Source organism: Lathyrus oleraceus, chromosome 3 (assembly GCF_024323335.1).
Source record: "Lathyrus oleraceus cultivar Zhongwan6 chromosome 3, CAAS_Psat_ZW6_1.0, whole genome shotgun sequence".
Taxonomy (NCBI): domain Eukaryota; kingdom Viridiplantae; phylum Streptophyta; class Magnoliopsida; order Fabales; family Fabaceae; genus Lathyrus; species Lathyrus oleraceus.
In genome coordinates this window covers 384,126,719-384,198,807 of record NC_066581.1, presented here as the reverse complement: position 1 = coordinate 384,198,807, position 72,089 = coordinate 384,126,719, and the positions used below count along the sequence as shown (strand labels likewise).

The 72,089-nt window shown below is 38.3% G+C and overlaps 1 protein-coding gene across 2 annotated transcripts; it reads right to left on the bottom strand.

Moving 5' to 3' along the window:
* Positions 1-38,387: 38,387 nt before the first annotated feature.
* LOC127127844 (poly(A)-specific ribonuclease PARN-like) lies at positions 38,388-43,891 on the bottom strand. 2 transcript variants are annotated; one of them, XM_051057122.1, is made up of 8 exons: positions 43,457-43,891; positions 42,675-42,805; positions 41,422-41,616; positions 41,127-41,239; positions 40,657-40,773; positions 40,465-40,579; positions 40,159-40,374; positions 38,388-39,110 (listed from the first exon to the last, which is right to left on the bottom strand). In XM_051057122.1, exons 1-8 carry the CDS (start codon positions 43,834-43,836, stop codon positions 38,464-38,466), a joined length of 1,914 nt encoding a protein of 637 aa, XP_050913079.1. In that variant the 5' UTR covers positions 43,837-43,891; the 3' UTR covers positions 38,388-38,463. The 2 variants fall into 2 exon arrangements, with proteins under 2 accessions (XP_050913079.1, XP_050913080.1); XM_051057123.1 differs by having other exon boundaries at positions 41,127-41,203.
* Between the last annotated feature and the right edge of the window lie 28,198 nt (positions 43,892-72,089).

Sequence of the window (72,089 nt, the reverse complement as noted above, 5' to 3'; positions counted from 1 at the left end):
ATGACTTTTATTAAGTTAATATCATTCATTCATATTGGGAGATGGAATGTACATTCCATCAATCCCCTAAATCCAATGATATTAACTTGACAAAGTCAAATCAACCTTGACCAAGGCCCAACAACAATAAGCAAACTTATACTAGTCAATACAAATGGTCAACAACATTTAATTGGCATTTATTCAATTAAAACTAATAAAATAATGCATTTAAATCAAATATGGTTTGTCCAATTCCTAAAATCTCATCAAAACACCAAAGAAATGGCCATGAGATTTATCATAGGTCAAACAAGGTCAAAGGACATTGGAGTAAAAATTTCAGAATTTTTGGACATTTAAAAATATTTTTAAACAATTAAAAACAAATGCAAAATCAATTAATTCATGAAAATATTAATAATGATCCAAAAAATAATTTTAATTCAGAATATGAAAGAGAAAAATATTTGAAATTTTTTGGTGAAAGTCCCATATTTTTGGATCAATATTGAATTTAATATGAATTATTGAAAATAATGCAATTAAAATAAAAATTCAAAAAATCTAAATTACATGGACCATCAGATCTCCCTCATTAATTGAGGTGGCAGATCTGATGATCCCTAGCGTACGCTTCACATGGACTTGATTCAACAGCGCTGCAACTTGGGTAATCAATGTAACACCCTTCTAAAATACCCCAAATATTTAATTTAAAACAACAAATATATTCATCAGAGTAAAGGTGCAATTAAGGGTGTCACACAATCACTTCACACCATTCACCATAATAACTGTCATGCTCTTTTATTAATTCAAAACATAAAGCATTTGCACAATACGCAGCGGATAGAAATCAAATCAATCATGCAAAACATGTAACACATTACATGTAAAATTATTCAACAAGGTAAAACATCCCGTCCCGATGTTACATCTATCAGAGCATGACCCACTAAGGAGACTACATTAGACTCCAAGCACTAGCTTCTACTCAATCACTACTCGTTACCTGAAAAATAGTTGTAAGGGTGAGTTCCTCAATCGATATAATAAGCATTATAAAATATCATGTCATGTTAAGTAATTTAACACATTAATCACCCTAATCGGATCACACATTCAGCAACGACAACATCAACTCATAATCATCATCATCATCATACTCAAACTCAACACAACCATAAAACACACGTATAATATTGGAATACATCCATTCATATTATACGCCATACATACATACATTATGCAATGAGACTCCATGCATGCGGTACCGACTATTCGTGAACATATAGTTCAACCTCACCGATCAAATCCAGATACGGCTACCAAGCCCACTAGTCCCACTCATTTGAGACCTAGTGACTCACTCACTAATTCCTCACCATGGGAATTAGCTACCACCCCAAGGGCTATGCTATGCACGCTAATCACCTAGCATGCAAACATCAACAACAATCCACAATACTAACTCACTAATTCCTCACCATGGGAATTAGCTACCACCATAAAGGCCACAATATGCAAGCTAAATCACTTAGTCATGCAAACATCAACAATCATCCACAATGGACATATGCTCACACTCTAAGCCATAAACAGTCCATTCATAATTTCATACATGATAGATACATTCACCACATTATGCATATCATCATACATCATCACATATTCACCACATAATCATATCATGTCATACCACATAATCGATCACAGCATTAGCACACTCTACTAATACCTATACTACTCAAACCAACGGGAAATGATCCCTACTCTATCATACATCAGCTAAATTACATTACTCAGCTGAACAACCAAAAACTGCACAACAACAGCACAGAAAAATCACAATCCTGCCCATACGCGTATTGCCTAGTCCCATACGCGTATGGCCCAATTCTCAGCCAATCCCATACGCGTACCACCTATCTCATACGCGTATGCTACGCGTACCACTTCCCCATACGCGTACCAACAGAGACCAAACCACGTTCAAAACATCATCTTCCTCATCCATACGCGTAATGCCTAGTGCCATACGCGTACCAGACCATCTCATACGCGTATTGCCTAGTGCCATACGCGTATGACCAGAAACCAGATTTCCAGATCTGCTATGGTTTTCTCTGCTACGAGATCTCCCAATTCCAACATCTTACAATTCAATTTTACACAGTAATCGTTCATATCATCTAACACGAATTATCCCCTATTCGATTTCACAAATTCTAACATTTTTACATCTAATTCCTACGAATTCCCTTCAATTATAATCCAATTTTCGTTCATCCAATATTTCACAATTTCATCATGCATCATTCCAATTAGAGTCAAATCAATGGTTTATCACTACCCATTACATGTTATCCCATAATACCCATTAATCGACGATAAACCCCCCTTACCTGAGTTAATCCGGCAATCCTTTAGCCTCAAGCTCTTCTCTTCTCCAACCTTCTTCCTCTTGCTCTGTCTCTTTGCCCTTTTCCTCTTTTCAGCCGCTTCTCTGCTTTTCACGTAAAACCCTTTCTTTACCAAAAAATGGACTCTTTTCCTTATTTCCAACTTATATATATTTTCCAATAATTATTATTCCAATAATAATAATAATAATAATCCAATAATTCCAATTATTTAATTAAATTAATAAATATAATATTAACTTAAATTAAATAATTATCTTATTTTTATCGGGGTGTTACAACTCTCCCCCACTAAAAGAGTTTTCGTCCTCGAAAACATACCTCAAGCGAATAACTCAGGATAAGACTCCTTCATCTGACTCTCAAGTTCCCAAGTCACATTGCCACCTGCTGGTCCTCCCCAAGCTACCTTCACCAAAGCAATCTCTTTACCCCGCAACTGCTTCAACTCTCGATCCTCTGTCCTCATAGGTGATGTTTCAACAGTCAGGTTATCTCTCACCTGGACATCATCTACTTGGACCACATGCGACGGATCATGAATGTACCTCCTCAACTGAGACACATGAAAAACCTCATGTAGATTCGCAAGTGACGGCGGTAAAGCGATACGATAGGCTACCTCTCCTATCCTCTCCAAAATCTGATAAGGACCAATAAATCGAGGTGTCAACTTCTTCGACTTCAAAGCTCGACCAACCCCAGTTATCGGAGTAACACGAAGAAACACATGGTCTCCCTCTTGAAACTCAAGTGACTTCCTCCTCTTGTCGTGATAACTCTTCTGACGACTCTGAGCAATCCTCATCTTCTCTTGAATCATCTTAATCTTTTCCGTAGTTTGTTGAACAATCTCCGGTCCAATCACAACACTCTCACCGGACTCATACCAACATAAAGGTGTCCGACATCTCCTACCATACAAAGCTTCAAACGGTGCCATACCAATGCTCGAATGAAAACTATTGTTGTAGGTAAACTCAATCAAAGGTAAATAACAATCCCAAGCACCTCCTTTTTCCAAAACACAAGCCCTCAAAAGATCCTCTAGTGACTGAATCGTCCTCTCAGTCTGACCATCAGTCTGCGGATGATATGCAGAACTCAATCTCAGCTTAGTTCCCATAGCCCTCTGCAAACCTTCCCAGAACTTCGATGTAAATCTAGGATCTCTATCCGAAACAATACTAGACGGAATACCATGCAAACTTACAATTTTCTCAATATACAACTCAGCTAATCTCTCTAACGGATAATCCATTCTGATCGGAATGAAATGAGCCGATTTTGTCAATCTGTCAACAATCACCCAAATAGCTTCAAAATTCTTAATCGTCCTCGGTAAACCAGAAACAAAATCCATACTGACACTGTCCCACTTCCACTCTGGAATAGCCAAAGGTTGCATTAGCCCAGACGGCTTCTGATGCTCGATCTTTGACTTCTGACAAGTCAAACAAGAATAAACAAAACTCGCAATTTCTCTTTTCATTCCCGGCCACCAAAATAACTTTTTCAAATCATGATACATCTTCGTAGCTCCAGGATGAATACTCAGGCCACTACGATGTCCTTCCTCAAGAATACTCTTCTTAAGTTCGGTAACATCCGGAATACACACCCGATTACCAAATTTCAAAACACCATTCTCATCAACTCTGAATTCACCACCTTGACCTTGATTCACTAGAGTCAACTTATCAACCAAAAACACATCGGATTTCTGACCCTCTCTAATCTCATCCAGAATACTACTTGTTAACTTCAACATTCCCAATTTAACACTATTGTGAGTACTCTCACACACCAAACTCAAGTCTCTAAACTGCTCAATTAAATCCAGTTCCTTAACCATTAACATAGACATATGCAATGATTTCCGACTCAATGCATCAGCCACTATGTTTGCTTTACCCGGATGGTAATTCAAACCAAAGTCATAATCCTTCAGAAACTCTAACCATCTCCTCTGTCTCATATTCAGCTCTTTCTGATCAAACAAATACTTTAAACTTTTATGGTCACTGAAAACCTCAAATCTCGACCCGTACAAGTAATGCCTCCATAACTTCAGAACAAATACCACAGCTGCCAACTCTAAATCGTGTGTCGGATAGTTCCTCTCATGAACCTTCAGTTGTCTCGAAGCATAAGCTACAACCTGCTTATTCTGCATCAAAACACCACCCAAACCCAACAATGAAGCATCACAGTAAACCTCAAATGGTTCCGACGGACTTGGTAATATCAGAATAGGAGCAGTAGTTAACCTCCTCTTTAACTCTTGGAAACCTTCTTCACACTTTGAGTCCCAAACAAACGCTTGCCCCTTTCTAGTCAACATCGTCAATGGTAACGCCAACTTAGAAAATCCCTCAATGAATTTCCTATAATAACCTGCAAGTCCAAGAAAACTCCTTATCTCAGAAACTGACTTCGGAGCTTCCCACTTAGATACCGCTTCTATCTTAGAAGGATCAACAACAACACCACCTCTGGAAATCACATGACCAAGAAAACTAACCTCTTCTAACCAAAATTCACACTTGGACAATTTAGCAAATAACTTCTTTTCTCGTAGAACTCCTAAAACCACTCTCAAATGTTCAGCATGCTCTTCTTCAGATTTCGAATACACCAAAATATCGTCAATAAACACCACAACAAACTTGTCTAGGTACGGATGGAAAATCCTATTCATATACTCCATAAATACCCCAGGCGCATTAGTCACCCCAAAAGGCATTACAGAATACTCATAATGTTCATACCTTGTTCTGAAAGCAGTCTTCTGAATATCCTCAGTTTTCACACGTATCTGATGATACCCAGATCTCAAGTCTATTTTGCTGAACACACTCGCACCAACCAATTGATCCATCAAATCATCAATCCTCGGCAAAGGATACCGATTCTTGATCGTCACTTTATTCAGTTGCCTGTAGTCCACACACAACCTCATAGTACCTTCTTTCTTCTTAACCAATAACACTGGTGCACCCCACGGTGACACACTCGGACGAATAAATTTCTTATCCAACAGGTCTTCCAGCTGACTCTTCAATTCAGCTAACTCAACAGCAGACATACGATACGGAGCCATCGATATCGGCCTAGTACCAGGTACCAAATCAATCGAGAACTCAACTTCACGCTCTGGCGGTAATTCATTCACTTCTTCAGGAAACACATCAGGAAAATCACACACCACGGCTAGATCACAAATCACCAGTTTATCTTTAGCCTCCAAAGTCGCTAACAGCATAAACAACTCTGCCCCATCTGCTACTGCCTCATTCACCTGCCTTGCTGATAGAAATAAACTCTTTCCTTCCTCAATCTCAGGAAAGATCACAGTCTTATCAAAACAGTTGATATAGACTCGATTAAACACCAACCAGTTCATACCCAGGATAACATCAACCTGTACTAGTGGAAGACACACAAGGTCCATTCCAAAGTCTCTACCAAAAATACTCAAAGGACAATTTAAACAAACTGAAGTAGTAGTCACTGAACCCTTCGCAGGAGTATCAATCACCATACTTCCATGCATCTCAGATATCTCTAATTCAAGTTTCACAGCACAATCCAAGGATATAAAGGAATGAGTCGCACCTGTGTCAATAATAGCTACAAGAGGAAAGCCATTAATATAACACGTACCTCGGATCAAACGATCATCTGTAGGAGTCTCAGAACCCGATAAAGCAAAGACCTTGCCTCCTGACTGGTTCTCTCTCTTCGGTTTAGGACACTGTGGACTGATATGACCCACCTCTCCACAGTTGAAACAAGTCACAGTCTTAGACCGGCACTCTGCAGCCAAATGACCACCTTTCCCACACTTGAAACACTTCTTCTCAACACTGGTACACTCATGGACACGATGTCCAGCCTGACCACATCTGTAACACTTAGCAGGGGCACTAGAGTCTCCCCCACTAGGCCTCTTCATCCCACTCTGTCTCTGAAAACCTTTGCCAGCTGCATACGGTTTTCCACGATCATTCTGATTCTTGCCTTTCCTATCAACCCTTTGTTGATAGCTCTCTGCTCTAGCCTTGGTATCCTGTTCAAAAATCCTGCAACAGTCAACCAAATCAGAAAACACTCTGATCCGCTGATATCCAATAGCCTGCTTGATCTCGGGACGTAACCCGTTCTCAAACTTCACACACTTTGAAAATTCCCCAGTAGCCTCGTTAGAGGGAGTGTAATACTTCGACAGCTCTGTGAACTTAGCAGCATACTCAGTAACAGACCGGTTGCCCTGCTTCAATTCTAAGAACTCTATCTCTTTCTTTCCTCTGACATCCTCTGGAAAGTACTTCCTCAGGAATCTCTCTCTGAACACAGCCCAAGTGATCTCAGCATTCCCAGCAGATTCCAACTCAGTGCGGGTAGCAACCCACCAATCATCTGCTTCCTCTGACAGCATATGCGTACCGAACCTGACCTTCTGGTTATCGGCACACTCAGTCACTCGGAAGATCCTCTCGATCTCTTTCAACCACTTCCGAGCACCATCTGGATCGTATGCTCCCTTGAACATTGGAGGATTGTTCTTCTGGAACTCACTCAGTTGACGAGCAGCTCCCATTCTCACAACATTCGGATTCCCTCCAAGTACTCCAGCTAGCATACCCAGAGCCTCAGCAATCGCAGCATCGTCTCTACCTCTTCCAGCCATCTCTATTCTGAAAACCCAACAAGCTAAACAATAAGTACTGATAGGGTTACACAACACCTATCCCGTACAGGGGAAACAGAATAATTACGACTCGACTCGACCGACTATGCTCTGATACCACTAATGTAACACCCTTCTAAAATACCCCAAATATTTAATTTAAAACAACAAATATATTCATCAGAGTAAAGGTGCAATTAAGGGTGTCACACAATCACTTCACACCATTCACCATAATAACTGTCATGCTCTTTTATTAATTCAAAACATAAAGCATTTGCACAATACGCAGCGGATAGAAATCAAATCAATCATGCAAAACATGTAACACATTACATGTAAAATTATTCAACAAGGTAAAACATCCCGTCCCGATGTTACATCTATCAGAGCATGACCCACTAAGGAGACTACATTAGACTCCAAGCACTAGCTTCTACTCAATCACTACTCGTTACCTGAAAAATAGTTGTAAGGGTGAGTTCCTCAATCGATATAATAAGCATTATAAAATATCATGTCATGTTAAGTAATTTAACACATTAATCACCCTAATCGGATCACACATTCAGCAACGACAACATCAACTCATAATCATCATCATCATCATACTCAAACTCAACACAACCATAAAACACACGTATAATATTGGAATACATCCATTCATATTATACGCCATACATACATACATTATGCAATGAGACTCCATGCATGCGGTACCGACTATTCGTGAACATATAGTTCAACCTCACCGATCAAATCCAGATACGGCTACCAAGCCCACTAGTCCCACTCATTTGAGACCTAGTGACTCACTCACTAATTCCTCACCATGGGAATTAGCTACCACCCCAAGGGCTATGCTATGCACGCTAATCACCTAGCATGCAAACATCAACAACAATCCACAATACTAACTCACTAATTCCTCACCATGGGAATTAGCTACCACCATAAAGGCCACAATATGCAAGCTAAATCACTTAGTCATGCAAACATCAACAATCATCCACAATGGACATATGCTCACACTCTAAGCCATAAACAGTCCATTCATAATTTCATACATGATAGATACATTCACCACATTATGCATATCATCATACATCATCACATATTCACCACATAATCATATCATGTCATACCACATAATCGATCACAGCATTAGCACACTCTACTAATACCTATACTACTCAAACCAACGGGAAATGATCCCTACTCTATCATACATCAGCTAAATTACATTACTCAGCTGAACAACCAAAAACTGCACAACAACAGCACAGAAAAATCACAATCCTGCCCATACGCGTATTGCCTAGTCCCATACGCGTATGGCCCAATTCTCAGCCAATCCCATACGCGTACCACCTATCTCATACGCGTATGCTACGCGTACCACTTCCCCATACGCGTACCAACAGAGACCAAACCACGTTCAAAACATCATCTTCCTCATCCATACGCGTAATGCCTAGTGCCATACGCGTACCAGACCATCTCATACGCGTATTGCCTAGTGCCATACGCGTATGACCAGAAACCAGATTTCCAGATCTGCTATGGTTTTCTCTGCTACGAGATCTCCCAATTCCAACCTCTTACAATTCAATTTTACACAGTAATCGTTCATATCATCTAACACGAATTATCCCCTATTCGATTTCACAAATTCTAACATTTTTACATCTAATTCCTACGAATTCCCTTCAATTATAATCCAATTTTCGTTCATCCAATATTTCACAATTTCATCATGCATCATTCCAATTAGAGTCAAATCAATGGTTTATCACTACCCATTACATGTTATCCCATAATACCCATTAATCGACGATAAACCCCCCTTACCTGAGTTAATCCGGCAATCCTTTAGCCTCAAGCTCTTCTCTTCTCCAACCTTCTTCCTCTTGCTCTGTCTCTTTGCCCTTTTCCTCTTTTCAGCCGCTTCTCTGCTTTTCACGTAAAACCCTTTCTTTACCAAAAAATGGACTCTTTTCCTTATTTCCAACTTATATATATTTTCCAATAATTATTATTCCAATAATAATAATAATAATAATAATAATCCAATAATTCCAATTATTTAATTAAATTAATAAATATAATATTAACTTAAATTAAATAATTATCTTATTTTTATCGGGGTGTTACAATCAACACTAACGATCAAGATTAAAATGTGAGGGACGGATCGTGTGGTTCAAAGCCTTGTCAAGTCATCGCCGGAGCTAGAGCTCCGGTCATTTTCTCCGATGGACCCCACCGGACCGGTCCACCATGAACCATCACCATAAAGAAAAACAAGGACATGATCTTAAAGAAAAAATGGCACTGAGCTCGAATCTGACCTCCATTCACTCCAATTCCAAGTATATTGAGAGATATGTGTAATTGAAATTTGAGGTACATGAACTGAGTTGCTTCGATTTAACCTCAAAGCAACTTAATCTTCTTTCCTACATTGGTAGGACTTCAGACAACCAAAGAATCAATAGAATTGAGCAAGAATTTGAGAGAATCGAAGAGTTCAAAATTTCTGGAAAATACCTTCGATAGAGGTCTGGATTCAACTGGTCTTGATCTTGCTTGTGCTTGGACTCACTCCACTTGCTTGCAGGAGAAGGATTGAATGGTTAAAAATCTATGGATTCTTGGAGAATTGAATTCAAAAACAGTGGAGATTCAAGCTCAAATTGAAGAGAATTTTTTAGGCTTATCCTTTGAGAATTGAGTGTCTGAAATGGGGGATCAAAGCTGGCGCGATTATCTGTGAAATTCTGAGCAATTGAAGCTCTATTTATAGCTGGAATGGTTGATAATTGCACACTCTAATTCACTTTCCAATTTTGGCAAATAGTGATGTAATGGTACATGGGCGCGCATAGGCCCATGAAATGATTGCTAAAGGTCCAAAAATGAACATCAAATGCTCTGAAGTAAGTTTGGATTGCAAGGAAAATGCACATTGATGTTTGAAGCTTGATCCATGCCAAGTGATATCACCCTGTTTAAGCCATGTGCAGCCTATGCATTTCTTATCCAAAATGAATGAGTTTGAGCTCTTCGGAAAGGTGAGATCATGAGGAACAACTTTCATGTTCAACACTTTTTCATTTGGAGCTTTTAACTTGGAGAAATTTGAGGTGGAAGTTTGGAAATTTTTGACATATCAAATTTTTTCTAAGTGTCAAGCCATATGTCTAAATATTCCACCTTTCTTAACTTTTTATACGAGCTTCAAATGAGAAAAGTGTCTTCATCAAAGTTGTATCTCTATCAAAGACCTTCAAAATAGTAACCAATTTAATGTCTTTTGGATTTGAAATGATAGAGTTATGCAGTTTTGAAGTTTGGAAAAATCACTTGATCAATGGTATAGGTCAAAAGTGACTTATAATGTAGCATGATATCACATGCTCAAAAAAGTTGAATTAGATCCCACTCCAAACATAAAAGTTGAATTAGACACATTGAATTTTATTGTACAACTTGGAAATTTTTCATATCATAAAAATTGAGCAAGTTATGGCCTTGGGAAGTTGACTTTCAAATTAGGGTTTAGACAAAATGATCTATAATGTTTCAACATAGAAAATGATTTTCCATGCAAAACTAGCTCTAGGTCTCAACATGAAAGTTGTTTGTAATGTCATTTAGAGTAAGGTTTATCTTGGAATCATTTTCATATGGTGAAAATTATAGGAGATAGGGTCTAGGGAGACCCAATTTTGATTAGATGAATTCATCTGGCCAACCACCATCAACCAACTTGCTAATTTCCAATTCTACTGGCTTTATTGGCTCATGGTAGATCATATATGCATAATATGATGAATTTTGAAGTGTAAATTGAGAAATTTTATCAATTGGTGAGATAGCTTGTTGGAGAAGTTACTCAAGATACCCAATCAAACTAGGGTTTCAAGGCAAATCACCCTCAAACTCTTGAAGAAAACTTGATCAATATAACATGTAGAGATCATTGGGACTCATATATGATGCTCATAATCATTCTTGGATCAATTATTGGTTGTTCTCTTTGTTCATGAGGGCCTCAAACCCTAGATATGGACTTGATGAATCAATGGGATCATGCCCTTCCTACAAAAGAATTAGGCAAATACAAAGACATATTTTTTGATATTTTGGTTAGTAAAAATGATAAAATAAAAGTATGATATAATGACAAAGTACTTGGTGATCTCTCCCAAAACAAACCCAATGAAGAAGGGGTAAGGAGGATGCCAAGGTATGATCCCAATGTTAATGCTTATGATGGAATTACATGAGGGATCTTAGGGTCAAAATTGGGGTATTACACCACTCTTTTAACACCATTTAAATATCTTAACTATTTTTACTGGTCACCAAGAACTGACTTCTCACGTCAAAGTCTTTATTGTCAACCTTGCTACGACAACCCACTATAGCATTTTCCATATGCAATGCCTAAGTTAAATTGTTTCCATTGTAATGATGAACTCAAACCTTAGCCAACATAGCATAGTATTCAATTTCACTAAGTCCTTGAATTCTTACAATGCCCCTCAACATGGAGTTACTTCGACTGGCATCATTATACGTGACTTTCGACTTAGCATCAACTCGGTTCCCCTTCGACTTCATTTTACCGTGTCCTTCAACCTAGCATATTCATTGTTGTCCCATTAATACTTGCTACTTATAGTCAATTCAAATAATCCAAGATAACACCTGGTTATTATCAGAGCTTGTATACCACAGTCTGGTTATCAACCTTGTATATGCCGGGTTAAGAGCATGTATACGCCTGGTTGATTTGAATTGAGTTCAGAACTATGTATATGCCTAGTTAACTTGAACTGAGTTCAGAACTTGTATACGTCTGGTTAAGAGCTTGTATATGCTTGATTAACTTGAACTCAAATCAACTTGGTTGATGTCTTCTGATAAATGTCTTAACTTCTGAAAAAGTTTTGTTAACTTGAAACATGATGAACTTATTCAAAGTTCCCAGAAATTTTACCAGAGTCAGAAATAGGAAATCAAAGACATGTTCAAAATCAAAGACATGTTTGGGTATCAGAGTCAGAAATGAAAAAACACTTAGAGACTAAAAAAGAAAAAAGTGTTTTAAAAAACAAGGGTTTAAGAATGGGGTGGCAATCTTGGTAAGATAGCTTGAAGCATCCATTCAATTTTGCTGTTTGTCCCAGCTTGAGCCTTGAACATCTCATCCTGCTTGTCCAGCCTTTTTCTGACAATAATATTCTTAGCCTTGAGCTCTTCTAATGTCTTCAAAATGACTTCTTCAAAAACTAGAGTCTTATCTACTCCAGATACATTACCAATCTCAAAAGTCTTCTCAGAAGTAGCAAGAGTCAGTTGTTCAGGTTGAGGAGGAGGAATCAATTTTGGTGCAGGAAGAAGAAGTGTTGGAGGAACCTTCTGAAGCAAAGGTTCAAAGATACCATAGAATCTATCATGTAAGTTCCTTTGAGTCTCCTTTAAGCACATAAATTCCAACTCACTATAGCTGAAGTCAACCTTCTTCTGAAGTTGTTACATAGAGTACACACTTTAGAGAGGTTTGCATTAGAGGTGCAAACTTTAGTGAAAGTGTTTAATCTGGAAACGACCTCACTTTCAAACTGTAATAACAATTCATCCAAAGGAGTGAGAGGGATGTTAGTTTAAAAGGGTCTTTGGTCAAAATAGAAACAGGGTCTTCTGTCAGGGATGATAATCATCTTAACACATGACTCAAAATCAGAATCACCAGATTCTTCAATGATAGCATCAAAGTGAGAGAAATGGAGTTCAGAGTGAGTGGTGTTTGTTGGTTATTAGCTTTCAGAAAGAGTTTGTAAATGAGGGTTTTCGGGTTGACTGAGTATGGATAGAAGGGAGAGTGGAAGTTGTGGTTGAGGTGTTGGTATGAGAATAAATGTAAGGATTTCAGAAGGTGACAATATAGGTAGTGGAATGGTAAGATTTGGATCAATAGTTTGAGGAGAAGAAACTATTTCAAAGTGAACTTGTTTAGAAATATGAGTGGGTTTAGAGTGAACTTGTTCAGAAGTATGTGCAAATTCAGAGTGAACTTGTTTAGAAATATGAGTGGAGGAAAGTATAATGATAGATGGGAAGGATGAATTGTTATCAACATAATGAAAACGAGTTTCATAAGGAGCATTCTTACTAGAGATAGTTCCAACAGAATTAGTAGCAACACCAGCTATGAGTTCTTCAGCAGAAGTGTCTAGAGTCCTCATAGCAGAACAAGGAGTCTTAAACTTCTTAGCCATTATCTTAGAATGCTTCTTATCAATCTTCCTCTTCCTCTTAGAAGGAGTTTTAGAGGGTGTGATTACAGCACCTGCTTGATAACTATCAAGGTAACCTATCACAAGATTCATAGGATCTGGCCTTGAAAAGATTGGAAAGTCTTTTAAAGGAATCCTTCTGTTGGAGATAACTTCCTTGGGAATTTCAGAAGGGAAGCTTGTCAGTTCAGATATAAGGCCCGTGTTCTTCAGGCTTTTGGAATTGAACATCCTTCCAACTTGGAGTTCCATCCCTTTGGTGATCCAAGCTTCTATTAGAGAGACTATCAACTTACTCTCCATCAGAATATCTGAAATCAGCCTTCCAAGGGGAATCCAATTCCTCATCTTCTTTCTACCATCTCTGGTTTCCTTCACCATGTACCTTAAGTACTGAAAGAGAAGTACGAAGAGGTTCACCTTCTTTTCAGTATCAATATAGTAAAGAACATAGTGCTGGTCACCATTGATATAGTCTAAAGAATTTGTTGACTTTCTATGATGAACACATCCCCAAAGAATTCTAGCCCAGATTCTCAGATTAAATCGAAGACCCTTGATCTTGTTGGAGTGAATTCCAGAAGTGAAGATCACTTTTGAAATCTCAATCAAATCAGACTTTCTTTCCACCGTTTAATTGCATCTTATTCTAGACCCATCATGTCCAATGAGTTTGGCAATCATTTTTTCACTAATGACGATCTTCTTTCCCATAAAAAAGAAGTAACTTGGAAAACTGAAGTCTTGGTTGAAGGGCATGCCTCAGGTAACCCCAATCAAGGAGGATTTGGTCTAAAGGTATCTTATAACTTGACCCTTCATCTAGATGATCTTCAAACCCTAGTTTCACCCAATTCATCACCCATTGTGTGTTTGACATTATTGCTTGGTCATTGCCCATCATAACCTCTTGTATTTGGTTCATTCATGTTGATTTTGGTTTGGTTTCATTCATTTGTGCTTAAGGTCATTGGTCCTAGCCCAAGCCTTTGGTCCTATAAACTTCCACCCTTTGCTTGTATCCCATGGCATTTCATTTGCACATTTCAAGTGCCTAGCCCTTGATTTGTTTGGTTTCATCTGGTTAAGTCCATCCAAGTCTACTTCAGAACATTTTCAATGTTTAGTGTTTGGTTTATGGATCTTTGGTTCATGTTTATCATTGTCTATGCAAGTCAAGTTGATTCATGTTATTGGTTTATTCAAGTCATTCATGTTCATCCAAAGTCATATTCTTGGTTCATTTCAATCATATCCATTCAAGATTCAATCACATCCATTCAAGATCAAGTCAAAACCAATTTCAATCCATTACAATCCATTTACAAGTCAATACATTCAAGGTTCATGTCAATTCAAATGCCAAATTCAATTCATTCAAGTTCATATAAAACTTCATTCAAGAACTAGTTCACTCATGAACTCCAATTTCCATTCCAATAACCATCTATAGTCCATAGCAATGTTCATTACATCCAAAAAGTACAAAAAACTACATGTTGACCAAATGTTGACTTTGGTCAACAATTGACTTTTTGGTCAACTTTGACCAAAGTCAACCCAAGCCCTTTTCATCCTAAAACCCTAAGTCCTAGTTCTAATTCCAATCCTAAGGTCAAATTTTGATCCTTGACCTTTGAATCCTTGCCATTTGTCATGAATGCTTCAAACTCCAATCTTGGTCATCATATTGTAAGCCCTTGTTCAACCATCCTCCAGGTGCATGATCAATGCTATGAACCTAACTGATATGCCTTTACCAAGTCAGAACTGTAAAACTAATCATGGCCATGCTGCATTAAACCCAAAACCAGACATGGAAATGAACAGGTAGCAAACCAATTGAACCATTTTGCACATGATCATACCATTGCCCTGTGATCAGTCACCATTTACACTTAGTTTTCATCATCTATCCAACATTGAATCTTCAAGAATCGGTAACATTGTGCTCTTTATTTTAGTGATTTCTTTAGTTTATTGCATTTTATGAATTTCCGCTTGTTTTATGTTGCATTAGTAGCTTTTCTCTTTTTATCGCATTTTATGCGTTTATGTGTAGCACTGTTTGGTTTCCAGGTCAAATAACAAGTCCGAAAGCTGCGTACCAGAAGAATGAAGGTCAAAGACTTAATGAAAAGCGAAAAATAGACGAAAACAGGGGGCTGACACGGGTGCCCGTGTCAGCATGTGCAGAAACAACCAGTGGAAACCCTGAAAATAGGCGGCTGACACGGGTACCCGTGTCAGCATGGGAGGCAGGATGGACTTACAGAGGAGCCAACACGGGCATCAGTGTCACCTGACACGGCCCGTGTTGGCCATTTCGCCCCATTTGCTGATTTTTTATGATTTAACACCTTTGTACGCCCGGAGGCAGTTTAGGCATTTCGCAATGTTTTTAGTTGTTCGGAAGCTATTTAGTCTGAAGAAAGAAGACAGAAAGAAGAAGCGAGCTTGCAAAGTGTTTAGAGGATTAGAGATCTTCAAGATCGGAAGAGATTGAAGATCAACCTTCATCAACAACAAATTTGTAATGTCTCTAATTTGTAATTTACTGTCTTTGAACATTATGAGAAGCTAAACCCCCCAATGCTAGGAGGTGTCCCTGAATTGCTACTGTATGAATCTTTTATCTATGTTCTTATAATCATCGATGTTTTATTAATTCAAATTATTATACAACGCTCGTAATGCTTTATTTTATCGGACAAATGAAATTCTGATCTCTGGTTAAGGTTTAGGTCGGACAAACTGCCTTATCGCTTGTTGTATAATAAAACCCATGTTTAATCACTTAGGAATGAGGATCAAACAGTGGTCACCGTTAATTCTTGATCAATTACATATTTCATAACAACAATTTGAATAACTAAGGAATTAGGATTGAAATTGACTGTTAATGGTTTTCGGCTAAGGAATTAGAGAAAACAACTCTTGAGAAACGATTTTGAATTATTACAACATAGATGTTATATAATATGGAAGGAGTTTATTACAAAGCAATTCATACATCTGCCCCTAGCATGCTTTCTCATCTCGGTTAAATAGTTTTATACGCTTTATATTTTTATTTCTCATTACTGATATTTTTAAAAACACTCATCAAACCCCCATATGATATTTTGTTCAATTGAATTATTATAAATATTGGTACTTACTACGCAGTCCTCGAGATCGATACTCGGGATAACTCCCTTTTTATTACTACATTGCTGCAAATAGTACACTTGCTATTTTACCGATCAAGTTTTTGGCGCCGTTTCCGGGGACTGCCAAAAGTATAAATTGAAAAATAATTCAATTGGAATTTTGTTGCTCTGCAGCTAAAATTTTTCTGTATTATTGTTTATTCTAATAATTGTCTAATCTGTGTATGCGAGGTAAGGCCTCAGCTGAATTTCTTTTTGACGCAGAACCAGAAAGATTATTGCGTGCAAGACGACGAAAAGCTAGGCTGGAACTTTCAGAAGCAACCCCTATTGTTTCTGAGTCTGAAAAAGAAGAAGCAATTCCAGTTCATTCGGAAGACTCCGAAGCCGTTTCTGAACCAATGGCTGAACCAATGGATGAAGTTCCACCACCTCCTGCAGAAAGACTTCTAGGTGATTATGGAGGTGCAAATGCTCCTACTGGAAGGTTAACAATTGTGAACCAACCGGTAAATGTTGATCACTTTCAGCTACACCCTTCAACGATTCGTCAAATCGAAAGGAGACCGTTCTCCGGAAAAATCAATGAAGATGCCAACAAGCATTTACAAATATTTCTGACCATGACGACATCGTTAAAAATTGAGGTACACTCAGAGGAAGCTAAAAAGTTGGTGATGTTTCCATTTACACTATCGGAAGATGCCGAAGAGTGGTTTTACTCTTTACCCGTTGGAAGCATAACAGCTTGGCAACACATGGAGACAACATTTTTGAATGAGTACTTCCCTACTTATGTGTATATCCGCAAGAGATATGATATTGTTAATTTCAAATAGAAGGAAGGAGAGTCACTCGGAGACGCTTACAAGAGGTTCAAGCGATTGTTGGTTGCATGTCCTACTCATAACATGGATGCAACTGAACAGATGCAAAATTTTGTGAATGGATTTAGAAATGAAGACTAAGCAACTCATAGACACAGTTGCCGGTGGCTCAACAAATTTTACAACAGCCACTGGAATAAAGAAAATCATTGAAGCCATTGCAGCAAATGAGCATCTGGAACTCTATGACCGCAGTGTAAGTCAACCTGAAGGTATCATTGATCTCAAACTAGCAAATCAAGTTGTGAAGATGGAAGATCAAATAACAGCTGAAGTAGAGAGAAGACTCAAGAAAATGAATCTTGACACTCAAACGGTGGCACAAGTGCAACCGGTCCAACCTATTCAAGCTGTTAGTTGTGAAATTTATGGAGGTCCTCACTTCGCCATGCATTGCGTGACAACTGCACAACAGGTCGAAGAGATTAATTTTCTGAAGCAGAACAATCCTTACTCCAATACATATAATCCTGGATGGAAAAATCATCCAAATTTTTCCTGGAAGGACCAGCAAGGAAACGCTCAGAAGCAAGCTCCCACCCAGTATCAAAGCCAACCACAACAACAGTATCGACCACAATAACAACAACCTTACCAGCAGCAGTTTCACCAACCCCAACAATAATTTCAACAATAGGTTCCAAGAAAAGCAGATTGGGAAATTTCCATTGAAAAAATGGCAACTCAAAGTTCACAATTTCAAGAGGAGACTAGAAGTAATCTGAGAAACACTGGTGCTTCAATAAAAAATCTGGAAGTGCAAATGAGTCAGATTGCTCAACAACTCGCGGGTTTGCAAACACCAGGTGCATTACCGAGTGCCACAGTTACAAATCCAAGAGAGCATAATAATGTGAGTGCGGTAACCACAAGGAGTGGTAAGGCAAAAGAAGTCCCTGAAAAAGATGATGACCAAGAAGACCAATTGCTTGAAGTTGATTTGGAGATAAAAGAAAATGAGGTTGTTAGTGAAGAGGTGACAGTACCTAAACCAGTGGTTAAAGAAAAAGTGAGTGAATCAAAGCCGATTGTCAAACTCCCTTTCCCCACAAGAAATAAGAAGAAAGAGCAACATGAGAAGAACTTCGAGAAATTCTTGGAGATGTTCAAAAAGCTTGAGATTAACATTCCATTCTTGGAGGCACTTGAGCAAATGCCCTCTTATGCTAAATTCATGAAGGATATTATTTCAAAAAGGAGGAGCACTGACACTGACTCTATTGTACTAACCGAAACTTGTAGTGCTATTTTGCAGGGTATGAAGATTCCGGTAAAGAAAAAAGATCGAGGCTCGGTAACTATCCCTTGCACTATCGGAGATAGGTCTTTCAAAAAGGCCCTTATCGACTTTGGGGCAAGTGTGAGTCTCGTGCCGTTATCCATCTACAAGAGGTTGGGGATTGGAAAAGTACAGGATACCAGAATGACACTTCAATTTACTGACCACTCTGTGAAGAGACCTTATGGAGTGGTTGAAGATGTTCTTGTGAAGATTGATAAGTTTGTGTTTCCGATAGACTTTGTGACTTAAGAAATGCCGGAAGATGAAGAGATACCTCTCATTCTTGGTAGACCATTTTTGGAGACCGGGAGGTGTTTGATAGATATAGAAGAAGGCACCATGACTCTAAAAGTTTATGACGAAGAGTTAAAAATTGATGTGCGTAACACCATGAAATACAAAGATGATGTGGCCACCAGTCAACACATAGAGGTGATTGATCAAATGGTTCTGAAAGAAAATCCTCTAGGTGAACAAAAATTGTCGTTGGAAAGAGTTCTAAGTCTATCAATCTCTGAAGACACTCAAGAAGTTGATGAAAAGGAAATGGAAGTGTTAACTATGATGGCAACACAACCGCCCTTTAAGGGATCCCGATCACTCCGATGGGAAAACTTAAGGGAACCCTAAGTTGAGGAAAAGAAAGATGAGACCAAGAAAGTGGCTGAGCTAAAACAATTGCTTGAAAATCTCAAGTATGTTTTTCTAGATCCCGGAAGGAAATGCCCGGCTATTATAAGCTCTAATTTAGAGGTTTCTCAAGAAGACAAGTTTGTTAAGGTTTTGAAGAAGCACAAAAGTGCAATGGGATGGGCGATAGAAGACTTGAAGGGAATTAGCCCTACGGTGTATATGCATAAAATTCTCATGGAGGATGGTCACAAACCAGTGGTGTAACCACAAAGAAGACTAAATCCCATAATGAAGGAAGTCGTTCAGAAAGAGGTTGTTAAATTGTTAGATGCCAGATTAATTTATCCCATATCTGATAGCTCTTGGGTGAGTCCTGTTCATGTGGTCCCGAATAAAGGAGGAACTACAGTTATAAGGAATGAGAAAAATGAGTTACTCCCTACAAGGTCGGTTACAGGGTGGTGTGTGTGCATCGACTACAGGAGGCTGAATTTGGCAACCATAAAGGGTCATTTTCCGTTACCATTCATTGATCAGATGTTGGAAAGGTTGGCAGGTCATGAGTACTATTGTTTCCTCGATGGATACTCTGGATACAATCAGATAGCGGTTGCACCGGAAGATCAAGAGAAGACAGCTTTTACATGCCCCTATGGTATTTTCTGCTTACAGAAGAATGCCATTCGGGTTATGTAATGCACCAACCACATTTCAAAGATGCATGACCTCCATTTTTGCAGACATGCTCGAAAATCATATGGAGGTCTTCATGGATGACTTCTCGGTAATTGGTTTTTCTTTTGATAATTGTTTAACTAACCTTTCTCTTGTGTTAGAAAGATGCCAACAGACCAATTTGATTCTCAATTGGGAGAAGTGTCACTTCATGGTGCGAGAAGGAATAGTCTTGGGTCACAAAATCTCTCACAAAGGGATAGAAGTGGGCCAAGCCAAGATTGAGGTAATAGAAAAGCTACCACCTCCCATGAACGAAAAAGGTATAAGAAGTTTCTTAGGACATGCGGGTTTCTACCGCAGGTTCATAAGAGATTTTTCCAAGATAGCTAAACCCTTAACTACCCTGTTGGTTAAGGATAAAGCTTTCATTTTTGATAAAGAGTGTGTTGTTGCTTTTGAAACCATAAAAAATAAATTGGTGACGAGACCTATTGTCATTGCTCCTGATTGGTCTATACCTTTTGAGATCATGTGTGATGCGAGTGACATTGTAGTAGGAGCGGTTCTTGGGCAACGTAAAGATAAATTGTTGCATGTCATATATTATGCTAGTCATGTGTTGAACCCTACGCAAATGAATTACGCGACTACCGAAAAGGAGTTGCTAGTTGTAGTCTATGCCTTTGATAAATTCAGGCAATATCTGTTGGGTTCTAGAGTCATTGTTTATACTGACCATGCTGCTTTGAAGTATTTATTTGCTAAGCAAGACTCTAAGCCAAGACTGTTGCGATGGATTCTACTCCTCCAAGAGTTTGATGTAGAAATCCGGGACAAAACAGGGTGCGAAAATGTTGTGGCAGATCACCTCTCCCGGATGTCCCCCATAGAGGAGAATGAGGAAAAGCGTCCAATAAAGGATGAGTTTCCTGACGAACACATCCTTGTTGTTATTGGAGTGCCTTGGTTAGCAGACTACGCGAACTATCTAGTAGGCGGGGTGATCCCGAGTGTACTTGACTCTAACCGTAAGAAAAAGTTTGTTCATGACTGCAGGTTCTATTTGTGGGACGACCCATTCTTGTATAAGAAGGGAGTAGACGGGTTGGTCAGAAGATGTGTTCCAGAAGAAGAATAGAGGGATGTGCTGAAAGCTTATCACGATTCTGATTATGGTGGACACCTTAGTGGTGATAGAACCACTGCCAAAGTCCTCCAGTCAGGCTTATACTGGCCGACACTTTTCAAAGATGCTCAGCAAGTGATCAAAAAGTGCGATAAGTGCCAAAGGATGGGAAACATCTCGAAAAGAAATCAGATGCCGCAAAACCCCATGCTGGAAGTTGAACTCTTTGATGTGTGGGGTATTGATTTTATGGGACCGTTTCCACCGTCATTTGGAAAGAATTACATTTTGGTGGCGCTGGATTATGTATCCAAGTGAGTAGAAGCAGTTGCTCTACCAACAAATGATGCAAAAGTGGTGGTCAAGTTTTTGAAAGAAAACATATTTGTCAGGTTTGGAGTGCCAAGAGCTCTAATAAGTGATGAAGGAACTCACTTCTTAAATCACCTAATGGAGAAGCTACTCTTGAAGTATGATGTAAAACATCGGATAGCCACTCCATACCACCCGCAAACAAGTGGTCAAGTCGAAGTGTCAAATAGGCAGCTGAAACAAATCTTAGAGAAGATGGTTAATGCCTCTCGCAAGGATTGGGCGAGTAAGCTTGATGATGCGCTTTGGGCATATCGTACTGCTTTCAAAACACCGATTGGTATATCCTCGTATCAATTGGTATATGGTAAGGCATGTCACGTACCCTTGGAACTTGAACACAAAGCTTTGTGGGCTTCAAAATTCCTCAACTTGGATCTTATGAAAGCGTGAGAATCCCGAATCCTTCAACTCCATGAATTAGAAGAATTTAGGAACCGGGCATATGAAAATGCAAAGATCTACAAAGATCAAACGAAGAAATGGCATGATAGAAGAATCCAAAGGAAGGAATTCTGGGAAGGACAGATGGTACTATTGTTTAATTCAAGGATGAAGTTGTTCTCTAGAAAACTGAGATCGAAATGGTCGGGTCCGTTTGTGGTGCACAAGGTATATCCCCATGGAGCAATCGAAATAAAAAATCCATCCAATTGGGACATTTTAAAAGTGAATGGCCAGAGATTGAAGCCTTACAATATGGGGCAAGCAGTGGGTCAAATTGATGTTGTTCATCTTGTCTGAGAAGATGCGCAACCATCGAGCCAAGCGACGTTAAACGAAGCGCTAAGTGAGAGGCAGCCCACGCTTTTGTATCTAATTATTCTCTTTGTTTGGTTGTGTGCTATTTACTTGCAGGTGTGAACAGTGTTTGCTAGAGGAGTTAAAGATAGCGGTAGCAAAAAGTCTCTGAAAATTCGGAAGCAGAAGCCGGGCACAACTCAAGAAAAGAAACCAAGGAAAATGAGAAATCAGGGGCCTGACATGGGCGCCCGTGTCAACTGACACGACCCGTGTCAGGATGTGCCAAGGAAGGGTGAAAAGTTGGGTTTCCAGGGGCCTGACACGGTCGCTCGTGTCAGGTGACACAGCCCGTGTCAGCCCCTACGTGAAATAAGCTGGAAAAAACGCATTTTAGAAGGACATGACCCGTGTCCTTGGGTAGTGTTGCGCTGACACGGTCGCTCGCGTCAGTTGACACGGCCGTGTCAGCTAGCGCAGTGGTGATTTTTTTTGTTGAAAATATGACCGTTGGAGCCGGGTCCCACCTCCGAAATTCACCATATAAACTCACTTTATCCCCCATTATATCTTCTTTTACCACATATCCTTCATACTCTTTCACCTCATTCTTTCTTTCTCTCAAAAAAAATACATAAACCCTCCATTATTCTCACTTAAAGCTCCCTACTTTCACCTCTTATCTCCATCAATTCTCCATCCGTCTTCACAAAAGTTCCACCATTCTCCGCCCTTAACCTTCATACGGTAATATTTTCACCTAATCTCTCTGTTCAAATTCTTGTTTCTTTTTGTTGTGTGCAGGTACGAATATGTCTCGCCGAGTCGAAAAAAGCAAAAATGTGGCGGAATCATCCCGTACACGACAAAGGGCGAGAAGAACACCGAATGAGCACGACATTGTGTTCGAGAACCTGGAGCACCAGAAGAGGTATGCGGTTCATTTAAAAAGAAAATTAACCCCCACGAGGTATATGTGTAATGGCACTCTGCAGGAATTGGGATTGCAAGCGGAGGTCCACCGTATGTTCCACACCTTAGGGATGCTAGAACTCATGCAGCTGGAAGCGACTACTTTCGCGCGCATTATGCTTGAATTGCTGAGCACCATTGAATTTAAGCTGAAAAATAGGTGGAATGGAATGGAAAAAAAATATTATAGTACGTTGCAATTTCGATTATTTAATACTGTTATGGAATTGACTGTGGATGAGTTAGGGAGGATCTTAAAACTCCCAATCGTAGGCCCTAGAGAGGTGCCCGATACGTTTGTCCCGGCGGAATTTTGGACCGCCATAACAGGTAACACTAAATATGCTTCCAAATGGGCAAAGGCATCGGGTATCCATAACCCGTGTTTCAGGTACGCACAAAAGGCGTTGGCATACACCATGTTTGGTCGCGGAGACAACACCGGTGTTGCCACTCAAAGGGAGCTATTCTTTTTGTACAGTATGGCATCCCAGACTCCAATCAACGTAGCAGCATTTGCAGTTGACTACTTAGGAAGAGTTGGTCGCGCTACTTTAGGCGACATTTCTGTTGGCAGTATGATTACTCAGATTGCCGATCATTTTGGATTTGGTGTTGCACTCGCTGACTCTCCACAGGTGCCAGGTAAAAACAAACTGGACATACTCCATGCCGCAAGTCCATGTCCTTGATTTACCTGCTTAAGATTTCATCAGTATTACTAACAGAGCCAACTGGCTCTATGATTGTCCCGACTTGGAAGAGGGGGACGAAGATTTTTTTGACTCCTTGCCTGCAGAGGAACTGATGGAAGGTGCACCGAGCACCGAAGAGCCTTTTTACCAGCAACCGTCACAACCGACTCAAGCCTCTGGGTCATACTCCATGCCGCAAGACCAATGGGGCTGGATTCAGGATGAGATCGGTCACCTTCGCACGGAGCAATCCAGGCAAGGTGAGGAGCTCACCAGGTTCGGAGTCGAACAACGCCGTCAAGGGACGATTTTGGATGAGATGAACACAATGATGCAACGCATGATGTTGCATTATCCGTACCCGCCACCACCTCCACAGTAAACGCTATAAGTACCCCTCTTATCTTGACATTAAACATTACGGACAATGTTTGGTTCAAGTGTGGGGGGGTTTTAATTGATTTATATTTTATTTTAATTTTTTTAGTTGTGTTTGTTGTGTTACTTTATTTGCCGCTGTGTGGTTGTTTTATTATTTTTTTAAGTTACAGATGAAAGTGGATTATGCTGGAAATATGATAGACTAGTGGACAGTGAGGGAAAGACGCAACCCCTGATTTGCTCCCGAGGCAACCTGGAAGGTGATACAGCGGAGAAACAAAATGTTGGACGCAACTTGGAAAATCTAGACCGAAAGAGAAGAAGGTAAGCCCAAGCTGAAAAAAAGTTGTTTGTCATAAAGAATGTTTGGAGCCTGCAAGCTTATCCAACATGGTGAGATTTCAGCTTAACCAAACACAAAAAGAGCGCATTCAGGTATGACTTTATCTCTCTAATTTTGCGTAAGTTCTACTGATACCGCACAATACAAAAACGCACACTGAGGCATGTTGTTTGTTTTCACCCTTTTAGCCTTTTTAGCCATCCATAATGTTGTTTTCATCTGTTGCTAACCCCGTTGAGTCTGTACCCCTTTGTTTGTGTAAACCATCATGTTAACCATAAGCCATACACTTCCTACCCTCGCTCGGCATGACTGTTGTAGTGTAAAATTTGTGCAAAAAGATAAGTTTGGGGTAGTAATCCTTAGAAGAAATGTTGAAAAAGGGCAAGTGCAAGAAAAAGAAAAAAGAAAAACTGTGTAGAAACACCCGCTTCTACCGGGAAAAAAAAAGAGAAAAAGAAATGAAAAATATATATAGAGAGAGAGAAATGAAAAATAAGCATTTGCCTTGGAAATAGAATCATGCATTAATGTGAATTTGAGTGAAAAAGAGTTAAGATTGGACGACACCCCATAAATTTTTTTTGCACAAAGAAAAACAACAACATGAATGCCGAGTTGTAAAACCGTTTGTCATCCATTTTTGTTGTCTACTCTACCACCGTACCTAAGCCCTGTTACAACCCTGAAGACCTCTTAAAGTGTGTGAATTGTGTTTGTGTAGTTGACGTAAAATCTATTCAAAAAGTAAGAGTTGATATTGTATACCTTGATATATTGAGTGCTAAACACCTTAACCCCGAGAGATTTGGTGAGTAGTGTGAAGAAGTTTGCAGGTAAAAGAACTCTCTGAAATGATAAGGCAGTGGAGAAGTTCGAATAGGTAAAATAGAAGCTTAATCGGGAAGGAGAAAGCCAAGTTGCGAATAACATCAGTTGTGTTGTGGAGAGAATAGAATCCATGGTTGACCTCCGCGTTGTCTCTTACATCACTTGAGGACAAGCAACGAGATAAGTTTGGGGTTGTGATCGGTCACCATTTACACTTAGTTTTCATCATCTATCCATCATTGAATCTTCAAGAATCGGTAACATTTTGCTCTTTATTTTAGTGATTTCTTTAGTTTATTGCATTTTATGAATTTCCGCTTATTTTATGTTGCATTAGTAGCTTTTCTCTTTTTGTCGCATTTTATGCGTTTCTGTGTAGTACTGTTTGGTTTCCAGGTCAAATAACAAGTCCGAAAACTGCGTAAAGGAAGAATGGAGGTCAAAGACTTAATGAAAAGCGAAAAATAGACGAAAATAGGGGGCTGACACGGGTGCCCGTGTCAGCTGACACGGCCCGTGTCAGAATGTGCAGAAACAACCAATGGAAACCCTAAAAATAGGGGGCTGACACGGGTGCCCGTGTCAGCTGACACGACCCGTGTCAGCATGGGATGCAGGATGGACTTACAGAGGAGCCAACACAGGCAGCAGTGTCACTTGACACGGCCCATGTTGGCCATTTCGCCTCATTTGCTGATTTTTTATGATTTAACACATCTGTACGTCCGGAGGGCAGTTTGGGCATTTCACAATGTTTTTAGTTGTTTGGAAGCTATTTAGTCTGAATTTTGGCATAGAGAAAGCACTTTTTGATCGTAGAAGAAAGAAGACAGAAAGAAGAAGCGAGCTTGCAAAGTGTTTAGAGGATAAGAGATCTTCAAGATCGGAAGAGATTGAAGATCAACCTTCATCAACAACAAATTTTTAATGTCTCTAATTTGTAATTTACTGTCTTTGAACATTATGAGAAGCTAAACACCCCAATGCTAGGGGTGTCCCTGAATTGCTACTGTATGAATCTTTTATCTATGTTCTTATAATCATCGATGTTTTATTAATTCAAATTATTATACAATGCTCGTAATGCTTTATTTTATCGGACAAATGAAATTCTGATATCTGGTTAAGGTTTAGGTCGGACAAACCGCCTTATCGCTTGTTGTATAATAAAACCCGTGTTTAATCACTTAGGAATGAGGATCAAACAGTGGTCACCGTTAATTCTTGATCAATTACATATTTCATAACAGTAATTTGAATAACTAAGGAATTAGGATTGAAATTGACTGTTAATGGTTTTCGGCTAAGGAATTAGAGAAAACAACTCTTGAGAAACGGTTTTGAATTATTACAACATAAATGTTATATAATATGGAAGAAGTTTATTACAAAGCAATTCATACATCTGTCCCTAGCATACTTTCTCATCTCGGTTAAACAGTTTTATACACTTTATATTTTTATTTCTCGTTACTAATATTTTCAAAAACACTCATCAAACCCCCATATGATATTTTGTTCAATTGAATTATTATAAATATTGGTACTTACTATGCAGTCCTCGAGATCGATACTCGGGATAACTCCCTTTTTATTACTATATTGGTGCAAACAGTACACTTGCTATTTTACCGATCACCCTGCTGTCATACCAACAAAAGACCATGACGAACCTACAAATGGCCCTACAATAGACACTGGTTCAAAGCATCATTAAACACAAACTGAACCACAAAACATGAATGGAAACATACAACAAACCTGCTAGATACCATTGCGTGTTTTTGAGCCAACCAAGAACCATAGTATGCAACCTGCAGCACACCCTGTCAAGACCAAGTTACACCTGCACAAACATGAGCCAAGTCTAACAATAGCATCACACAATACCTTGTAACCAACCTGTTACAGTTCCAGTAATGACAACAAAAACAACAGAACCTGCAGCAAACAACCAAGCTAGCAGCATGTGCACTTCACCAAGACAACAAACACCAAGCAATACAGGGTGTGAAGTCATGAAGCCATACCATACATACTTGAAACCAATGGCTTCATGACAAACCTAAATCCTGAGTTGAATACCCTACTGCATGACCATATGAAGTCAGGACAAGTTCAGGTGAGGTCCACAATTCAACCTCAAAACCTGCATCAAAACATCACATTGTTTAAACAAGTCCCACAATCCAATGCAGTTCAGGATAAAGTCAGAATAAGTATTTGCAATGCAGTAAAAGCATAAACACATAGCAACATATACTGACCTGTAGGAAGACATCAACACCAGCTGCACACACCATCAATCCATGACCAGGCTATAAACTTCATGCAGTAGCAGCAACTACTAAGCGACATTCACATGGCATTCCCAATCCCACAACTGAGTTGCATCATACAACCAAGACCTAACAGGGCCATTCAAACAAGTCAATGTAGCATAGTTAGATTAAGCAACAATCATGCTATAGATCAACACCTAACGAAGTACATAATCTAACCTAAATTCCATAAGCCAATCAACCACACACTAGCAACACTTGCAAACTCCCCATGGCATGAGTATACCACTTATGTTAACAAAACTAAATTCATCATATCATAGCACCCAAATCATCTTCTGCAACTTCTTGCTACTGCACTACCATAGTAGGTCTACTTCTGCAGAAAATCCAATCCATGAGATGCACATCAATCTAACATGGCTTCAACACCTGCAAAACATCAACGTTGTCCTTACCATGTCACCATGCACAGGCCAAAAGAAATGACTTGCAACCAACATTGCTAAGCTACAAAACCACCCAAGCAAAGGTAAATTGATACCATGCTCAGACTTGCATTAACATGTTGCAATGCCAGACCTACATTAACAAACAAACAAGTTCAAAACCAGGCTTGGATCAACATAAACAGGAACAAATCAATGAACAAATGATGCAGACTAAGTTCAAGCACAATTGTGGTATCAGTTCACATCAAGAATGCAACATGAACACTGCAAAAAATCACATGACAATACAACAGTTGTGCAAGTATCACAAGCAACATGTGCAGATGGAGTTCAATAATTTGGTTTAGACAGGTTGTGCACAATTCCACTTGTTACCCTGTACCTGAGCTAGATGAATAACAAGCCAATTACTCCAAACCTACGAATTGTCTTACTCAACACATTAAAACATTACCTACACCAGGTTCAGTAGGCAACCAACCTAGGTTCACATAACTTCAATTCAAAAACAACATGCATTGGCCAGTCACTAACAGAATCACTTAACACTCATCAAGTAACTAACCATTTGCATTAAATAACTGCCAACTCAGTGAGTTAATAGATTAAACTCACTGAGTCCATCTTAACCAACTCCTAACTAATTCCATACCTGAATCCAAACCTATCCTCATCCAAGCCTAACCACTATAAATTGACATCACCTCTATCATTTCTGGACCCTTGGAAATCATTACACTCTCATTCCAATCATTGGCGAATCCTCTCCCTCACCCTCACTACACGCACTCTCTAGAAACAGTTGAAGATCACCATTAGAGCTTCAAATCTGTTATGCTTAAACCTCCTTAAGATCTCACTCAATCAAGAAGAAGAATAAGAGGTATAAAGAGAAGAAGAAAAAGTGACAGGCAAACCAGAGGCAAGGATATAAAATCATTTACCTGACTCCGACGAAATCTCCGATCACGGTGAGTTCTTGATCCCGTGTTTTCTTCCATTTCTCGCGCGTAGATAGTAGAGTGTGAGGAGAAGAACCAAAGCCCCAATCCCAGGGGCTTTAAATCCACATGTCCAGAGTGTAATTTGAGATTAAACGGCTAGGGTTCATGGTTTATTTTGCTTCAATTAGGATCCTAAGAGAGTCTTTTCTCAGAATTGATGGTGGATTAGGTTAGAGCGTGAGAGGAGGAGAATTTTGTTAGCTCCATTTTTTATTTTGGTGGCCACCGCCGCCGGGAGCGACGCCCGACGCGGTGGCCCACGGTGGAGCGACCTGGGAATGGCCATGAACGAGAGCGCGCGTTTGAGTAGTTCAAACTTGCTGACTTTGGTCAAGTCAATGAACTCCATTGGATTGACTTGTGTTTGGGCTTGGATCACTCAAGCCCATTAGTTTTTCTCTCTCACTCTGCAAATTCCATACACACCTTCCTGACCAGAAACTTTATTCTAGTTGGGGTTTGCAACTAAGGCCCATGCTCCTAGAACACCTCATGCCCCTTCTTTTAGGTGTACACCCCCCTTGATCAATGCATGAGATTTTGGGCTTTGTTGTAAGCCCACTGCGCCATAATTCAGTTTCTCACACCCTTTACAGGGCCTGCATCCCCTTGGCCCAGTTTGTTCTAATTGCATTTTAATTCCTATTTTTAATATTGTTTTGTCATTTTATTATTTGTTTTTTTAGCATTTCTAATTAGGGATTAATTAGGTTAGGTTTTATTAGATTTTAGAATTTAATTAGATTCTTTAGATTAATGTAGTTTTAGTTAACAATTAGGAAATAATTAGATTTTGAATAATAGTGTAATTTCTAAACATAGGTTAATTTTAGCCTTTTTGGAATTAATGCACCTTGTAGTTTTCTAATTAGGGATTAATTTGAGATTTAACTTGTGCTCATAATTGAACATTTTTGTGAAAAGACCATTTTACCCTTTAGAATTGATTTTGGGTATTTAACCCTATAATAACATGCTCCCCTAGTTAACATAGGTTTTTTTAATCAACTTTAATCAATCATTGACATGATCCCTTAGAACAGTTTGTTCATTTCTAACCATTAGATTAGGTTCTAACCTAGTTTCTTAAATCATTTCAAACCCTCCAATTAAATTGATCAAAAGCAATTTTGATCAATTAAATCCTTTGAACTTGTATAATCCCACAGTCTAATTTTAATGACCAAATGACACTTGGTCATTTAATAAGATTTTTTCTTCTAAGTTGTGGAGCTCGAAGCCTCAAGTCAGGATTCTTCAATCAGGGCATCCTCATTCGCACAAAGCAGCGAATTATACAAGATAAATCAAAGGTCAACACTTGGTAAATATGGTTTAAATTGTATGAAACGAGCCTTAAGTAATAGGGAATGACGAGACGGAGTCCCTCATATCCTCGTCTAGAGTGACTTTGCGTATGGGGCATAGGCCCCAAATATTCAAAGCATTCACCCTTATTCATAGACTTTAGTACAATACGAATCGATTAAACTACCAAGTCTTCTTTCTACAAATTAACATCAACGCAAGGATCGACAATGAAGATTCTTCACCAACAACTTGTCATATAAGAGAAGTATTATGCGCAACGAGCCTTAAGTAATAGGGAATGACGAGACTGAGTCTCTCCTATCCTCTTCTAGAGCGACTTCGCGTATGGGGCGTAGGCCCCAAATATTCAAAGCATTCGCCCTTATTCATAGACTTTAGTGTGATTCTTATCAACCGACTATCAAGTCTCTCAATTCATCTCTCCTTTATATTCACTTCTATTCCATCATTCAATCACTTTTTTGCCTTCCATCACCTTGTTTTCAGCCCTAGTGGGTTGAACTATGAAACCTCTGATTTCCTTATTGCACTATAAGGATACGTAGGCAGGAGAATTCAGATTCTTCGCGAGCTATCTTATTTATCAAACTATATTATTTATTACTACCCTATTTATCAATCAATCATTCTCCATTCATTTAATCAATATCTTTTTGAGATCAATCGTACTTCTCCTTGGACTCCTTGTTTATCCTTTTAGGACGTCTTAACAATGGTCCACCTCATAAATCGAGAGTTGTTTGGGACTATGCTCAAACACTTAATTAAATCTTTCTTTTTGGCCTTATCCTATAATGGCGGTCTTACTATCCCACGTATTGGTAAACGTCTACCTTGCTCTTCGATTCAGAGTCTATCTCTTTCTTGGATCCAAGACACTAGTCTTATTTGATCTCGAATTGTTTGTTCCCCATCCAGTGATACACTGTTTCTCGTACTATACAGTACTGCAATCATTCCTTGAAGTGGTGTTTGTCTTCTGAGTCCCCGTTGCTTAGACCAATATCTCTCTCTCCTTGTTTCATGGCAGTTAATATCTGAAATTGTGTTTGTCTTGTGAGTCCCCGTTGCTTGGAAAAATACCTTTTTGACACCATTCTGTTGATACAAATTCTGCTTTTCATCGTTGTATGCCTTTCTCTATTTCTCATGGTTCCGAAGTACGATTGCTCTGAATTTCTCATTGCATAATGAGAATACGTAGGCACGAGGATGTGAATCCTTGGCGAGCATACTTCTAATTATCCTTCCTCCTCCTTAGGACATCATCCATATCTTTCACAATCCAACATCTACCTTCGATCACAAATCGTTCACCCAGTGACATATTACTTCTTTGACATCGAAATACACTTTCTTTGGAATTCCATAATACCCTTTTGGGACGCCTAACGTAAAGTCCGCATTTCTACCTAGAATTGTTTGGGATTGTGCCCAAACACTTAATTCCTTCTTTTTTTGGCTAATCACCTTATCATGGCGGTCGTACTAGTCCACGTATCGGTTAAAGTTGTTTCCCTCTATGGTACAAATCCCATTTCTCTTATGGATTCCAATACACTTTTCACCTTTCAGTTTCAAACAATATTTCTCCAGTCACTTATCACAAAATATTCAATTTCGTGACTTTGGTCACTTCATTTCGTTAATCACCATGAAACACTCATATTCTACCTTCATTCACTTCATGTGATATACCAGTTATCTTCGAGCCAAATACATTATCTCTTTGTGCTCCTTCTTGTGTCACCTTGTGAACCAAGTGATGTTTGGGACTGTGCCCAAATACCTATTTCTTCGTCCTTTCGACATTACCCTATAGTGGCGGTCTTACTAGCCCACGTACTGGTAATAGCCACCTTACTCTTGGGTTCATATTTTCACCCTCGTTGGAGTTCAAAACACTATCCTTTGGTTCATACCATATCTTTATCATAACTCCTTTCCATCTCCCGCCTCTAGTTCCTTGAACCACGATTACTCATATTTTCTCATTGCACTATGAGGATGCATAGGCATGAGGGCCCCAATACTCACCGAGCAATTTATCTATTTCTTTTCCTTTCCCCTTTCTTTCGCGAGTAATCTTCAGATATAATACTTATTCGAGCGAGAACAATTAAAACGGTTACCATGGAGCACCATGGATGTTTGGGGTGCTAATACCTTCCCCTTGCATAATCAACTTCCTTACCCAGTATATCTCTTTCCCCGGGGTTTTATCGATGTTTTCCCATCCCTTTGGGGATAAATAAAGTTCGATGGAGACTCTGTTGTATGTTCGAGCGTGTGATACGTTCGGGTATATTTCCGCTAGCTTCACCAATGATCCTCCATTTCTGATCACCTCTGAAACCAATGACGCCTCTGGGCTTATGTTCCAGGCTTTGGAACATATACCTTCTTTTCGTCATGTAACACGAGCATCCAGAGTCCCGATACCATGATTGGTGTCTTAACTATGCTGCTATGAATTTCTGCAACATATATTATATTATCATTAGGTATCCATAACTTTCTGAGTCCTTTTTGGTTAGTCTTCCAAGAGTTTTTAATAAACTTGGGTTTCTATGTTGGATAATCATACATGTACGCATAATTGAAACAAGAATAAGCTTTTGCTTTAGCCTTAGGTTTTTAAAATATTTTACCTTTAGGCACAACACCATTTTGTTTACTAGAAGGAACAAAATCGGAATGAAGAGTTTTTGGTTTATCATCTTTTTCAAAATTAGATTCTTCATCAGAATCATAAACAACTCCTCTTGTTCCATTTCTACTTACGCCATAAATCATTGAAGCCATTACGCTTCTATATAGGCTTCTAGCAATAAGTTTATAGAAGGATTTGTAATATTTATTTATGACATCATCAGAGTCTATAGAGACTTCTAAAAGATTTTCCTTCTCAAGCTTGGAACTCTTGCTCTGAAGCACATAGTTATCATTTTCAAAATAAAGTTTTCTTCATTTAAACTTGAGAAATATTTCTTAGGCTTACAATATGCTTCTGACTCAGATACATGAATCTTTTTCAAATCCTTGTATTTATTCAGAAGCTTCTGATACTTATCCATAACTTCTAATAAGCTAGATTCAAGTTCAGAGCGAGAGAGTTCAGCAAATACCTCTTCAGAATCTGACCCAAATTCTGATTCTGATTGAATCTTCTTATTAGGAGCTTTTGTGCATGCCATCAACGCCACACTAGCTTGCTCTTCCTCAGATTTATCTTATGAGGATTCTGAATCATCTCAGTTAGCCATCAGATTATTAAGAGCACAAAATCTTGAAAGCTTTACAAACCTTCAGAGGCTCTTCTATCAGAGTCGCAGTCAGAATCTTTAGCACAAACGTTCATCATAACCATTGTCTAAGAGAGTTCCAGAACTTGATATAATCTTGTAAATCACTTTTTTTATCTCTTTAGAGTCAAAGTATGTTGAGTCCATAGTTTGATGACGTCACACGCTAAATCTTCATAATTAAAACCTATTAGCAAAAGCTACACACTAGACAAAACCATTAGGATACAAAATTGTTCTCTAAGAAACAATGTATTGTTATCATCAAAACTAAAGGTCAGATGCAAAACCAAATCTTGTTCTTACACAAACTTGCACACTTTATGCAGAACCCAAGAATGGTGCATTGGTGTGCACTCAAAAGAGTGCTTCGCTATCTGGAAGGCTCTAATGATAAATGAGTCTTTATCTCAGCAACGTCCCTGATGAGTTTCCATGCATACTCGAATGCAGACTGGGCGAGTGACAAGGATGATTATGTTTCAACCACTAGTTACTTGGCGTATTTTGGAAGCACTATCATCTCTTGGAGCTCCTGCAAACAATGTTATGTTGCTCAACCATCCATAAAAGCAGAGTATAAAGCCTTGGATGACACGACTAGTGAACTACTATGGGTCCTTTCCTTATTTACACAACTTGGACACACTTCAATATCTGATCCGGTTATATGTTGTGACAATCTTGGTGCCACACATCTAAGTGTTAATCTTGTCTTCCACTCTCAAATGAAACATATAGCCTTAGCCTATCACTTTGTCTGTGAAAATGTTCAACATGGAAAGTTTCACATATCCTTTGTTTTTACTAATGATCAACTTGCTGATATTCTAACAAAGTCTCTGCTTCGCCCTCGGTTCGAGTTCTTATTATCCAAGTTGCATCTCTCTTCCAAATTATCCAACTTCTGGAAGGATATCAATAATAATTAGAATTTTTATTTCCTTTAATTATTCAGATTTATAAATATGTTATTTACTCATTATATTGTCAAAATTCAATAACTTGATTAGTGGAAAGTCAATAGGAGATTTGTTACCTTGATTCACTCCAAATTAATTTTATTAAAACTTGTATATATACACTATTATAAACTAATAGTAGTTATCATTTTCATTCACCTTTTACCTCTCTATAACTCATACCTTATTGAAACTTAAAAAATGATAGGTGAGTAAAGGATGGTTACATCTATAGGTGTTCAAAACAGAACTAGCCCAATAGAAAACCACAAACCAAACCAAACCAAGCTGAAACCACACAAAAGTTGCATTTGGTTCAGATGTGTTTGGCTCATTTTTTAACAAAACTGCATGGTTTAGTGTGGTTTGTGGTTTGTGGTTTGTATTTTGTAAACTGAACCAAACCAAATCAAACCGCATTATGTTACAACTCAAAATTCACTTATCCCACATCAAACCCAAAACCTTAACCTATTCTAATTTTATGCTATTATTCTCACTTCCAATTACATTTTTATTGCATTTTTCTTCTCTAATCTCGTATCCCTTATGTTCTTTTTTTTCATCTTCTCTAATCTTTCTTTTCCTCTATTTTTTCTTTTTCATAATAATGTTTTTGATATTGTTTTAAGCTACTATTTCATGTTTTTTATTCCAACTTTTTCTAATTTTATTTTTGTATATTGAATGGGATGTTGTTGTCTAAATATGATGAGTTTTGTTGTTATTTGATAATGTATAAATGACTAAACACAAAGTTATGTTGTTCTCTATATGTGTATGCATGACTCAATAAAAATATTGTAAGAAACCGAACCAGCCGAACCAACCCAAACCACATTGTTTGGTTTGGATTGGTTCGATTTTGTTTCTAAAAGTAAATCAAACCAAACTGAACTGCACATATTTTTCACATGAGGTTCGAATAATTATTAGCCTTAAAACCGTCCAAACCGTACCACGAACACTCTTGGTTACATCCATATAAAGAAATGACATAATTGGAGGCACTTCTTATATTTCTTTGGAGTTATGCACATAATGAAACTAATCGAATTATTCAAAATAAATTTAGAAAATCAGGAGAGACTGTAAGTAGAAAGTTTGTGGAAATTTTAGATAGTCTATGTTTATTAACAAAGGAAATTGTAAGGCCTTCAAATTTTAAATTTACTGAAATTCCATCCAAAATAAAAAAAATGATTATAGGTATTTGTCTCTTTTTGAAGGATGCATTGGTGCAATCGATGGAACGTATATCCCTTTCATTGTTTCCACTAAAGATCAAGTTCGTTATATTGGTAGAAAGGGATATCCAACACAAAATGTCATGTTAGTGTGCAATTTAGACATGTTATTCAGTTTTGTTGTTGTGGGTTGGTCTGATACTACACATAACACTCATATTCTTTCATGCGTGATTGAAGAAATGAAAAGTGTGTTCCCTCGTCCTCCTGAAGGTATGTATAAATTCGTTATATAATAAGTTTCAATACACACCTGATTAATTTTTTATATAAACTAACAATGTCATTTTTTTATAATTATTAAGAAAGTGTTATCTAGTTTATGTTGGGTATCCAAACATGAAAGAGTATCTATCACTATTCAAAGGTGAAAGATATCACATTTTTTATTTTAGAGATGGGAGTCAAGTAGAAGAAATGTGTGAAATATTCAACCATGCACATTCTTCATTAAAAAATATTATTGAAAGAACAATTGGAGTTTGAAAGAAACGTTGACATATATTATGTGTTTTATGTGATATGCGGCCATTTTCATTAATCAAACAAGAGAAGATCATAATTGCAACAACAACACTCCATAACTTTATTTGAATTTGTGGTGTTGAAGATGAGAAATTTAATAAATATGATGATATCTCTAAATATATGACTGGTCGCGGAAAAAAAATATAAATGAAGATGCGGACTTATATAATTCAAAAAGTGTACAAAATAGAAATTATATGAATAGAGTTAAAATCAAATAGACCTTGATGGGAAGTAAAAATATATGAGTTTTTCCCCATGATATATGTTTAAAAATCGGGCCATAAAGAACCTATATCTTAAATTCAAACGTGAAACCTTATGTGTATCAATTATTACCAAAAAATATATAGATAATATTATTTTATATAGTCAATCATTCAAAACTAATTATATTTTGATTAAATATTCTTAATTTTTTTTAATAAATAGTCAGGTAAAATTTAAGCATAGTTCAATATTTAAACGAGATAATATTTTAGTTCTTCCAAATTAGTATTAGGTTTTGTTTGATAAAAATAATTATTGATTGATAAGTTAGTTTATAGTTTATAATTGATGGTTGATGACCGATGATTCATAGCTTATAACTTATAGTTAATGGTTGATGACTGATCACTAATAAGTTAATTGAAGTGTTGGATAAAATTAACGGTTTAACTAACTTATAAATGTAAAAAGACATAAAAAGTATTTAAAACATATTTATTTTATTTAAATTAAAATAAATTATAAATAATAAAAGAGGGTTTTTGTTAAAATAATTATAAAAAAAAATACGATAAGCTATAAGCTATAAGATAAAACGTTATTTGTAATAGCGCCGGGAAAATAAATTATAAACTAATGATGAAAAGACCGTTACCAAACAGATCTAAATTGTCGTATGAACTTATAAACTATAAGCTTGGAAATATGGCTTACCAATCAGAGCGTTAATAAAATTTAGATTTAATTATAATTTTGATCCCTCTATTTTTATTTTTATTTTTATTTTTGGTTCCCCTATTTTTATTTTTTTATTTTTGATCCTCCTATTTTAAAATTCAGAATTTTGGTCCCCTATTTTAATTTATTTTTTTTGCCTTTTAAAAAAGGAATAAAATCCAAAATAAAACTTAAAATAGAGAATCAAAAGTAAATAAAAATAAAAATAGAGAGATCAGATTCCAAATTTTAAAATAGTGGGACTAAAAGTAAAAAAAATTAAAATAGAGGAATTAAAATTTCGGATTTTAAAATAGAGAAATAAAAAATAAAAAAATAAAAAGGTCAAAATTATAATTAAATCTAAAATTTATCTTGAGAAGTTTTTTCTAAAAGAAGTAGAATTGTTAGTCGACAAATTTTACTCAGTTGAACATCTAAAAAACATTACCCAACATCTAAAAGACATTAAAAATGTTCAAATTACTAAATTTGAAGTAAAATAGTGGTGAAGATGATTTGACTCCTGACGGTAAAAAAATTCTCTTTATTTATAAAATATTATTTATTTTTAGATATATTGAATAATAAGAAATTTGATTCATATATAGTTTAGATACCTCGATTGTCATAAATATAGTTAGTAAAGTAAACCTAACTAATGACAAATTAGTAATCTTTCTCTCCATTTTTCATCAGTTCCATTTTATTTTATCCATTCATCCCTTCTCAAATTTTCACGTCCATGATTCTACCTCCAAATCAAAAAATCTCGTGAAGAAAATTCTTACTCACCTGCTTGTGATTCTAATGAACCCTCTTCCAATACTTTTAACGAAGAGTTCAACATGACCCCAAAAATAACCTTGTTCTTTGCAATAGGTAAATGACAGAACTAACTTCAAAGAATAGGTTAACAACAACATTAAAGATCATCAAAGTTAAGTACACTATCATTACACCATTGAATCTCAAAAGGTTTCCTTTCACTATTAATCTTTTCATCACTGAGAGAACTCTCCAATGCTCTCTCTAAAGACTCTGCAAGATTCATCTCCCACAAACCTAACCTACACATTGTTCTGTATGTCTCATAACCTGTTACCCTCAACCCATCTGATACTAACTCCTTTAAGCCTCCATTAATTTCTTCGCCATTCATTACGTTTAGAAGATCTTTCGACAACCCGGGTTGCCAGAAAACAACGACGGCGCAGCTCTTATCGATGAATCTTACGTCAAACTCCTCTGAAAAGATGTCGTTGGATTCACGAAGAGCACTCTTCAGCATGCCGGCTGTCATACCAAATTTAAATCCCCATACGAAAACCAAATGTTCACAATTGATTTTTCTTGTGTTATTGGTCCACACAGTAACATCTTCATTACATGATGATTCTTGGATGTTGGCTGAGCATGGATGGAAAGTGAAGTCTTCGAGCTCCGGAGCCAATCGCCTATTGTCGAATGCAGCAACAACAGGGGAAATTTTCAATATAGAACAGAGCTTCATGAATAAATAGGATAGCCTTAATGCATCAAGTCCATCAATCTTGCCTTTGTTTACTGTATCTGTAAACAAAACAAAAAAGAGCAGAAAGGAAGACTATTAACTTTTTATATAATGTTTTTGGTTATGTCTACACACATAAACACTTCTATGATTGTCTGAGAGAGCTTATGGATACAAATTGATACATTCATAAGAATTTTTTACCTTATTTCTATAAGCTCTTAAGGATAGCCTTTGAAAATAGCTGAAGAAATAGCTTATTTCCAAAATATCTTGTTTTGACTTTATTTTATCTTTTGTTATAGATATAGCTCATGCATAAGTACTTATATGATAAGTGTATTATCCTATGAAACATGGACTCCTCTAGAGTGGTGTGTTGCAGTGATCGATACACGTCGGTGTGCAACATATGTATGACACATGTACAACATTTGTTAAAAAAGTCAGACAAATGTCAGAAAAGTCAAATAAGTGTCCCTCAAAATATTAGTTTTTTTTCTTTGATTCAGAGAATCGGTGTTCGACACCCGTATGACTCTCATTCAATCCATGTCGGAAAATTCAAACAAGTGTTTCATAAGAAATTGTTTTTTCTTTGCTTTAACACACTTTATACATTTCTTGAACATATCTCAGACACATCTAAAAGGGTTAAACATGTATTGAAGCAATGTTATCAATAAAGAATTAAAAATATTAATTTTGATTAAAATATTTTTAACTCTTTAAATAATAGATAGATAAAACTTTAAATAATAAATGGATAATGAAACTCAAATACTATCGTATATGTAGCGGTGTCCGTATCTTACATTTTTTACATTACCGGTGTCAGAATGTCCGTGTCAAAGTGTCTGTGTCGTGTCCCGGTGTCAGTGTCAGAGTTTGTGCTTCATAGGTATAATCAATAAACTTTTATTTAAAATGTTTATCCATACAGACTTAAGAACCAAACTTGGCATGTCTCTAAATGTTGACGGTGTGCAAGTTATAAATGGCTGATTCGGAAGCTTTCTTCAAATTTTACAAGATGACATGAACAAAACAATCTAATAAGCAAACATCTTTATTTTGCATAGGACATCAAGAGGTAAAGTGACTGACCTTGGTCAGGAATTTCCATATCAACAGGTGCAAAGAAATGAGTATTCAAGTAGGATAAAGAATTTCGAATGTTGGTCAACTTTTTCATGGTTCCACTTTTCTTCATCAAATAACTCACGTCGAGTACTTTTGGGAAAAACTTGCACAAGGAGCTCACAAAATCATCGACTTCTGATGGAAGTGGTGCCATGAATTTTGAATGAATAAGTGTACAATCTACAAAAATCAATGAGGGGTTAAGAATCGGAAGTGAGTAAGCCAGGTCAGTATACTAGAACTAAACTGAGAAACATTTAAGAGAAACACCATTAAGGCAACTGTGGGAGATAACAGGTTTCTGTGAAGCGGAAATCAAATCGATCACCTCTCGAAATCCACGAAATTTCTTGATTTCCTCATCTTCAAGACTTTGAAGCTCTTTCTGCAGTACAGATCTAGAATTATATTCCAAAGTAAAACTTAACGAGGAACGGAAAAAGTGCAAAAGACTCTCGGTACCTCCAACAATTCCTTATCTTCTCTTGAATTTGCCAACACAACACGTACTGCCTGAGTGGTCCCACCCTTTGAAGGGATCACCAAAGAAACGAAGTCATCGGAGAAGTCTGCTATCATCTGCATACAGACAAACCAGAGTACAAAAGGAGAAGGAAAAGGTTATTTGAGTTTATCTACTAGCAGGAGTTCTTGTGAGGTTGTTTAGGATAGCTATGTAATGGCTTATAACATGTCTATAAGTTGTTTCCAGCTTATTTTCATAAGCTTTCAAGATAGTTTACGTAAACAGTTTATAATCTATGTGAAAATATTGACTATTTTATCTTTTGTTATAAAAGTAGCTTAGATATAAGCATTTATATTATAAGCACTTATGCTATAAATGTTTATTTAAGTTGTTTATCCGAACACAGCCCAAGGATGTATCAATCAAATTAAAGAAATTGTGGCTTTATTTAAGTCCATTATACCTGTAGAATTAGCTGCACTTGGCGTTCACTGCAAACATCTATATTCAAGCACGGTCTTGATTTGAACTGTTCACTACCTAGAACAATATCCCTAAGACAGTTGATCATTTGTTCTGCACAAAATGAGTGTTAAAGAACAAAGGAGAACCAGAGAAAATTCTAACTTCCTCTATAACAAAATATAAGCAAAAAAGAACATGTTTCTGACTTAAATTTGGCCGAGAGAGATATACTTTTTGTTTATATTTTGTTGCAGAAGGAGTATTGTACAAAACTCTACTTAAGATTCTCTTACCGTGTTTGCTTGTCTTTGTGCCAGAGTTTTTACATGTATTTCTCCAATGTTTAATCCGTGATCTAATCCTCTCAATAAAAACTGTATCAGCAACGGTAGGGGGTGAAGAAGATTTCATCACACCGAGAGAGGGAGAACCAGTCCCTAAACGAATTTTAGCAATTGACTCTTGTGCTCTGGACAAATACGATATACCTGTTGCACAAATTGAAATGGATCATAGCTCTTAGGATATAAGTAACAGAATCAAAGATTCTCAATTCACATAGGATAGCTTACTCTTCCTGCATATAATAGAGTTCTAAAACATTTTGATATCTGCTCAGGTGTCTAGCAAATTGCAAAATCCTTAATTAAAATTTTATGGCAAAAAAAGGATAAGAAATCCCTACTTACCATCTTTGCAAAATACCATTTTTTTCATTTTAACTTACAAGAATATTGCCAAGTTTACTTATTCAAATTGTCTTAAACCTATACCGTAGGAGAAAAAGATCACATCGTTATTAAATCACAAGAGGAGTTTGCGTAAACAGCTTGTTGAGTATGGCTCATTGGCAGCACGGCACGGTTCAAGAGTATTGTTGTACTCTGGACCGTAGTATTTATATAGGACTTGTAATACTGTAAACCCTAATTTCATTCACAATCAATAATACGGAACAACAATTCCTCTGTAGTTGGAAATGCAGGCACACTTGGCCGAACATCCTAACTAAACATCACGAGTTCCATTGTTGTGTTTTATCGTTTTCTTACCTCTTCTGTTACTAATTGTTGTTCTAAGTTCTAACACAATTTAATTAAACTTAGTGTATAAATGGTTATCTATAAGGTTTTTCTACAATGGGAGAATGAATGAGGGAAAACTCTGCATAAGCTCTATATAGGTAGTTTCTATAATCCTAGATAGCTTATGAAAATAAGCTGACAACAATGGAAGAACACGTCACAAGCTCTTCCAAAGATTTATCCAAATATTTATGTCATAAGATAAGTCCAGATAAACTCTCCCAAACACCCTACATTTACTAAACCGCAAGAATATAATACCAAAAGAAATTTTCCAAAAAACTAAACAGTTATAATCTGAAGCATTGCACTCATAGAATAACAAAACTCAACCTAAATTACACCTACAAAGGAAAACAAGAGACCCATATCCAAATTCATAGTAATAGGTACTAAAATTTTAAAACCACCCCATAGAAACATAAAGAAGAATGAAAACACAGGGTAAAACAAAACCTCACCTTCATATATGCAAGTATTGAAATCAAAACCTTGACGAGCCATCGACGCCAGATGAGACGTCTGGCACAAAAAACTGTAAGCAGGCATGCCCAGCTTCAACTCATCTCTTGGAAACAAAAGGAAATTATACCTACACAATAAGCACAACTTTAAAAAAACAAACAAAAATTCTGGCAACAAAAATTAATCACTAAAGACTGCAAAAACTGCATTTCAATTCTTTAAAACAGAAAATAGTCCACGCCTCGTCAAGGTTTTGATTTCTAACTAGTGCAAAAACTGCACTTCGATCACAAACTAATGCGCCTGGTAGCCAAAGTTGTTAAATAGTAGCTACAGCAGTGCTACTGCTAATGCTATACTCAATGTAGTCAAGCATGAGATCTTAAGTAAGATCGTCCGTGAAAGATCGTAAAACTCAGCATATATACAAATGATAATTTCATATATACAAAAACATGAAAATTCTAATTCAGGCCCAAAAAAAAGCCCAACACATCTTTTTTACGATCTTGCTTCAAAAAGCTCTGCTATTCCACAATATGCTATTAAGTACAAAATGCTGTCAAATAGCATATCACTATTGCATAGAGCATTATTAATTTTAACAATATTCTATTTTCTGCTATTCCTAATTGACAACATTGCTGCTAGTTATAGATTATATCACCACCACAAGTGCTTATTAAAAATTAAGTGAACTTTATAATTTTTACATTCTCAAGAATAATGCTCCATAGTTTAAATTTGCGGCACCGACTTCAATATATAGCGAACTTACGGGTGAGCAACTAGGTTATTGGAATCCGTAACAGAAAACGGGCAGACAGCAAATTGGAGCAACTGAAACCGCTGGGCGGACTGACTAGCCTTAAGGTAAGCGGTTTCCGCCGTATCAAATGGCTGAACGCGGTGCCACGGAGTCGTCGATGAGGAACCGGTTTTTTCCATCGATATGGAGATAAAGTCGGAAGAAGAGATGTGAGTTTTGATTTCCTTCAAAGATTCGTTGAAGTTGGAAGTTGTGACCTGCTTCACCTTCCATTTGGTAGTGGAGAGTTTGGTGCAGAGTGAACGCTTTTGATTTAGGAATAGGAGGTGAAAAAGTGAAGCCATTGAAACGGCGTGTTTACTGTTTCGCTTCTGGGTTTTTTCTTTCATAAACCTTCATAGCTCGGTTTTCTCCCCGTCATTACATAATCAATTATGACATTTATTTTGAGAAAAATTGATATAGTTCTCACTATCCAATTGATTTTCTTTTTAAATTAAATCCTAAATTAAATAAATATAAATAAATATGATATCGTGTTAATCTAACAAAGTTCTCTAGTTTTTAGTTTTATATTTTTAATTTGTAATATCACTTTAATTTTCACTTTTTAAAATTATATCTACTATCATGACTACCAAAATTATTAAATTATACCACTAATAATCCATTAAAAAGATGTTTTGCATACTCCTCACTATCCTTTTTTTCATTATGATTTCATTAATTATTATACTATTCGATTTTTAATTCTTACATTAATATTATTCACAATACTTCTATTTTTAAAGCAACTTTTAACCGGCGTAATAATTCATTTTAGAAGTATATTTTTCCAATAATTATTTTTACTGTCAAGATTTATTGGTGCACAAGATGAAGAAGATGAAGATCGAAAAAGAGAGAGAAGAGAGAATTGAAATAAAAACTTCTACTACTCTTCAAAACGATTATAACAAATGGTTATGCACATACCACTATTGACAACTACACTTATTATATACATAACAATAATGTCATGTATGCCAAAATGCTAATCTATACTAGCTAGATTAAGCTTAACAAGACTAATACTACTATTGAACATGAATTACTTCTAACACCATCCATTAATTCATATTCAGCTAATCAAAACTAACAACACCAATTTCATCCCTCGAGTGGAGAAACTGACCAGTCTTGATTGCTTTCGTCAGAATATCTGTCAGCTGTTTCTGGGTGCTACAGTGCATAACTTCTAGCACTCCATTCTGAACCTGACTTCTCAGAAAGTGATACTTAGTCCCAATATGCTTGCTTCTCCCATGCAACATTGAGTTCTTGGCAAGATTGATTGCATACTTGTTATCAATCATCAACTTCAAAGGCTTGTTTACCTTGATCTTCAGATCCTATAGTAAATTCAGAAGTCAAACAACTTGACATGCAGCCACATCATCTGCAATGTATTCAACATCACAGGTTAACAAAGCAACAACTAGTTGCTTCTTGGAGCACCAAGAAATATAACCTCCCAGATACTTAAACAAATATCCAGAAGTACTTCTTCTATCAACTCTGTCTTCACACCAATTAGAGTCTGAGTAACACATCAGTTATGAATTAACCTTTTCACTAGAAGAGAACAAAACTCCATACTTCAGAGTCCCCTTAATATACCTCAGAATCCTAACAACAACTTGGTAATGAGACCACTTCGATTTACTCATGAACCTACTAACCATTCCAACTGCATATGATATTACACAAATACCTCAGAGGGTCAACCAACTGCTAGAAAGTTGTAGCATATACATCATCATCCTCAGGATCAGAATCCAATTTGTGATTTGTTTTTGAAGGTGTGACAACAACCTTACAATTCAACAACACAAATCTCTTCAGAAGCTCAAGTTCATACTTCAGCTGATGCAAAATGATATCCTTCTCAAAGTACAAAATCTCCATTCTTAGAAAATATACCATATTTTCCAGATTAGTCATCTCAAACTCATTCATTAGCACCTTCTTGAACTTCATTATCTAATTTGAACAACTTCCTATCAACAATATGTCATCAACATAGACGCACACCAGAATCATATTGCCTTCAGAAGTATGCTGAACAAAAACGTCATACTCAATTTAAGGAGAAGTTCTGTGTTTATGCGTAGCTGTGAGTATGTTATGATCTGTGTCACCAACCCCTAGGATTGAGGTATTTATAGAGCCTCTTGGGCCTAAAGTTTATGAAACCTCAAGAGTTGGTAATCGCTCCTCCTTAATTGGGAGAAACTGTTGATTAAATATTTTCTAAGGAGTCATGGTATGACTCCGTTCATGCAGTTAGTGGTTGGATAACTGTATTGTGCATATTTTTCTTAAGGACGAGTCCCCATGTCACGTAAAGGTCAATGTCCCGAGCGACGCTTCATGGGGCGGACACCCGTTGAAGAACATACAATGTACTTATTTATGACTCTCACAAATATTTCACTCAAAGTCCTCAAGCATGAGGGCTTTTAAAGGATGAAGTATTTTCAAACTTCCATTCAACTGAGCTTTATGGTTAGGAGTCATTCCCTCAATTGGAGGTGAGTCCCTTAGTTGAAGAAGACTTACTTAATTAGAGGTGAGTTCCCTAGCTCAAGGCGATTTCTTTAATGGGAGGTGAGCCCCTCAGTTGGCAGTGACTCATCACCTCCTTTCCTGATGTCTCTTAAGTAGATATAGGGTCCTCTGGGAATGTCAAACATCAATCACTCAGGCGAACACGCTTGATTCCATTTAATATAAATAATTATGGCTTATTTTTAAGATGCTAAACATTAGTGACATGTATTAAAAGTACGCTGAGCATTTTCAAAGTTTCTAAGGGAGCCTAAAAGACTTTTTTGAATGCTTGTGGCTTCAACTTCCTTATAAAGGCTTCCTTATTTCCCCTTTTCACTTCTTTGTTCATTTTGCTCTCACGACTTCTACAAGTTTCTCTCAATTTTCGACCTACCTCATTTTTCTACAAGATTCTTGCTCCTCATTCTTAACCTTCTCATGTATGGATTCTTTCCCTTCTTTCCTTTTTGTAGTAGTTATGGTTAGGGATCATATACAAAGACTCGCAGTAGGGTTTAAGTTAGTGTAAAGTTGTGAAATTTTGGGGATTTAGTATCCCTTTTAACGTGTGATGGTGGTAGTGATGTCTTTTTATTCTTCTGCTTTCCCATGAACAAAGAGATAATGGATGCCCCTTACGTAGTATCTAAAGAGGCCAAGGATATTGGGTCCTCTTATGTCACTGAAGAGAAGGCATTCTCCTTCCCGACATAAGTGGAGGTTTCTTCTTCAAAAGACAAATGGGTGCTTATCTTGGAGGCTTGTTCACCATCAGAAAGGGATAGCATTATTGTCCCTTCCGACTCTCCCTCCATCTAATTTTACTTTTATCTCTCCCTTATCAAGGATATGGGGGATCCTTTTCCCTTTTTCTCTTTCTGACCTGGAGGTCCTAAGGTTAGTTAACAACGCATCTTCCTAATTAGTTCCTAATAGTTGGGGATTTATCAAGGCATTCGAAATGGTGTGCGAGGGTCTGAAGGTCTCCACTGCTGCTGGGGTATTTTTCTTATTTTATGCCACCAGGACTTTGAAAGGAGGTTGGGTAACCCTAGGTGGTATGTTAGGAAATCCCCCTGTAAACCCTAGTATAATCACTACAAGAATTAGAAGGAGAAATTCGCCCAAGTAAGAGGGTGAAAGGACTCTCACGTAGTGGTGGGGACTGATGGCACCCATTTCTTTCCTTTTGTAACACTCTAAACCCCAATAGTTTTTTTCTAAGTGAGAGATTTTTTGAAGTGTTCCACTTTGAGACTATTCTAGAACTCCTATACGAAAATTTCTTAGTTATGGGGGACGACCTTTACCGTAGCCTCATTGAAGCGGGTGAGGTACCCTCAATGACTCCGAGGGCCCTATCGTATGTTGAACAGGATGGTGGTGGACATCTTTCTGTCTCGACTGACTGTAAATTGATGTACAAGTTTCTTCACTTACTATTGATAGCTGGCGATGAGAGCTCTAGGTAGACCCACATGCCATCGCAAAGTTGCATCCCTAAATGTGCTAGTAAATAGTTTGAACTTTAGGGAGTCGACGCGCTCCGATGATGGCCATTTGTGTGCTGATGGAGGCAACATGCTCATAAAAGGGAGGCTTGAGCCATTCAAGGACATCCGCTTCCCATATTTTGTTTGAGAGTGGCTAAGGGTCTAACACTTCCTTCTTATTTAGGGGTTAGTCTCTTGTTGACGTTGTTGGATGTTCTCCTTCAAATTCTAATTCTAACAACGCATCTCGTCCATGGCAGTATGCATCTTCGCCAACACGTTGGCATCACTTCTACCTATGGTATCTTCTGACGTATGGGATTGTGCTCTCATGTTAACCAGGGTTAGAAACAATTAGATGAATAGTGGAGATGGAAGTGGATATCAAAATGGAAATTGTACCGGAAGGTGTGGCTCGGGTTTGTTTTATCGGGAACCCACGGTAGGCGCCGTTGTATTTGTTAAAAAGTATAGAAGTGTGTGGTATCCCTATACGGGTAGCGGATAACCAAAGGACTTAGTAGATTATATTTATGTATGGCTTGCTTATGGTGGTGAGTAACTTTGCTTGGTGATATTTTTGTTTATGGAGAGAGTAAACTCAAGTGAGGTAATAAGCTATGTGTTTATGTGTAATTGTGAGTATGAGATGATCTATCCCATCAACCCCTAGGGTTGATGTATTTATAGAGGCTCATGGACCTAAAGTTTAGGAAACCTTAAGCGATGGTAATCGCTCCTCCTTGTCTGGGAGAAAATATTGACTGACTATTTCCTAGGGAGTCATGGTATGACTCTGTTAATGCAGTTAGTGGCTGGATAATAGTATTGTATACATCTTCCTTAAGGGTGAACCCTCATGCCACGTAAAGGCCATGCCTAGAGGAGACTATTCATGGGGAGGACACACATTGAAGAACACACATCACCCTTATTTAGGACTCTCACAAATATATCACTACAATATTCTCGACCATAATGACTATACTTTTTACAATTATGGTACTGTATATGAGATTTATATTCCGAATGAAAATGTTTGTACTTTTAGCATTTGTAACCTTGAAAATTAAATCTATTTTAAAATATGCCATTACCCTGCGTGCCTTGTCTTGATTTCGATTGAGGATTCCTCCATATTTCTTTGGAATTATGACCTCTTTGAAAGTGGTTTGGCCTTTTGTGAACACATCCCTTGTTTCTCAAATTTGTTTTAGCTTTTAAAGCTTGCTCAAGCGTATCACTCGATCTCTCATCATTTGCATCTCATGTGATTCCAAAGATGCTTGCAAATAATTTAAAGTCATTTTGGTGAGATATTTTGATTCTTCAATGGCTGCTACTATATAATCAAATTGATGGGAAAAAGTTGTTGAGAAACAAGTGTGGGTTGTATTGAGAAACAAGTGTGAATTCTAAGTCTCACATTGCATAAAAAAGTGGAGGTTGAGTAATTTATAAGTAAGATGGTCCATACACCTATCATCTTAAGATATTGAGTGAATATGTGGTGTCTCTCTCACTTGTTTGGGTGAGTCTTTAACCTTTTGGTGAGTCTTTGAACCAATGTGAATGCTTCTCCCTCATGATGACCCATCACTGGTATCAGAGTCTGGTTCGAGTAAGGTGTCGACTCCTTGTGTCGAAAGTCTTCTTGACATGATAGTCAGACGGCGTGTTCCGTTGAAGTGCTCATGATGAGATAAGGTGTCTCTCAATGATGGTACAAGCATGTGGATAAAATAGCTTCCGCTTGAGGGAGAACATAATGGATGGACTCACACTTGAGGGGGAGATTGTTAAGAAACAAGTGTAAGTTATATTGAGAAACAAGTGTGAGCTCTAAGTCCCACGTTGCTTAGAAAAATAGAGGTTGATCACTTTATAAGTAAGAGGACCTATACACCTATCACCTTAAGGTTTTTGGTGAATAAGTGGTGTATCTATAACTTGTTTGCGTGAGTCTTTAACCTTTCGGTGAGTGTTTGACTCAATGTGAATGTTTCCCCATCATGATGATCCATCAAGAGTGCCTATAATTTTCTATAACACCCCTTTCTCTTATATGCCATCAGTGTTAGATTTCATTTCATTGGCTAGCTTATCTATTCGCGAAAAAATAATCAAGTACATTTCCATCTCTCTCTTGCTCAATCAATTCAAATTGGCGTTTTAAGCCTTGCAACCTCGTTCCTTTTACGGGTTCAACAACTTCATATGTTTTGAGAAAAATTTCCCAAGATTCGTTTGTTATTTATACATGGAAGTTTCTTTCAAAACATGTAACTCCACAGATTGACAGATGAAGAGCAAGGCTTTTTCGTTGGGAAAACGGTCTTTTTCAACTTGTTGCATATATGTTTTTCTTTATCCTCTTTAGATGGTTCAAAAAACCCATCCTTGATAATATCTCTGCATACGCTAGTGTTTAGACATAACTCCAGGAGGCATTTTTACATGGAAAAATTTGATTTTCCATCATATTTGAAGATAATTGTTTGGATTTACTGAACTTGACTTGTGCTTAAACTTGAAGCCATTTTATTGTAATAAGCTCTAATGCTAAATATTGGCAAATAAAATTATTGCCTTGAGAAAATTAAGATGCTACAAAAATAAACACTCAAAATAACATCAAAATTTTCTTATAAAAACACAAAAGCACGCTGGAACTTTTGCACTTGTTTAACTCTCACACTCGTTGTTGTGACAACAATTGAATCCCAATTATTTATACTAATAAAAACATGTCTATTTTTAGCTTCAGCAAGCAAACTATGGTTAGCCAACATTCAATGCTACCCATGAAAATAGCTCATGATGTAACTACATTGGATGTTTAATTTATACCTCTCAAACATGTATAGTTTTAACAACTCTCAAATGGACATAATTTCTCTATCAAACTAAAATGTCAATTTGATTTAATCTAACAACCATTAGCATCTAGAAATCCCTCACTTACAACTTATCATTGATATTCGACAAAGCATTTGTTAGCACAAAATTTAAATATGATATTATCATCTTTGGTAAATAGTGAGTCTGACAACAAATTTCTAGTGATGGAGGTACATAAAGAATCTTTTTTAACAATATCTTATAGATAGGCACCAATTTAGACACAAAGTGAAATAAGCTAATAGATTTCATAGAAAGACCCCGACCATTACCTACATGCACTATGCCATTTCCTAAGTATGGGACAAAGTTATGTTAAAAAGAATTTAGAAAGGTTAAATGATGAGAAGAATCTGAATCAACAAACAAGGCTTGAGACTCTAGCTCTTTTGGAAACTATAACTCCTCATTATACAAGTATTGATCATTTGTAGCCATCATTGCAGTTGGTTTTGATGAATTGTATCTGGTTTGAATCAACTTGATCTTGAGCACTCATTTGTCCTTTTGTAGCATTAATACTAAATGGTGGCACAAAACACTCATTATACATATGCCAACAATCAAGAACCATGTATCCATAATTTCCACAAAGCTAACAGGGAGGTTTGGAACTTGATGAAACAACCCTAGGGCGACCACGACATGATAACTGCATCCACGACCTCGAGATTGTGTGTCAGTGCAATTGACTCTTGGTTCTCAATATGACACATTTGCAAATTAGAAATACTCCCTCCGTTCCTTTTTAAGTGTCATTTTTTGACTTTTTACACATACCAAGACAACTAATCATTATTGCTACTTTTCAAACAATAATTATCCTTTTACCTTTAATACCCTTAATCATTTATTACATTCATTTTACTTTTTCTCTCTTTGTAATAATTATCTAGGGGTAATTTTGGCAAAAGTACATTTAATACTACCTTGAACTTTGCAAGTGACAATTAAAAAGAAACAATTTTTTTCAAAAAATTGTCACTTAAAAAAGAATAGAGGAAATATATAACTTTTGTCTGGATTTATCTAGTTGAGCTTCATAGACATATAGAAACGCTTCAACATCATACATGATGGGAGTTTTAGATTAGCCATAAACATCCATAAAAAATAAATTTTATTCCTTAGGAAGTCCATCAAGAACTGCGTCAATCTGATCTTGCTCAGTAACCATGTAACCTACTGACAACAAAGAATCAACGATGGCCTTGATGTTAAATACAATCTTAGATGACACTCTTAGTATAAAGTTTAGCTAAGAATCATCTTAACAAACTATAACTAACCCTAACTGTCCAATTGAATTAGTTACAAGATGAAATATGAGTAACCTTCAACTAACTTAATCCACCCCTAAATAAGTAGTTACTCTAATATTACATGAATTAAAATACAATAATATGGATAAGTTTGTGGAAAAGTAAAGAATACTGCATTAAATTTTAAATTCCAAAGAAACAAATAATTTGAAGAAAAAAAACTAATATGAAACAAAGGAGTAGTTGGAGGAAGAAATGTGATGATTTGGATTCAAATCTAAATTTCAAGTAAAATATCAACCACTTAAAATGTAATATTAAAGAGAAGCATAAATCGCATTGAATTCAATTAATACAGGTCACATTAACCATTAGACATTTTGAAACATGATAAACCAAAGAAGATTTTAAAAATAAATAAATGATTAAGTTTGTGAACAGAGATAAATGCAAAGGTAAACAAAATTGCAAAGTAGGTAACAATTTTATTAATAAGGAGTGTTAAAAACTAATAATTACTATATAAAATATAAGAGAGAATGCCTTGTTATTATTCGGAATAAGAGTTTGCTATATATATAGCATTACAATTGACTTAAAAATAGAAAAATCTAAAATAGAAGCCTGTCGCAGCCTAAAAAAATAGAATGCGAAAAAACAACCGGCGAAAAAGAAATGACAGAAGAGTCCCCACCGTGCGTTATTTATCCCAAGGGAGGGAAAGGAAACGCTCGAAGTAAACCTGGAGAAAGAAAAGGAAAAGACAAGGTCTCGCAACCAAATCTTAGATTCGGGAGTCGATTATGCGAAGGGAAAGTATTAGCACCCCTACGCATCCGTAGTACTCTACGGGATCCACTCTTGTTGTTCTTGTCTAAAGGGTGTGTGTTTATCTAATGTACTATTTACTAAAAGAAAGGGATAAAAGAAAATGACTCGCATGGATGTCGCATCTACTGCATACGTATCTCATCTGAATATGAGAATCAGAGTCTTCGTAGCTCGGCTACCTATGGGTGAAAGAGATGTGTGCTTGCTAAGACATCGCGTCTTATGCCTACGTATCTCATCGGAAATGAGAATCAGAGCAAAACGTAGTTCGACTAACTACGGGAACAAGGGTCTCGATTGCAACTAGGGCAAGAGAAAGGGAAGGTCTCGATCGCAACGAGGGTGAGAGAAAAGAATCGCAACGAGGGCGAAGGCAAACAAGGATTAGTTGTTAGTTGTCAGTCAAAACTCAGCAAGACATCGCATCTTGTGCCTACGTATCTCATCTGAACATGAGAATCAGAGTTGCCGTAGTTCGGCTAACTAGGGATTGCCATCTGAACATGGACTTACAAAGGAGGACACCAGTTGTGTCAAAGGAGAGTGGGCAATGTGTTCACGTCCTAGCAGCAGGTGTCGCAACTCGCTGAATCGAGTCTTAGGCAGTTACCTCTTTGCAATAGAACGGACTACATGCCACAGGATCGGAGATGCACGGAAGGTCTAAAAGAATGGGGAAGCTCTGCCCTAGAGTTGTCATGCAATGTAGACTTATGTGTTAGGATTTACAAATGGGAATATCTACCTAATGTTAGCATGCAAAGAAATAAGGGAATTCTACCTATGTTATCATACAAAAGAATAAGGGAATCCTACCTATGTTATCATACAAAGGGTTCTACCTAATGGGTGCTACCTAAACGGAACAAAAGTCGACGGATGGAGCAAGGAGAGGAGTGGGGTAAAGGGTAGATGGCGATGCACGAAGCAATCGACTTACAGGTAGATGGCGATGCCTGAAGCAATCGACTTACAAGAGAAATGGCGATGCATGAAGCAATCGACTTACAAAAGAATGGATGAACACGTGTTGGTTATGTTAAGTTTGGAAAATGATTACTCGACGTTGGATCGAGGTTTTGATCTTATTATGAAAATGATTATCGGACGTTCGTTTTAATTCTTGTATTAACAGATGAATAAAGAATGAAAGAATAAACATTATACACTTCATGGGAGAGGGGTACATCTGTTATGAATGGGGGTTGTTCATGGCAATCAGACAATAATATATGCTTCATACATCATACAAGTAGGCCATAGTTATCAATCAATAAGATAAATAAACAGGTATATGATCAAATCAAATAATCAAAGAATGAAATGAATGAGCATTAGACAATGCATGAGAATTATAAACATGTTAAACAATTAAACAATAGAAGCATGGATGAAAGAAACAAGTATAAAAAATATCAGATGAATCAGACAAATGAAACTATGCACACAAAGGATCATTGAATAATTTAATCGGGAAATGATGCAAGGATCAAATAAAATCAAGATGAAAGGCCTCTAATATATGGCATATGAGATGAAAAAGGGAGGATAAAATATCTCTTCAATTGCCCTAAGCAATCCCTAAGTCAAACATCAATCATAAAAAAGTCAACTAAAAAGTCAAGTCAACTTGAAAAATGTCAAATAAATAGCAAATTAATCAAATAAATTATGAAAAATTAAACTAAGTTAGGTGGGGTCAGGATATCATCATCCCCCCAAAAGATTTTAAAAATAATGTAAATTAGTGTATAAATTAATTGAAATAAAACAGAAGTCAAATGAAAAGTCAACCAAGCAAACTAGGTCAAAAATAAATCCAAAATAAATTAAAAATGGGAAATAAAATCCCAAGAAAAGGTCAGGTTGACCATGAGACATTGGTAAACCCTCATCCCAAAAATCAGAATCTAAATATAATTTTAAGTCAAGAAAATAAAATTAATAAAAATATGTGTGTCAAAATGAACCATTTGAAATAAATAATTGAAATAAAATATTAACATTAATAAAATATGAAAATAAAAATTAAATAAATTAAATAAAACATTAAAAAATGTGAAAAGTATTTTTTGATATTTTTATGAATAAATAAAATATTTTTAAGAATTAAAAAACAAAACAGAAAAAATAAAATGAATTAAAAAAGAAAATAAAATGAAGTGGAATTGGTAATGGAATGATGGGCCTGGCGTGAGGTGCTAACAGCAAATGGAACCAAGGCCCGGTCCATGTGGATGCAGCGTGACACCATAAATAAAAATGTACATTTTTAAAAAAAACATGTAACTTTGTCCAACCGGTCATGTTTCATTAAAGGTCACAAAATGACAAAAAAACAGCTAATGGCCAGGATCATAAGTTGGACGCGCGATCGGACGGTTGCAAGGGCGACACGCGTCGTCTCCTTCATGGGAGCTTTGCCCTAACTTCATGCATGCAATGTACACACGAAAATGCGACCAATTTTTTCAAACTTCCAATCAAGATATCTCATGCTATGGTGCTCCAAATGAGATGATATAAAAAGCAAAGTTTAAGTTCGAAATGAGTAGAACACAATGGTGCTTTGTTTCATTAAAAATAATGGCCTTAGCATGAAGAAAAGTGAACAACAAGGGGGGCTCATGCACACGGATACAACAAAAATTTCACAACATAAACTCAAGCTCAATCACAATGTCTCATGTTGAAGGGTTCATAAGCATGCAAAGCATATTGTTAACATAGAAAAATAACATGATACAAGCATGACAATGGCATGAAAAATAGTAATGGACAATGGTAAGAATGATGATAAACATGGATATATGGTCATGAAAATGGAGAAGTAAAGATACCTAGTGGATGCAAGGTTCACTGCCTCTTGGTGTTGGAGGAATGGAAGAGAGAAGAGATGCTCTTTTGATGCTTGTGCTTGAGGAACTTGTGAAATGGAAATGGAACTTTTGCTTGCCTTGCCTCCTTTGAAAATATCAGCCACCACCCTTAACTCGAAAATAGTAGTAGCCTCCCTTCAGATTAGGGTTTTTGATGTTTAAATATGTAGGGTTTAATGTGTCTTAATGGGCTTGCAATGCTTGGTTTGGTTCATGAACAAAAGGTGCAAAAATGAGGTGTGAAAAGAAATGGCTAAATGTGGCAAAACTTAAGTGAGTGAACATAAAAGTGCATGACCAAATGAGGAAAAGCATGTGCTGGTCGTTTTTGTGGTCTGACTTGGTTTGACTTGTGCAGCACAAAAACAGTCCAACAGGGTGACTTTGAGGCTTTATATCTTGATGAATACATGTCCAAATGACAAGGCAATGCAAACAGTAGAAAGAGGGCATGGAGCTTAACATCTTTCATGTTGAACACAAGTCGAAATGATGAGTGGAAAGAGGTGAAAAATGGCCATAAATTTCAGGTTCCATAACTGCAAAATGGTTGGGCCAGTTTGGCCTAAATGCTGTCAAAAAATCCAGTCCATGATGCCAACTTTAGATGAGTGTATCTTTCAAACCAATGATCAAAATGGGATGATTCCCAAAGGATTTGAAAGAGGACATAGCAAGGTACAACTGTCATGAAGAAAGTATTTTTAAAAGATGCCTTGAAGTGCAAGAAAACTGGCCCACAAGTCTTGACAAATTTTGCAAATTTTGGACTTAGAAATTTTCTAAGTGTCCTAAAATAATGCCTCACTTTGACCAAGCATAACTTTCTCAATTTTAATCCAAATGAAACAAACTTTATATCTCTAGAAAGCTTGGAACAAGAGGAACAACTTTCATGTTAGGGAAATTTTCAAATGGAGCTTGAATCTTGATGGAAAGTGGGCTTAAAGTGGGTGGAAAAACCATAAAAACTTGCCCTAAATGGAAAGTCAACTATTTCTAAATTTGGTAACTTTTCCAACTCCTGATTAAATGATGAATCCATGATCCAACCTTGATAAAATTTCACATGTAGGCTCCCTTAGGCATGAATTTTGAGATTCCACTTTCAAAATGTCAGGAGTTGACTTTTCTGGCCCCACAGTTGACTTTTCCCCAAACTGTCTGATTCTCGATTCCATTGATCAATTAAAGCACCTCTGGCTCAAATAAAGAGCTGATTTTTTTGTATGTAGACCCTTGTGGACATATGGAGGGCCACGGAAAAGAGTTTCACCCAAGGAATCAGAAAGAAACCGATTTTATACCAAACCCTAGTTTTAGGGCAAAATGATCAAGAACTGATTGCACCGACTGCCAATGGATCTTTGTGAGATGAATGTGAATATTCCTAGGCCATGATGCCTCTCTAATCATGATGTCATACGGTGAACTGACTTTAGGGTGTTTTGCTTTTTATCGCAATGTCGCGGATAGCAAGAGTCGCCACCGACTTTTCTTTTATCCAATAAGGAAAGGTGGAAAAGAACAGGAAAGACCTCAATAGATTTTGGGTTCGGGAGGTACATTATACAAAGGGAAGGTGTTAGCACCCTTTGTATCCATGGTTATCCATGGGCTCTTAATTACTGGATCACTTATATTTTTGTCTGAAAAGTGTCGGTGAATTGCTTAAAAAATGTTTGAAAGAGAGTTTAACTTTGTAATGATTCTCGTATGAATGTATACAAAGTATTTATCTCATTTGATTTTGAAAATGGTTTAGAAAAATATAACTCGGTAATGATTCTAGTATGAATGTATACCAAGTGGTGATTTTCTAGGATTTGTACAGTGTAAAGTGTGAGGGGTGGAAAATGTTTTAGGTTATGATCCAGTAATTGAGAGTTATACCTTCCTGAGGTCGTTATGGGCATTTCCTATCCTTATGAGGGTAAAACTGTCCTTACTATTGAGAAGTAAGTAATCTTACCCTTTGGATGTTTAAGGGTCACCGTAGGGTCATCTATAGGTCATTGAAGGCAACAGTTGTAAGGATACCTTAGCATTCGAAGGGACGATCATCATTTAACCGTAGGCTACACCGAAGGGTCATCGAGGGACAAAATCGTAATTTCGAAGGCAACATCCGAGGGACCATGATTTATTTTATGATGATTTAACCGAAGGGTCTTTGCTAAGTGTATCCCTACATTCGCGGGACATGACCGTTATACCGTAGTACCGTAAGGCAGCAAAAAGAGGTCCAAGATCACTTATTTAAAGGTCATGTTTTAAAGTTAAGTAGGTAATGAGGATGAGCCTCCACATTAAAATCAATACATTAAAATTACATTAAAATTAATTATTAAAATTAACACATTAAAATTAATTATTAAAATTAACATATTAAAATTAATTAGGCAATTTAGGGTGAGCCTTCACAATGGTATCCCACAAATAAAGTGGAAGACCTAACGGCAATCTTTTCCTGGGACATATGAACCTTTGCAAAATTCAGCAAACGGGTTAGAATACCAAATCGGGGTGTAATCGAAGATTACACCAAAGCAGTGATAGTATCAGGTAAGCAAAGCATAGTTATAGTAAAACAGGTCAGGTGGGCAAGGATCAAAACAGAGCGAAGAAACAGCGGCATCCATTATAACAATTCAAAGTATCCAGGCATACTTAAGTCCACATGCAAACCTCAAATATATTTATGAGTTAAATTATGATGTCACACGCAAGTTAAGAACATAAAGCGATATCGCATGCAAATTGAGAAAATGAAGCTGTAATAATAATGCAAACCTGTTTGCAATCGAATTGCACCCTTGAGTTGGCGAGCCGGATTGAATTGGACGGAGGTAGCTTTGCGGCCGCCGGCTTTTCCTTCAGGGTTTCCTTTAGGGTTACCCGGGGTAAGTTAAACAGTAGTCTTGTAAAACACAATGCCTAAGCTGTTGGAAAAGTAAATGTGCAAAAGCGAAAACGGCCACGGAAAAAGGAATGTGAAAAAGCCCCCCTTTTAGGTTTTCAAGGTGGCTATTTATATTAGTGTCATTAGGTCATGCATGCTGCCCAAAAAGTCTTCAACGTGCGCATGGATATAGTGGATGCAGGGCCCAACATTCCTCAACGGATCTTCAAGTCTCCGAAGCGTTACCTGCGCCTACAAAGTAGGGGAATGGTGTGACGTTCGTCACACCATGTGTGACGCCCGTCACAGGGGTGTGTTGCGTGACGCTCGTCACGCCTTCTGTGACGCCCGTCACAAGGCTGTGTTGCGTGACGCTCGTCACGCCCTCTGTGACGTCCGTCACAGGCACAATATTTGTGTCTTGCGCTTTGGGCTGGGCTTTGCTGTTCGGTTCGTTTTCTTTTCTTTTTGCACCCCTTTTCCTCCGCTTCCAAATAAACCACTTTCATATTATCACTAGGTGAGCGTGTAGCGAGTAGGCCAATTTGGGTCATTCGCGAGCTGGGCCTTTGTTCCTTTAAGTGTCATAAAATGAGTCGGAGTGCCCTGAAATGTCTTGAAATACTAATGGGCAAATTTTGGGGTATGACAGCTGCCCCTGTTCAATATTCTTGAACCGAGAGAGTAGAATGGTATGTGCCGTTCGTGGTCTGGAGGTGAAAGATTATTGAACACTAGAATGCCCCGAAAATTTGCGCTTGCCAATTGGTCTTGGTGGAGATGGGCTTAAAGACGCCATCCAGGAAATTTGATGAGGGGAGCTTCAGACTGTGTCGTACGTTAGGCCAATTTGAAGACATGGGTGCCACACTGGGTCGTACATTAGACCGAATAATGAGTCATCCATTAGGCTGCCGACTTCGCTGGGGAGTCGGAGTGTGTCATATGCTGTTGGGGATAAAGGATCAGAATGGGTCATACACTGGACCGTATCTGAATACCAGAGTGAGCTGTTCGTTAGGCAGGTGACTTTGATGGGGATGAAAGATCAGAACGGATCGTACGCCAGATCGGTTCTGAGTTGCAGAATGAGCCGTCCGTTAGGCTGAATCTGCTTGAAGAGGGAGTAGTCGTATACCAGACTACCATTCAGGAATGTACCTGTCCGAAGGTAGCACCTGAGCAAAGGAGTAGCCGTATACCAGACTACCATTCAGGAATGTACCTGTCTGAAGGTAGCACCTGAGTAAGGGAGTAGCCGTATACCAGACTACCATTCAGGAATGTACCTGTCCGAAGGTAGCACCTGAGCAAGGGAGTAGCCGTATACCAGACTACCATTCAGGAATGTACCTGTCCGAAGGTAGCACCTGAGCAAGGGAGTAGCCGTATACCAGACTACCATTCAGGAATGTACCTGTCCGAAGGTAGCACCTGAGCAAGGGAGTAGCCGTATACCAGGCTACCATTCAGGAATGTACCTGTCCGAAGGTAGCACCTGAGCAAGGGAGTAGCCGTATACCAGACTACCATTCAGGAATGTACCTGTCCGAAGGTAGCACCTGAGCAAGGGAGTAGCCGTATACCAGACTACCATTCAGGAATGTACCTGTCCGAAGGTAGCACCTGAGAAGATGAAGGTCTAACTTGGTCGTGCATTAGACTGTAATTGAGTTGAAGACGGTCAGAATGGATCGTACGCTAGATCGTATCTGAGTCGAAGGAGTCCTATGTTGAGCTGAATCAGAATGAACCGTATGTTAGGCTGTATCTGTATACGTTGTACTTGCAATAAATGTCTGGGATGGGCTTAAAGATGCCATCGCTAGGAGGATATCGAAGTGTTGTCAGAATGAATGTTCCCATGAATTGCATCTGGAATATGTATCTGAATCTTGTCTGTGATTGATAAAGGCGTCTGCCTGAATGAGCCTTTTACTTTGACTATATCAGGAGGATAATTAATCTGCAAAGAAAGGTTAGCGCTATGCTATGTCATGATGCATGAGATGTTTTATGCTTTCGAAAATAAATGCGAATGTTGTATGCATGCGTATGTGGTGAAACAATGTAATGAATGAGTTATGCGTATGAGAAGTTCTGCTTGGGGACTCTACTGGGGAAAATAAATCCCCATCTACTGACTGGAGATATTCGTGTTGAGGACCCTCTCTCGGCTGGGGGTTCTGATTTCTGTCTGATGGTAGAGATATTCAACAGAGCCTGGCTGGGGATGGATGAGATGATCAATCTGTCTGATGATGCCGACCTCTGTTGGGGAATAACTGGCGTTGCCGGGGAATCGAATTAGTAACAGCCTCCTTGGAAAGCATGGTTAGACCTTCTCCTCGATCCTGAAATCGTGTAGTAATCGCTATTGCTATTTTAGGCATGCATTTTTATAAACATTGGTCATATCCGAGTGCATAAGTCAATTCAAGTTAAATCAATGGACATTCACGCAACCAAAACAGAAAAGTAAAAAACAACAGCATCTTTTTGGAAATGAAATCGTATTGATGTTGAAAGAGGGCCTATAAACAGGCAATTTATGTACAAGGAGACAGAAATCCTAGTAAGAGGAAATTGTCAAGAAAAAGAGAAAGCTATGCAGAAAAAGTCCTATCGATCCTAATTCCACCACTGTCATTATGTCTTCAAGCATCTCATCTCCTGCCGTCGGATAGAAGTGATTGGCTCGTTCAGTCCCTGGAACTTGGTTGAAGGTGGCAGAGAATGGGACATAGTCATACGCTTGATCCTTAATTTTTGCCTGGACCGCCTTTTCAGGTTTTCAGTCCACCAGGATACCCTTTTTTGCCCAAGCCACCTTTTCAGGTTTTCGACTTGCCGGGTGTACATTTTTTTTTATATATCCCTAATTTTTGCCCGAACCCTTTTGGTTCGCCGGGATGCCCTTACTTTTGCCTAGATACGTCGATCTAGCGGGTCTTTTTCATGCGTAGTATTTTTTAACTATGTCCGCGTTCACGGGATGTGGGAAGTCTTCACCATCCATCGTAGCGAGTATCATGGCTCCACCCGAGAATACCTTCTTAACTACAAAAGGCCCTTCGTATGTGGGGGTCCATTTGCCTCTGGGGTCAGTTTGTGGTAGGATGATGCGTTTGATTACCAAGTCGCCAATTTGATACACTTGTCTCTTGACCTTTTTGTTGAATGCCCTGGTCATGCGCTTCTGATATATCTGCCCGTGACATACAGCCGCAAGTCTCTTCTCATCAATCAAGTTTATTTGATCGAGTCGAGTCTGAATCCATTCATCTTCGTCTAAGCCCGCCTCTTTCATGATTCTCAGAGAGGGAATCTGGACTTCCACCGGTAAAACAGCTTCCGCTCCGTAGACTAAAGAGAAGGGAGTTGCCCCTGTCGAAGTGCGTACTGAAGTGCGATAACCATGGAGAGCAAATGGTAACATCTCATGCCAGTCTTTGTACGTTACTGTCATCTTTTGTATGATCCTCTTGATGTTCTTATTAGCAGCCTCCACGGCGCCATTCATCTTTGGCCGGTACGGAGAGGAGTTATGGTGTTTGATTTTGAACTGCGTGCAGAGTTCAGTAATCATCTTGTTGTTCAGATTAGTACCATTGTCAGTGATAATCCTTTCAGGGATGCCATACCGACAAATAAGGCTATTCTTGACGAACCGTGCCACCACATTCTTGGTGACAGAAGCGAATGAGGCTGCCTCCACCCACTTCGTAAAGTAATCAATAGCGACAAGAATAAAGCGATGTCCATTAGAAGCCGTGGGTTTAATCTCTCCAATCATATCGATGCCCCACATTGCAAAGGGCCAAGGAGCTGTTAACACGTTCAATGGAGCAGGGGGCACATGTACTTTGTCCGCATAGACCTGGCACTTGTGACAGGTTCTGGAGTGATGGTGGCAATCAGCTTCCATGGTAGACCAATAATACCCTGATCTCAGGATCTTCTTGGCCATTGTATGTCCACTAGAATGAGTCCCAAAAATACCATCATGCATGTCTTCCATAATCCTTTCTGCTTCCTTTCTATCCACACAGCGAAGCAGAGTCGAGTCATGATTACGTTTGTATAACACTCCATTACTCAGAAAGAATTTAGTGGAGAACTTCCTCAGGAATCTTCTGTCATTGATGGATGCCCCTTCAGGGTATTCCTGAGCTTCTAAATATCTTTTTACGTCGTAGAACCAAGGTTTCTCCTGTACCTTCTCAGTGTTAAGTTCATAACAGTGTGCTGGTTCATCCAATCGTTCAATAGTGATCCTAGGAGCTTCACCGTCCCATCTGACTCTGAACATAGATGACATGGTAGCCAGTGCGTCTGCCAACTGATTCTCTTCTCGTGGAATGTGTTCGAATGTAATCTCCTCGAAGTATGGGATTAATGTCATCACCTGCTCTCGATAAGGGATGATATTTGGATGTTTAGTATCCCATTCCCCTTTGATCTGACTGATTACCAAGGCCGAATCTCCGTACACACTCAAAAACTTGATTCGCCAATCTATAGCAGCTTTGAGTCCAAAAATACACGCTTCATACTCAGCCATATTGTTGGTACAATGAAAACATAGTCTAGCAGTGAGAGGCGTATGGTAACCTTCAGGAGAAATGAGTACAACCCCCACACCATGGCCCAATGCATTAGAAGATCCATCAAAAACCATAGTCCATCGGGATCCCCATTCGGGTCCTTCATCTGGTTTAGGTTTTTCATTGTCAGCAACAACCATGACATCCTCATCCGGGAACTCAAAATTCATAGATTGGTAATCATCCACCGCTTGATGAGCCAAATGATCAGCCAGCACGCTTCCTTTGATTGCTTTCTGGGTAGTGTACTGGATATCATACTCTGTTAAGATCATCTGCCATCTCGCTATTCTTCCGGAGAGGGCAGGCTTCTCGAACATGTATTTGATGGGATCCATCCTAGAAATCAACAAAGTGGTATGATTCAACATATACTGTCTTAGTCGGCGAGCAGCCCAGGCCAAAGCACAGCAAGTTCTCTCGAGCAGTGAGTATCTTGTTTCACAGTCGGTAAACTTTTTGCTCAGGTAGTATATGGCATGCTCTTTTCGACCAGACTCGTCATGTTGCCCCAATACGCACCCCATTGAATTTTCTAACACGGTCAAATACATGATGAGAGGTCTTCCTTCAACTGGTGGTATCAGAATCGGAGGTTCCTGGAGGTAGTTCTTGATTTTGTCAAAAGCTTCTTGGCATTCGTCATTCCATATCATTTCTTGGTTTTTCCTCAGCAATTTGAAGATGGGTTTGCAGGTAGCGGTCAAGTGGGAGATAAATCGAGCAATGTAGTTCAATCGTCCCAAGAAACCTCTGACTTCTTTCTCCGTACGGGGGACTGGCATTTCCTGAATAGCTCTCACTTTAGCTGGGTCCACCTCAATTCCTTTACCACTGACAATAAAGCCCAAGAGTCTACCGGATCTTACTCCAAAGGTGCATTTGTTCGGATTCAATCTCAACTTGTACTTCTTCAACCTCTCGAACAGTTTGTATAAATGATCGAGATGTTCTTCTTCAGTATGAGATCTAGCTATCATGTCATCCACATATACTTCTATCTCATGATGAATCATGTCATGGAACAAAACCACCATAGCACGCTGGTATGTTGCCCCGGCGTTCTTTAGACCGAACGGCATTACTTTGTAACAGAAAGTGCCCCATTGCGTCACAAACGTGGTTTTCTCCATGTCCTCAGGTGCCATCTTAATCTGATTGTAACCTGAGAAACCATCCATGAATGAGAATAATTTGTGTTGAGCGGTGTTATCTACCAGAACATCAATGTGTGGGAGTGGAAAGTCATCTTTGGGACTTGCTTTATTCAAATCTCTGTAATCTACGCACATTCGCACCTTACCGTCTTTCTTTGGCACTGGCACCACATTAGCAACCCATTGAGGATAAGAAGTAACGGCTAGGAAACCGGCATTGAATTGTTTCATGACCTCGGCTTTGATTTTCTCAGACATTTCGGGACGCATGCGGCGAACCTTTTGCTTGACAGGACGGCAGTCTTCCTTCGTAGGCAGTCGATGCACCACTATATCAGTATCCAACCCGGGCATGTCTTCGTAAGACCAAGCGAAAACCTCTACATAGTCATGTAACATCCGAATCAATCTTTCCTTGACACTGCTTTCCAATCCTCCTCCTATTTTGACTTCTCTTCTGTCTACCTCAGTACCCAGATTTACAATTTCGAGGGGCTCTTCATGCGGCTGTATAGTCCTTTCCTCTTGCAATAACAATCTGGCCAGCTCTCCAGGGACTTCACAATCTTCCTCACTTCCATTTTCGGCTTGGTAGATTGGATTTTCAAAGTCATAATGAACAGTAGCGGAATGATTATCAATAGGATCCAGAGTGAGTATGGATCTGCAATTCGTTACGTGAGTGTGTGTAAGAAAGCATAGCTTGTTTGAAAGACGACAGGAAAAATAAAGAGCGCAACATTTGAATGCGAAAATGTCCATTGATTTATTGAATATGAAAATATGCTTATGAAATGACAAAACCCTTAACAAATTAGCTATTGTGCCCCGGGTATAGACACAATGCTTTAAGAAGTTCAATTAGAATTTGCAATGCTAAATAGACAATAACAATTACTCCTGACTAAAGGAGATCGGGATAGTGTCTTCGGCCTTCCAATTATTGAGTCCGTCGCCAATTGTTGGGTAGATCCAACTATCCAGGTCGCAATCGCTGTCAGCATCTTCTACAACATTGATTTGATCTTTGACCGTCTTCTCAGAGTTGAATCCCAGGCCAGCTTTGTCAGACTTGTACGGTACGTTGATCAGTTGACCCCAGCCAGTACAGCCACCATCTTCGACCACAGCTTGAGCATCTTTCAGAGAAATCATAGCAGGAGGAGCACGAATAACCTTGGGCACACAGGGAGTTGGCTTAAGGACAGGACTGGGTGGAGGAACCACTTCAAATGACTGAGAAGGAGTCTCAAAGAATTCACCATCCATCTCGACGTATTTGAAGGTATGCACACTACTGACAATGTATTCTTCTTCCCCACACACAGTGACGATCTTACCCTCTATTGGATACCTTAGCTTTTGATGGAGAGACGAAGCTACAGCACCTGCCTCATGAATCCAAGGGCGCCCCAATAGGCAGGAGTAGGCAGGAAGAATGTTCATTACATAAAAGGTAGTGTTGAAAACCTGAGGTCCTATCTTGATAGGGAGAACAACTTCGCCGTGGACAACACTCTTTGCACCATCGTAAGCCCGCACCACAATGTCACTAGGCTTCAGTTCAACGCTCTTGCAGTCAAGTTTCTCGAGCACGGCTTTCGGTAACACATTCAAAGAAGAGCCATTATCGATCAGCACATGGGACAGGGTGATCCCTTTACACTCAATGGAGATATGCAGGGCCTTATTATGGTTCTTTCCCGCTGGTGTCAGATCAGCGTCGGAAAATCCTAGGCCATTGTCAACAGCCAAGTGAGCCACATAATGTTCGAACTGATCGACAGATGTTTCCTGAGGCACATGAGCAGTCTTCAAGAATTTTATTAACGCATTGGCATGAGATTCAGAAGATAACAACAATGATAACATTGAGATCTTAGATGGGGTGTGCCCCAACTGCTCTACAACATCAAAGTCACTCTTGCGAATGATTTTCAACACTTCTTCCATTTCTCGTTTGGCAACGTCTTCAGTAGTATCTTCGACTGGTGTCTTTGACCGAGAAGGGTTGACTGGTTCTTTTCCTCGGTTTTCGGGAACCGGAGGTGAGATCTCTGGAGAGAAGATCCTTCCGCTTCGGGTAACCTTACTAGTCCCAACAATGTCATTAGGATTAGCAGAATTGCCAATTTGCTTTACACCATGGATGTAAACATCACCCCCATAATTCCACGGAATGGCTTTGCTCGAGGAATATGGTACTGGGCCAGGGGTAGTGATGATCAGGGGAGCTACTCTGGGCTCAACAATAATCTTCACAGGTATTCTGGGAGCAGTTATCTTCACTGGAATCTTGGACCTCGCAATCACAGATACTTCTTCAATAGGGTTTTCTGCCTTAGAAACCCTTTCAAAGAGGATTGTACGATCGTCTATCAGTCGTTGGATACCATTCTTCAATTTCAAACAGTCTTCGGGCCGGAGTATGCAGAGATTGCAATCTTCAGTACAACCTGGAAATAAACCAGCTTGCAATAAATTCCTCTTTATGATCGGGAGAGGAGATGTTAAGTCCGCTACAGTAGTGATGAGAGAACCGTCATCGAGAGCATTAACAGCTTTGTCATGATTAGGCATAGGAGCGGTGATGACATTAGGGGTCTCCGGAGGCTCGAACTCAATTTCCCCAGCGTCGATCATGTCCTGAATCTTATTCTTCAACAGCCAACAATCGTTTGTATCATGCCCAGGGCTATCGGAGTGATATGCACACCTGGCATTGGGATTATAACGAGGCGAAGCAGTGTTGACATTTGCAGGAGGACCTCTGAGAGTGATTAAATTTACCTTCAGCATGCTTTGCAGTGCTTGTGCTAAAGTCATATTGAGCTTGGTAAACTGCCTTCTTGGTCTGTCTTGTCTTTGCTGGAAGTTTTGAGCTGGCGGGGCTGCGATTGTCACTGCTCCAACGGCATGGTCACCATTTTTCCTATTATGATTCTTCTGACCATACACAGCATTCGATTCATTCTTCCCATGATAGGACTTCTTACTGCTTGTAGAAGTAGCTGCATGTATCTTTCCACTTCGAAGGCCGCTCTCCACCCGTTCACCCGTCAGTATAAGTTCAGTGAAACCTGATGAAGAACTCCCCAGTAGATGGCTGTAGAATGGGCCAGTCAGGGTACCCATGAACAAGTCTACTAATTCTCGGTCAGTCATAGGGGGTTTGACTCTGCCAGCCAAATCTCTCCATTTCTGAGCATACTCTTTGAAGCTTTCTTTAGATCCCATGGCCATGTTTTGCAACTGTAGCCGAGTAGGTGCTAATTCAGAATTATACTGGTACTGCTTATAGAAAGCCGTTGCTAAATCAGTCCAGGTGCGGATGTCAGAACTCTCGAGCTGATAATACCATTCCAACTGAGTGCCAGACAGACTTTCTTGGAAGAAGTGGATCCACAGTTTCTTATCAGTGGTATGCGGCTGAATCTTTCTCACATAAGCCCTTAAATGCATCTGAGGACAGGATGCACTATCGTACTTAGTGAAAGTGGGGATTTTGAATTTGCGAGGAATGGTCACATCGGAGACCAGACCCAAACTTTCGAAATCCAGACCAGGTGTCTTCTGACCCTCCATGGCTAGCATGCGTTCTTCCAGCAGTTTGTACTTATCATCTCTTGGAGAGTACTGTTCACCTTCGTACTCTTCGTCTTCATCCTCAGGGTTAGAGAAATCAGGATTCTCCTCCTCTGAATCAATTTCCGCCCCCTCCTCTGGACCATTCGGGATTCCAAATTTGATTCCCGTAGCCTGTCCTTTACGCCTTCTGCCCGGGTTAATGAAGCTCACAGCTTTCTTGTCCTTCTTCTTTTCGGCCAAAAGAGCCTTCAGTTCCTCCTGCCCCTTGGATAAGCTTAGCATCATCTCCTTGAACTGAGCATTCTGTGTCTGGAGATCTTTGACAGTTTGCTCGAGATCCATTTTTCTGTTTGAAGGAAAATCGTGAGAATACTGATCCTTTTAGAGTACCTGTTATGCAATGTCATGTTATGCTATGCAATGTATGAAATGTTTTCAAGGACTTTTGGAATTTAACTTTGCATAAACTACCGAAAAGGGAAACTTTTTTTTTTTTTTTTTTGTTTTTGTTTTTTTTTTCATACAAAACAGAGCAAAGTTAAATCCCTAAGTCCTTGAAATGGTTAGTTCAATGTTATGATGTCATGATGTTATGATGTTATGATGTTATGATGTTATGAGGTTAAATAAATAACAAGCACAAGCAAGTCATACAACCATCATTCCTAGGTTTTAAGGCTTGCATGAGTTCCATAGGTAAGTACCCTCCCCACTGAAGTTTAGTTGGTTCAACCTGTCCTAGAATAGTAACCGGGTTCTAAAAGGATCTCCAATCATTGACTTTCCTTTAAGTCCACTTCAGTGCAACACCAAGTGGTTGACCGAAGCTTCCCTAAAGTCCAATCTCAAAGAGTGTAGTATCGAGTATCAACCAACCCCAGTCGGAACCGAAGTCAGTTATCTCACTACTTTCTAATGGCCAGGATAAGTCAATTAGGGTTCTAAAGGTCTGGTTAATGCTTTGATGACACCACGCGGAAGCCAAATTTTTCCTCAAGTAACATGAGGAACATCAGGACAACCAAAGTGTCACATTAACCGTAGCTATCATTTTGACCATTCCAGTATACGCCGGATAGTCGCGATGATCTATTGCTACTTACCTAAGGTACACTAGATCCGGGTGTAGGATCTTTCACTCAAGAATACCCAAGCAATCCCTTAAAAGTAAATCAGACAATTTTAAATAAGTGATCTTGTTTTTTTAAGGTAACCTCTCTTGTAAGTTTCCCCAGCAGAGTCGCCAGTTCTGTCATACGGTGAACTGACTTTAGGGTGTTTTGCTTTTTATCGCAATGTCGCGGATAGCAAGAGTCGCCACCGACTTTTCTTTTATCCAATAAGGAAAGGTGGAAAAGAACAGGAAAGACCTCAATAGATTTTGGGTTCGGGAGGTACATTATACAAAGGGAAGGTGTTAGCACCCTTTGTATCCATGGTTATCCATGGGCTCTTAATTACTGGATCACTTATATTTTTGTCTGAAAAGTGTCGGTGAATTGCTTAAAAAATGTTTGAAAGAGAGTTTAACTTTGTAATGATTCTCGTATGAATGTATACAAAGTATTTATCTCATTTGATTTTGAAAATGGTTTAGAAAAATATAACTCGGTAATGATTCTAGTATGAATGTATACCAAGTGGTGATTTTCTAGGATTTGTACAGTGTAAAGTGTGAGGGGTGGAAAATGTTTTAGGTTATGATCCAGTAATTGAGAGTTATACCTTCCTGAGGTCGTTATGGGCATTTCCTATCCTTATGAGGGTAAAACTGTCCTTACTATTGAGAAGTAAGTAATCTTACCCTTTGGATGTTTAAGGGTCACCGTAGGGTCATCTATAGGTCATTGAAGGCAACAGTTGTAAGGATACCTTAGCATTCGAAGGGACGATCATCATTTAACCGTAGGCTACACCGAAGGGTCATCGAGGGACAAAATCGTAATTTCGAAGGCAACATCCGAGGGACCATGATTTATTTTATGATGATTTAACCGAAGGGTCTTTGCTAAGTGTATCCCTACATTCGCGGGACATGACCGTTATACCGTAGTACCGTAAGGCAGCAAAAAGAGGTCCAAGATCACTTATTTAAAGGTCATGTTTTAAAGTTAAGTAGGTAATGAGGATGAGCCTCCACATTAAAATCAATACATTAAAATTACATTAAAATTAATTATTAAAATTAACACATTAAAATTAATTATTAAAATTAACATATTAAAATTAATTAGGCAATTTAGGGTGAGCCTTCACAATGGTATCCCACAAATAAAGTGGAAGACCTAACGGCAATCTTTTCCTGGGACATATGAACCTTTGCAAAATTCAGCAAACGGGTTAGAATACCAAATCGGGGTGTAATCGAAGATTACACCAAAGCAGTGATAGTATCAGGTAAGCAAAGCATAGTTATAGTAAAACAGGTCAGGTGGGCAAGGATCAAAACAGAGCGAAGAAACAGCGGCATCCATTATAACAATTCAAAGTATCCAGGCATACTTAAGTCCACATGCAAACCTCAAATATATTTATGAGTTAAATTATGATGTCACACGCAAGTTAAGAACATAAAGCGATATCGCATGCAAATTGAGAAAATGAAGCTGTAATAATAATGCAAACCTGTTTGCAATCGAATTGCACCCTTGAGTTGGCGAGCCGGATTGAATTGGACGGAGGTAGCTTTGCGGCCGCCGGCTTTTCCTTCAGGGTTTCCTTTAGGGTTACCCGGGGTAAGTTAAACAGTAGTCTTGTAAAACACAATGCCTAAGCTGTTGGAAAAGTAAATGTGCAAAAGCGAAAACGGCCACGGAAAAAGGAATGTGAAAAAGCCCCCCTTTTAGGTTTTCAAGGTGGCTATTTATATTAGTGTCATTAGGTCATGCATGCTGCCCAAAAAGTCTTCAACGTGCGCATGGATATAGTGGATGCAGGGCCCAACATTCCTCAACGGATCTTCAAGTCTCCGAAGCGTTACCTGCGCCTACAAAGTAGGGGAATGGTGTGACGTTCGTCACACCATGTGTGACGCCCGTCACAGGGGTGTGTTGCGTGACGCTCGTCACGCCTTCTGTGACGCCCGTCACAAGGCTGTGTTGCGTGACGCTCGTCACGCCCTCTGTGACGTCCGTCACAGGCACAACATTTGTGTCTTGCGCTTTGGGCTGGGCTTTGCTGTTCGGTTCGTTTTCTTTTCTTTTTGCACCCCTTTTCCTCCGCTTCCAAATAAACCACTTTCATATTATCACTAGGTGAGCGTGTAGCGAGTAGGCCAATTTGGGTCATTCGCGAGTTGGGCCTTTGTTCCTTTAAGTGTCATAAAATGAGTCGGAGTGCCCTGAAATGTCTTGAAATACTAATGGGCAAATTTTGGGGTATGACACATGACATGAATGAGCCCCTTCACTTCCAACCAAACATTTCCTGTTGCAGATGGCCATGACACCCTAATTTTTGATTAAATGCAGATGCACACTATGAGAGTTATGAATCTTCCATTGATGAACTGTAGACCACCATAATATACCTAGACCACCTTGAGACTTGTATATTTGGGGAATGAAGTTCAATTCTCAGTCTCGCCTTGTGTGGGCTCCTTCTGGTTAAGGAGTGATCAATCAAACCCCGATTTCCCAAGTTACTAATGCAGTATGCAATGAGTATGACCTAGTATGATGCTAATGCAATGAAACAATAATCCCATGCTTTCCATGAAAAAGTGAAAGGGTAAACTTTGGGGTATTACAAAGCCACCACGTTACAAGCCTTTATTAAGTGGAGACTATATACCAAGTCATATTCCTAATAATAGAAACACATAGTAATAATAATAACCACAAATATTTAACATTCCCTCCCTTAAACTATATGCATAATGCATTTAGTTTATTTTTGAAGCTTCAATCATTCCCATCATCTTACGGAGTTTCAAATATTGATCTAACTTTATAGGCTTTGTCATTATGTCTGCAACTTGTTCTTGAGAATTATAGTAGCTTAATTCCACAACTCCATCTTTTACTAAATCTCTCAAAAAATGAAATTTGATATCAATGTGTTTGTTTCTACCATGAAAAACTGAATTCTTTGAAAGCTTTATTGTAGAGCTATTATCACATTGAATCATAGTGCTCATTTTCTCTTTATGACCAAGCTTCTCTAACACCCTCCTTAACCAAAGACATTGGCAAGCACACGATGCTGCAACTACATACTCAGCCTCAGTAGTCGACAATGTCACAATAGGTTATTTTAGAGGACCAAGACACTGCTGCAGAACCAAGCAAGAAAACAAATCCAGAAGTGCTCCTCCGGTCATCCAAATCACCGGCAAAGTCACTGTCAGTGTATGCCTCCAAGTTTTAGTTGCCTTCCTTTTTGTAAAAAATACCCAACTCGATTGTACCTTTGAGGTACCTTAGTATCCT

Bases quoted from the DNA above. Each gene is read 5' to 3' on its own strand.
- LOC127127844 (XM_051057122.1), bottom strand. From the start codon at position 43,836: ATGAAAGAAAAAACCCAGAAGCGAAACAGTAAACACGCCGTTTCAATG. The intron at 40,774-41,126 runs GTATAATGGACT...GTCTGTATGCAG, and splicing joins AAGTGCAGCTAATTCTACAG to ATGATAGCAGACTTCTCCGA. The intron at 40,580-40,656 runs GTACCGAGAGTC...TCTGTACTGCAG, and splicing joins AAGATAAGGAATTGTTGGAG to AAAGAGCTTCAAAGTCTTGA.